General features: G+C 33.9%; 1 protein-coding gene across 1 annotated transcript; it reads right to left on the reverse strand.

Annotated features, from left to right (window-relative positions):
- Positions 1–22,028: 22,028 nt before the first annotated feature.
- LOC133326827 (tyrosine-protein kinase-like otk) lies at positions 22,029–60,176 on the reverse strand. Its single transcript, XM_061535431.1, is given in 8 exon segments — positions 22,029–22,121; positions 22,188–22,524; positions 22,599–22,756; positions 23,730–25,061; positions 27,613–28,541; positions 52,566–52,727; positions 52,818–52,955; positions 60,107–60,176. Coding segments are annotated over 8 exon segments (3,219 nt in total).
- Positions 60,177–63,757: the final 3,581 nt, after the last annotated feature.

Below are 63,757 nucleotides of genomic sequence, written 5' to 3' on the forward strand. Positions count from 1 at the left end.
AAAAAACAATAACGTACGTTACTATAAGGATCGTAGAAACATATCTTGTATATACCCAAATTGGTGTAGGGTACTATACAGTCGACCCAGTCCAATGTTTCTCCTTTCCTTTTGGGGGTTTCTTCACAATTGTCTTCCACTGGCTGTAACTTTTTAACCAACTGCCCGTTTAACACAAATAAGGTGTCATATGAAAGTGAAGATAGTTTTCTTCGTTATAGAAATGGCAAATTAAAATTTTAAATCTAGGGTAAATGGGCAATTTACAAATATATCCTTCAAAACAATTTTTTGTCATAATAACGTTTATATTTATGAAAATAAAAATAAATATCCCAATAGCCAGTTTTCTTAGCTTTCATATGACACCAATTTTATTCCGATACCACCAGTACTTCAAAAGTTATGCTACAAAAATCGAAACCTTAATTTTTTCACTTTCGCCAAAGTCAATCTACTGCACCAATAGATGGCGCCCCAGTCGCAAAATCGGCAAGTCGTTAGAGAAATCAAGGTTTTGATAAAATTGGCATAACTTTTGAACAAATAGAGATATTTTAAAAAATCCAACGGTTATTAAAATCTTAAAGGATTCTCTTTTCATAAATGGAAGTACTTTATCTGAAAATTGCATAGAAAGTTTTCTCTTGATGCTTGACATTACTCCATTGCCGAATTAGCGGAGTTGTGATGAGAACATTAAATTTGTCATTGCTCACAATGGATCAGTGATCTTTAAGCTACACATAACCGTTTAAATTTTCCAAATATCTCGATTCGTTCAAAAGTTATGTCAATTTTATTAAAACCTTGATTTCACTAATGGTCTGACGATTTGGCGACCGCAGCGCCATCTATTGAGGCAGTAGATTGAGTTGGCGAAAGTAAAAAAATTATAGCTCTGGTTTTTGTTGCATAACTTTTGAACTACTTGAGGTATTGCACTAAAATTGGTGTCATATGAAAGCTGAGAAGACTAGCTACTTAGATATTTATTCAAATTTCAATAATTTTTCAAAGTTTTATGCGAAAAATTATTAAGAAAATTATGTTTTAAAATTATCACTTGCAGTAATTTTTTGAAATACGGTTTCCCGATTCTATAACAAAGACAAGTATTTGCCCAGCAATATGACATCTTATTTGTGTTGATCGTGCAATCCGTTATAAAGTTACAGGCCATGGAAGATAACTTTGAAGCGAAACCAATAAAAAAGAGGAAAGATTGACGGGGCCGACTATATGATAGCCCACACAACTCTAGGTATAAACGAAAGCTGAGAAGACTAACTACTTGAAAATGTATTAAATTTTTCATATACTCTTAACGATGAATGTTAAAAATTATGTCGAAAGTTATGTTTTAAAATTATAGCCTGAAATAATTTTTCAATGTATTATTATAGAATTGACAGACCGTATTTCGAAATCTTATCTCAAGGAAGGCTTGCAATACAATAGAGACCACCTAACGGTCAATATGAAATATGATGGTAAGTATCCTTGTCCCTACACGTGCCACATACATTTGTGTGATGACGTCACAATTTTCCATTCACCTTGTTTTGTGTGAATGGAAGAATATTTTTCAAGGCATAGACAAACAAGTCAAAGGGGTGGATTTTTTAATAATCAGGCGATATAAGAAAAAATCCCAAAATTTGGGGGCATTTTTCGCCAAATTTCACAAAAATACCAGGCGCCCAGAACATAATAGCAAGTAGCCCGCCAAAAAAATAAATGTAGGAAAAATATGTTCCCATTGTACAAAAAATTCAAAATTTGTAGCATACTTTTAAGCGCTTGGATTTAAGGTGCTGAACAATTTTTTTTTTTTTTTTTTTTTTTTTTTGCGGGCTACTTGCTATTTTCTTCTGTGTGCCTGGTATTTTTGTGAAATTTGGTGAAAAATGCACCAATTTTTTGGGATTTTTTTCTTATTATCGCCTGATTATTAAAAAATCCACCCCTTTGACTTGTCTATGCCTTGAAAAATATTCTTATTCCCTTTGACTTGTCTATGCCTTGAAAAATATTATTTTTACAAATGCTGGCTTTGGGCTCTGCAATATATTCTTAAAAATCTGTAAAAATTGGAAAAGTTTATAAGGGTGAGTTTATAAAAATCTATTTTTTGTTATGCCATGAAACAAATTATTGAAAAAATCCGTCTCTTTGACTCTTCTATGCCTTGAGAATTTTTTTTACAAATTTTGGCTTTATATTCTTCAAAATTTCTCATCATATCTCCATCTAGCCTTTAAAAAATATTATTCCTAATAAACATCATTCATTTCAAATCATTTGGGGAATAAAAAGTACACAAATAAAAAAATCCACATAATTTTTACAAAAATCATTTTCATTATTTCATCTCATTAATTTTTTTTTCTTATTTCGCTTTGTTTTTTATTTAATAGCTCTTCAACACATAGAGCTTAAAAAATAAGAAAGCCAATTTAACAAAAAAAATTGCAAATACTCAATTTAATGGAATTTAAATGGATTTCTTGTTCTTGTTTTTTGTTTTCTTTGCCACAATTCTGAGAACAATTTACGATTCATGATTTGTGTGTTTTTGTTAAGCAAAAACAACAAAAAATAAAACACCAAACACTTAGAATAAGACAAACCAAATAAAAAAAATTGAGACCACAATAATAAAAAAGCAACAACAAAAAATTATTTCATAACCAAATTTTGGTCACCAAAAGGTCAATGTGAATTCCAAAAAACGACAAGCAACAACAAAACAATAATAATAAAAATTCATGACCCTCCTCAAAATAACTAAAGAAACGAATCTAACTTCGCTGAAATGCCACGACATTGGCAACAACATCCATATGCCAGGATAAGTGTGATTTATTTATGCAAAAAAAGAGCAAAAATTAAAACAACAACAACACGCATTTGTTATGCTTCCTTGCCAAAAGGGAATTTACCGCAAAAGGAAAACGCCAACCACAAAAAAAGACGTGTCAAAGCTTATTAAGAATTCACATATTTTAAATGTAAATGACGTTCATTCCGAACTCACTCTCACTCTTATCAGCCTTTTCTGATATTTTTGGTGAAACATTTTTTTTTTTTTTGTATTTTTGTTGGAATATATTAAACACTTCTCCAAAGTATTTCTCTTTTTTTGTGGAGATCTATAAAGTCCAATTTTTCATTTGAAATAAATTAATGCTGGCTTAAGCCACGAATTTGAAATTTTGGCTATGTCCTTGTAAATATGAATGTAGAAGCAATAATTTTCTAACTACCAATACATTAAAAAAAAAACACAAATACATTTCATTAGCATAATTGCTACTACTTACTTAGTGCTCCGAACTTAATAGGGCTCGTATTGATTCAATGTTTTACATTCAACGAATTTTTTTGTTTCAAAAAACCCCTCTCAACCGCAATTTGAAGAGCCTTTTAACCCACTTTTTCAGACTACAATCACGTGCCATCCTGATTTCCCCCTTTAATAACTGACACTTCCTCTAACAACACGGAGTGATAACACTTTTAATATTTTTTTCTTCTTTCATTTTTAACTTTTACATATTTTTTGTAATGAAAAGAAACAACAACACCCCCCCTCCCCTCCACCCTTCTTCTCCACGACTTTTTTTCATTGAAAAAAACTTCCCCTCTTTGAAATTAATTCAACTGCTTATCATTCATAAAGCGCCAGCAAAAAATATGGCAAAAACAGAAAAGTTGCCATCAAACAACTTTTTGAGTGACAAATTGAAGAGAAAAATTCAACATGTTTTTCCCAGTGCCAAAGAATTAAAATATGTATGAAGAAAAATTTTCACTGTTAAAAAAAAAAAATTCAAAACTTTTAATAGTGTATTTTTTTCGCCACGAATAATTACTTATATATTTTTTAACCAAAATTTCATCCTGACAGCTGAAAGTGCCATCGTGTCTCAATTCAAGTAAATATTTGTTCTCAATTTCACATTTTTTCTTTCCTTCTTTATTTCATTGATAGCTGTCTATTATTTTCATTTTCTTCTGTGCTGTTTACACATCTTTCCATGGGTGTCAATTAAAACTATTCGAGTGGATTTTTTTTCTTGATAATTGAGTGCCTTTTTCTTTGGAAGGATGCATTTAAGTGGCAACCACTTGAAATCTGATTGATATAAGAGTTGAGTTGATTTTTTATCCAGTGGCCAAGTATTTGCCGAATATTAAGACGTTGATAAGAAGTAGTCATCGTATTGCTGTCCATTTTGTATTGTTATGCAAATTTGTTTTAGAAAACACCTTACTATATAAGTGTATTACTGTCCTCCGGGACCAAAGGGTAATGGAATAAGTATCACATTAATTGAAAAACTTTTGTTTTTGATATATAAGAAACCACGTCTCTGCTGGGCTTTGTAACAATTATTTTAATTAATCCTCACATCTGCTAAAAAATTGAAAACGACCAAAAAAATATTTTAAAAAATCCACGCATCCGTTAAACTGCTAGGCTTTGAAAAATCCACGCCTCTGCTAGACTTTGAAAAATACACACCTCTGCTAGGCTTTAAAAAATCCACGCCTCTGCTAGGCTTTGAAAAATGTTGAAAAAATCCACGTCTCTGCTTGGCTTTGAAAAATGCTGAAAAAAATCCACGTCTCTGCTACTTTGAAAAATGTTGAAAAATCCTCGCCTCTGCTACTTTGAAAAATGTTGAAAAAATCCACGCCTCTACTAGGCTTTCAAAAATGTTGAAAAAATCCACGTCTCTGCTAGGCTTTGAAAAATGTTGAAAAAATCCACGCCTCTACTAGGCTTTAAAAAATGTTGAAAGAATCCACGCCTCTGCTAGGCTTTGAAAATTTTTGAAAAAATCCACGTCTCTGCTTGGCTTTGAAAAATGCTGAAAAAATCCACGTCTCTGCTAGGCTTTGAAAATTCCACACTTCTGCTAGGCTTTGCAAAATGTTGAAATAATCCTCGCCTCTGCTGGGCCTTGAAAATTCCACACCTCTGCTAGGCTTTAAAAAATCCACGCCTCTGTTAGGCTTTGTAAAATGTTGAAGTAATCCTCGCCTCTGCTGGGCTTTGAAAATTCCACACCTCTGCTAGGCTTTGAAAAATCCACGCTTCTGCTAGGGTTAAAAAAACACGCCTCTGCTAGGCCTTTAAAAATGTTGAAAAAATCCACGCCTCTGCTAGGCTTTGAAAAATGTCAAAAAATCCTCGCCTCTGCTAGGCTTTGAAAAATCCACACCTCTGCTAGGCTTTGAAAAATCCACGCCTCTGCTAGGCTTTGTAAAATGTTGAAATAATCCTCGCCTCTGCTAGGCTTTGAAAATTCCACACTTCTGCTAGGCTTTGAAAAATCCACACCTCTGCTAGGCTTTGAAAAATCCACGCCTCTGTAGCTTTGAAAAATCCACGCCTCTGCTAGGGTTAAAAAAACCACGCCTCTGATAGGCTTTGAAAAATGTTGAAAAAAACCACGCCTCTTTAAAAAAAAAAAATATAAATCCGCACCACTTCTCAAAGCTAAGCATTTAAAAGGGGATTTAAAAATTATTGAAAAATTGTTTTAGAGAATAACCCATCTACCTTGAAAAAATATATTTAAAATAATTACCCCTCTGCCTTGGAAAAAGAGATTTGAAAACACATTGCTAACTCTCTACAAATATTATTAAAGATCCACGCAACTTCTCAAGCCTTGATAAAATCGAAGCCTCTGCTTTATCATGAAAAATTATGTTTATAAATCCACACCTCTCCTTATGCCTTGAAAAAACTATTTTTTTTTAATCCTCGCCTTAGTTTAAGCCTTTAATAAAACATCTGCTAAACCTTAAAAAAGTATTCTAAAAAACTTTTAAAAAATCCACGCCTTAGCTATGCCTTGAAACCAATACTTTAAAAATCTATGCTGCTGTTATGCATGACCTACAGGCTTTACATTTTTCTTTCAAATTCCACTTCCATTTAACTTTATAACCCTATATTTCCCCCACACACACACACACACAAAACCCTAGCCTGGCCATCACATTCCCATTCCTTTTAATCTCATTATCGGCTCAATAGTTTATTTAACTATTTGTACAAATATCACGTAACTACTTTCCACTAACAAGGTTTATTCCTTTATCGAATCCTTAAAAAAACTACAGACCTTGTACAAATTGTTGGGCAAACAAAAATTCAGGTTGTACAACGGACTACTTCAGTCCGACACGCAGAAGTGCAATTAATGGAAAAGAAACATCTAAAATGTTTACGACACTCTTGTCTTCGTATTGTCTCGGGACGCTTAATGGATGGTAAATTAGTTAAGTTTCATTCTTTTTAATTACACACAACATAATTGAGCGGCAGCGTCAAACAAGGACAATGACAGCAGTCATGCAATGATGGTTTTAAATAGTGAAAGGATTTCGAGGAGAATAGTTGTTCTGCAAGAAGTTGGACACAGAACAAAAGCAGTGCATTTTCTGTGGAAAAACTTTATCTCCTTGCCATTCAAGGATGTGGCCAGATAATGTTCCACATCCTTGACTAACAAATCCAGTTAAGTAACACAAAATAGGATAATTCCTTCCCGGGTATTGTTTAATTGACAACAACAGCAACACCAACAGAGAGCTGTCTTAAATTCCATTATAGTTTTTTTTTTCTAAAGTTCCAAGAACATTTCAAAATAACAACTTCAACAAATGGATGGATTCGATAGTTGCTTTAACATCTAATGACAGCAGCAAAGTTTGTTGACTTCTTGGTGGTGTGTGTGTGTGCCAGAGTGTCTGTGTGCGTGAGTGTTGCTGAGGCGGCTGTCTGCCCTGTCAAGAGTGCCTTCCATGCCTTGTCTGCTTATCAATGATTAAAGTATTTCATTTGAATATTGAATTCTTTCGATTTCAAATTGTTTACAATGTTGTGGGCTTATGTAGCCTACACGAGTTCACAGTTTTTTTTTTCTTCGCCTTCTTGTTTTTGTTGTTGTACAAAAAATATATAGTGTAAAGTTGCTTATATTATTTTAAAATTCCCCCCGAACAACAGCATCAGCAAATAACCGTCCCTGTATTCATTTACGCCTCCCACACACATATACACAACCACACTCACATGCACACACAGAGACGCAACAAGTCATGTCACTCTTTGACATGTTTAATTAAGTGAAAATAATTTGTTTACATATCTCTCGCTGTCTCTATCCGTTGCTGCTCCGTTAGCCGTTGATGGCTCATGGGACAAAAGCCACGCATTCTGCCCACAAACGTTCGCTGAAAGACCAGAAACCAAAAACAAACAGCCAAGGTTCCATGCCGGGAGAGATTTACCAAAAATAAACCACAAGTGTGTTGACTTATTGCGTGGCGGGGTTTTGGTTTGCGTGTGTGCGTGCGGGATGGGTGTGACGTTTTTTTCTTTTTGATGAAATTCTATATTGCTTTTGGTAAAAATTTAGAGATTTCCATGAAATTTTGATTTTAAAGGAAAAGTGCGAGTAGTGTGTATGAGTAATAACGTGAAATTTAATAAGTATACGGCCCACAAGCCTTCGGAGTGGTGGTTTTAATGAAATATTTTTTTCAGAGCTTAAGAGAGTCTAGGTTTTATTAAAATAATTTTTTCAATGCTTAGCAGAGGTGTGGTTTTATTGAAATAAATTTTCAATGCTTAGCAGAGGCGTGGTTTTATTGATATAATTTTTTCAAGGCTTACCAGAGGCGGTGTTTTATTGAAATAATTTTGGGAGTAATTTCGGAGCCTGTTTTTTGAAATATTTTTTTTTAAACCATAACTGAGCCTGAGTTTTATGCCTTTTTATTAATTTCTCTTCAGAGATGAGCTACATGATCGAAGTTGCAATGAAAAGGAAAGCCAGATAGACACTACATTCCCACCATTATGCGGCGCGTTTTGCCGTTGGTTAAGCGGCTCATCAGGTATATTGGGCAATGTGGCTTTACAAATGTCGTTACATGATAAGTTGTATATATGTCGAATATTGTTGCGAAGTTGCATCTACGAATTAAATTCAACCGTGTCAACGTTCAGACATTTGGCATCATACCAGAACATTCCTTTCCAGAGCAGATTTTTTATGTAGTGACGGACTTTTTTTTCCATACAGACTACAATATTTTTCTTCAATGGTATACAAGGGCATATTGTGCAACCTTAGGAAGATAAGGAGATGGCTTTGAACGCTAAGGCGCCGGACAACAATAAACAAATGCCATGGGAACCAGGGTTCAAATCCCAGCCGGGCTCAAGCTGAATTTTTGAGTTTTATACCCTTTAAGGGCGAAGGATCATTCATGTTAAGGTTTTTATTAATTTCTCTTTCAAGAGCTACATGATCGATGTTGCAATGAAAAGAAAAGCCAGAGAGATACTACATTCCCATCACTATGCGACGTGTTTCGCCAGTTTCTTGAAATATGTTCTTTCAAAGCTATAGCTGAGCCTTTTTAAAATAAATTTTCTCAAAGCCATAGCTGTGCCTGGTTATTTTGAGATAATTTGTTTCAGGTCCATGGAACATCCCATATTATATATTATATTGCAATCTATATATAATTTTTATTATTTTTTTTTTATTCACACTTACAATGAAATATTGAAGTAAAGGTGGGAAAACTGTGATTCATGTACTTTCACACACACGCACCAAGACACCCACTTATCGTGATGGGACTTCGTCTGCACTCACACACGTGCAATATGAATTGTTTACTTCCGGTAACTCTCTGAATATAAATTACTTTACAAACAAATATTTGCATAAAACAATAAGATGTAAAACAACAACAAAAATCAAGGATTATTGGAAGGGAGAAAGAGAGGAAGAAGAAGATGGCGAAATAAAATAATTGCAATCTTATTCAATATGAATATAAAATACATGATTTTATTATTTCAAAGAAAAAATGTGTTTCAAAAATAAATATTAATCGACTGCGTATTTTGTGTGTTATTTTAATATCAATGAAGGTCGAAAGCAAAAATATAAAAATTAATATTGAAAATAAAAAAATTAATTTATTATTTGATATTGTTTGTTTTTATTTCATTTTTCCATATTTTTTTTAATTAAGTAGATTTTTTGGGGAAATGTTTGCAGACAAAACAAAACATTGGTTAATCTTGAAGTATTCTATTTGGCAGCTGCTCAATACTTTATGAGGGCGGTTGGACTTAGCACAGCATGAAATTGAGTCAAGAGATTTTGTTTTAGATTTTCCGCCTAATATTGCAGAACTTTTTCAATTTCGTATGTTCTAGCGTAAAAACAGATAAGCAGAAAGAAAAACGACTTCGTTTTTCTTTGTTTGCCCAGACCAAAACAAAATAGAACCCGAAGTTCAAGGGCTTTAGTATAATATATTTGATCTTGTGTTGTTGTTATTGTTAAAGATTAATAAAACATTTATTGGAATTTTGAGTAGAAGCGAAAAGAAAATCATTTCATTCGAATTCATTTGGGAAATCGATGTAAAGTTTTGTAATATTGAAAAGATATTGGATTTTCCACCCAAACAATGTTTGTTTTGAAAGTGATAAGTAAGATATGTTATTTACTTGATATTTTATTTACTTTGTCTGCTTTAGTTTATTTAGTGACACATTAAAGTGATTAAAATTGGTATTAATCCCTCCTTTCCTAAACTATTTATTGCTCACTCTTCATCCACTCATTAAATGCGGACTAATCATTGTCATTACTGCACCAGAGATTTAAAATTGGCATCTGTGTTAATATCCTTTTATCTCTCCCCAGCCATTCATACACACATTTCCCAGAACTACACTTACCATAACTACTACCCTACCACCTTCATTTCATATCTCCATCCTCCCATCCATTGAAAACCTGCCTGTGACACATAAATGTCGATAAAATACATTCAGTACCACATTTATGCCGTCAATTCAACAAGGACTTCATTAACAGCATAAATGTATGCACACACATTGTGTTCTGCTAATGTACGTATGTGTGTGTGCCTATGTGTCTCAGTGTGTGTTTGTGTGTGTCATATAAGGACACTTATCGATTAATATTCCAACAATTGTGCATATTACAACATATTACATTTTATATTTATGTAAAGCTATAAGACATAAGTGTTGTAAGTCGATGTGTGACTGTGTGTGTGCCGTTACATGAACATGCATGAAACCCACAATATTATGTTGTAAAAATTAAATAAAAAAAAAATATTGCAAAAAATATAATTTATTTTTAGCCAATGTTCTCCTTTACTTACTGGTTTCTCCCCAGAGTTGGCTTCTCCTTACTGGAATTAATATATTCGCAACTTGAATCTTCCATTCGAAAAAAGTATTTTTATTAAAATTCCACAGCTTTTTGACTTAGTAGGGATTTTATGAGAAAGAACAATCCAATTCGTATCGTCGTATTTTATACAATTGCCGCTAGATGAAGCGGTTGGTGCTTTATGTCTCTGCTATCGATTACAGGTTTGTAACTGAAATTTAACAACGACGATTCGTGTCTACGCTGCGGTTGGTGTTTATGCCTTTGCTAACGATCATTGAGTTGTAGCGCCAATTCGCCACTGATGAGTCGTGTCTACACTACGATCTCCACCATCTAGGGTGCAATCAATATCGTATCAAATTACATTGTAGTTCAGATAATTACGCCCAGATAGCGCCATTGGTGTTTGTGCCTTTGCTAATGATCTCGGAATTGTAACTACGCTATAAAAACTTATTGTTGGAATTGTCTGAACTACAATGTAATTTATTACGATTTTACTAGCTTTATCTTATAAATAGTCTACTTGGCCCAGATAGTGTTTAAAATAGTGTTCAAAAATATTTCACGGCAAAAAATCATAATTTAAATAAAAACTGGAATTTTTTTACAATATAAAAAAACAACTGAGAGTGAGTGACAAGTTAAGTTCTGTGGGTCGTGAATTTTTTTGTCCCCCAACCCATACAAAATACTTAAAATCGGTCAACATCCTTCCATGGTATCTATGTTCAAACTTGGATCCACATGAGCTATTATCATAATGTGAAAATAAAATACCAAATTGCGTACAGGAAAAATTAGAAGTTGCACTAAAACATGGACCGATATATACCATTTTCAATACCAAATAACCTAGGAGTAGTAGAAATATTTTCAGACGGGACATGACTCAAACGACGTCGATATTTTTTTATTACGATATTAAGGGTTTAAAATGGATCCAACCTAATGACTGAATAACCTTGAGAGCTCTTACAGTTTTTTAATATTTCACGCTTTTCGATAAAATTGCCTATAACATGTATACAGTATACAGATCCTGACATTTGTATGAAATTTTCGTTCAATTGGGTCGAAGATATATGAGATAATTGTATTAAATTTATGATTAGTATAAAATTTAAGTTTTTAAAGTCCAGGAAAAAAAAATCCAAAAAAAAACTCTTAAAATGCTTAAAATATCGAAGACTTATAAATCTTAGAACTATAAAAAAATCCTATTAAAGGTCTTAAGTCATTAATTTTTTTTAATAATTTTCCCATACCAATTTATCTGCACTTTCCCTTTAACAACCAACCTAATATTCCGCCATCTCCAACCCTGCCTCCCAAAACAGCTGTCAAATAAAGTTCATGTTCATTTAAAAGAAGAAAAAGAAAAACAACAACGCCGAACATAAGAAACACTTTACAAGCCATCAACTATGTCATAGAGTCAGCAAAGGAGGTCCTTGTTTCGATAAATTCACAAGCATGTTGTAAAATTGTATGTAATTGTGTGTTGTTGTTGTTAATAATAATAATGAAAAACAACAAATAACCCTTTTGCTTGGGTAATCCGGTTGTTGTTCGGTCGGTTGGTTGCAGCAAAATTGATTCATTCGGTTGTTGATTTTAAACCTTTTTTTGAGAGAGAGCAAAACATACAATGGCGTTCGGCCACCAACCAACCAAACGAAGGTCAGAACAACGATTTTTGCTTTATGCCAAATTGTATTTCAATTTATTTTTTCGGTTAACGGTTTCCGCTATTTATTTTTGGCCTTTGTTGTTAAAACTTAAATGATGTCTTGCAAGGCTAACCGCAACATTTTCTTCCTGTTGCTCGGCACGGCTGTGGTTGACGCTGCCGAAGAGTCCCTTAAAGTTTATTTGCCTGTCATTGGGGAAGGGAGGGGCGGTAATGTGACAAAGTCTAGTGCGGTTGTTTGGGGTGCGAGACTGTTGTGTACATTGTTGTGGTTCGATGTTGCGTATCATCAACAAAAATGATTTCAATTTATGTTTCAAAACACCAAGCCTTTGGGGTCGGGGCTTGTTGTCTGCCTATTTGACATGCCTTTTGGGTAAAATATCTGCTGAGTTTTTAATAAAAAATATTTTCTAGTCTGCATACTTCCTGTGGCTTCGGAAGATTAGAAAATCAGCCACAAGAAAAATTCTGCCTCCTAACCTATTTAAATACCACACTGAGGAGCCCCAACAAATGTCATGAAGGGAAATGGGGTATGGTAATATTTAGAAGAAAGGAAATGAAAAAGAAACATTTTACGGTGCCATTTAACTCACTTCGGAATTGTTATTGTTTTATTAATTCCGAAAAATCGAACATAAAATTTAAAAGGGTTCACACAGGACATTCCCCTTTGTGACATTGACATTTCTAATGATTTTTTCCAAAAGTCAAAATTTGTTTCCCTTTTTGCTTCCTTCGAAATGAAGTTTTGGTGTCATATTTTCTAATTACCAGCACATGTTGACAAACCGAACGAATGACGCCGAATACGTTAATGGAGGAGACGATGGAAACTTTTATAATAATTTTTGACATATTTCTTTTGTTTAAATTTTCGCTGCTGTTGCCTGTCACAATACATTTGTTTATTTTTTGTTTCAAGTTCTGGTTTTTTATTTAAAAAAATATGCTGCTGCTGCCGCCTTATTGTAAAACATTATGCCAGGATGTCATAAATAAAATTTCTGTTACATTCTGACCAACTTTACACAGCATAATAATTATGCAAAAACAACAGCAACAACAAAACGGAAAGATAAGAAGCTGACACCGAGCGTAGATAAGCCGAATAAATAATTAATCACATTAAAGCGCCAAAAGGCCCATAAACATTAAAATAACAAATGAAAGTCTATTAAATTATTATCTAGGACGACGAAGGCGAGGGAGAAGGTAGAAGATATAGACCTAAAAATACAATCATAAATATAAAAAATTGGTAAACACAATTCCACGCATTGTTATGCTTGGAAAAATAAAATAAAAATTATAGCTAAAAAAATTTACAAAATTCTACTCCTTGAAAAAAATTATTTTAAAAATTCTACGCCTTAAAAATACTAGAAAATTCTACGCCTTGAAAAAAAATATTTAAAAAAATCTATGCCTTGAAAAAAACTTATTTAAAAAAGCCCACGCCTTGAAAGGATTAATTACAAATCTTCACCTTGAAAGGATTAATTACAAATCTTCGCCTTGATAGGATTAATTACAAACCTTCGCCTTAAAAAAAAATAAAAAATCTACACCTTGAAAAAAATTATTTTTAAAAATCTACGCCTTAAAAAAAATAATTTTAAAAATATAGGCCTTCAAAAATAAATAAAAAATCTACGCCTTGAAAAAAATTATTTTAAAAAGTCTACGCTTTGAAAAAAATTATTTAAAAAAATCTAAGCGTTGAAAAATATATATTTAAAAAAATCAACGTCTTAAAAAATTATTTAAAAACAATCTACGACTTGAAAAAATTATTAAAAAAAAAACTCTTTACCTTGAAAACAATTATTTAAGAAAATATACTTACTTACTTGGTTGGCTTGTGACAGAACTTTCGTACCATAAGCCGAGCTTAAAAAAGATTTCCAGGCGCGTCGGTCTTTTGCGCAGTTTTTCCAATTTGAAAGACCATATTCGGCAATGTTGTTTTCCACATGGTCTTTCCATCTTATTCGTGGCCTTTCCCTTCTGCGTGAACCATCAGCTGGTTCGCTTTTTTATGCCTTCTGGGCTGGCTGGGGCATTTTCATCCATTCTCACAACATACCTAGTCGCTGCAGCTCAATACTTCTAACAATGTCGATGTCTGAGAATAGCTGGTACAACTCATGGTTCATTCGATGGCGATATTCACCGTGAACGCAGATCGGCCCATAGATCATTCGGAGAAATTTTCTCTCAAACACTCAAAGAGCTGCCTCATCTGCTTGCGCAAGTAGCCATGCTTCAGATCCATATAACAGCACGGGTATTATCAGCGTCTTGTAGAGTGTGAGTTTGGTCTGGCGGGAGGTGGCCTTGCTTATGAATTGTTTGCTCAGACCATAGTAGCATCGGTTGGCCATCACTATTCTTTTCCGAATTTCAAAACTGATGTCCTTTGACTACCTCGAAGCTGTAGTTTTCAAGTTCCACAATTGGTCCGAGTCTACTGGACGTCTTGCGTGTTGATACCATCAGTTTGGTCTTCTCGCCGTTTACTGCCAGACCCACTTTGGCAAACTCCTTCTCAATTTGTTCAAATGTTGCTGTTATCGCTCTCAGTGTTCGACCCATTATGTCGATGTCATCGACGTAGGCGAGTACCATGTGTTGTTTGGTGTACATAGTGTCATTTCTTTTCACTTTTGCCTCTCGTATGACTGTCACCTTGTCTGAATACTCATTCGCTATTAAAAGGCTCCGAGAGGTCCTTTCCGACTTTAACTGCTGATCTTGTGCCAGTTAAAGTTATCCTGCATAGCCGTATTAAAAAGCAGACATGGCTTTATACACCTCTGAACGGATAGGGCTGTCGAATGCGGCTTTATAGTCGACGAATAGGTGGAATGTGTTTTTCGTGGGGTTTTTTTCCAGGATTTGGTGCAGAGTGAAAATCTGGTCAATGGTGGATTTGCCAGGTCTAAAGCCGCATTGGTATGGTCCAATAATGTCATTGACCATTGGCTTCAGTCGTTCACACAGTACGCTGGATAGCACTTTATATGCGATGGGAAGGAGACTTATTCCTCTATAGTTGGCACATATCGTCTTGTCTCCTTGTTTGTGCACGGAACACAGGATGCTAAGGTTCCAATCATTGGCCATGCAATTTTCTAGCCAAATTGTACTAATCAGCTAGTGCATGCTCCTTACCAGCATCTGACCACCAGTTTTGAATTGTTCGGCTTGTAACCTATCGGCACCTGCTGCTTTATTATTCTTCAACCGATTGATTGCTATTCTGACTTCATCTTGGCTAGGTGGTATACACTCTATACCGTCATATATTACTGGTTCTGGGGTATCCTCTTCACCGCAACTATTTGATACCAGAAGTTTTTGAAAATGCTCCTTCCAGATCCTGAAAATCCAAATCCAAGTTTCTAGCTCCTAAATGGCTTGAAAACAAATATTCTTAAAGTAACATATTTTTGAGAAATTCACATAAAATTTATTCTAATAATATTGTCCTTCATATCCTCATTTTTTTTGCCATCCATTATGGCGTATGATCAATATATTACCTTGGAGATTACCCTTTTGGCATAACGTATACGCCACCTTACGCCAACAAAAATTATGCATTTCCCTTTCGCATAGAAAATTCTATCAGCTTTTTGTGAAAAATTGCTTAAAAATTGAACTCAATTAGGAAACTTTTGAGTAATTTTCGCACGTAGCCATATACATATGGAGCACGTAGTCGTCGCACAATGGAGTAAGCAAAAGAAAAAAGGATGTTTACAGGGTTATACAAAACATAGTTAAAATTAAGTGGGTGTTTCCAAAAATAGAAAGAAAATATTAAAAAGATTTTTTAATTGTTCTATTTTTTAAATTCCGTTTCCATTTAAAAGGATTATTTTTTCCTTATTTATTTATTCTCTATTATTTCCTTCCATTATGTTGGCATTCTAATATCCTTTCAAAAAGGAGACAGCCAAATCATCTCCAAAAAAGAGAAAATATATTGAACTGCCATTTATCCCTTCTTTTTTGTGTGCGATGCTTTTCTTCAATATTTCTTTTCTTCTTTGGCAAAATTCAACTACATTTTAATGGGGTTTTCTGTTTTGGATGTTTATGCTTGCTCATCGTCTACTAGGTCTTCTGTGTGTGTGTCGATATACAAAACCCCTAAAATTTGCACACAAAAAAGTGCAAATCCCCAAAAAACGATGTTAGTGCTTCTGGTTTTGATGACAACGATGCGAATCTATGAAAAACGATTTGTGTCATATTTGATAATCGTTCAAAATGAATATCAAAAGGGCATGACGTAGACAAAAAACGTCTTAGATAACTTAAATGAGATTAGTCTCGCCTGGAAACAAAATTTCCCAAAAAAATATAAAATTAATAATTTGGTTTCCATTGCTCTTAAATATTAATATCATATTTGACACACATATGTCAAAAATCTAAATTTGTACATCTTGATATTTTCATTTCCCCATGCCAAGCATGAAAATCCGACAACATTCGCATAAAATATGAATACACATTGGCAACAAACTACAGACACCTGTTCGTTCAGCTTGTCGCCTTCGCTTCCCTCTTCTTCTCCTCCATCTCTTTTTGTACTCAACAACCAACCTTACCCACTTTTCTTATTAGATATTTTCCATATCATGATTTTGTTGTTTTACTTTTTGTGTTCTGCTTCTTCACGAACAACGTGTTGTTTCCTGTTTGATATATTACCTCCTCTCCTCATGTGTGTGTACGTGTGTTTGTGAGCGTGTAAGAATAATTCATTTAATGTCAATGTGTTACCCCATTATCAACGCGGCAACATGAGCATCATCATCGTCGTCATCATCTGTTTCCTCATTTCCAATCACGCAGCTCATGATGATATCCAATATCCTCCCGCCAGCATCGAAGACAGATGTGCTGTAAGCATTGCAGTTTTTTTTCTATGCTCTCTAATACAGCTGTCATCGGATGCAAATCTTCATAGTGTGTAATGCATGTCAGTGTTACACATTTAAAACAAATGTATGTAAGAGTGTGTGTGTGGGCGCGCGAAAAAGTGGAATGTGAAACTTTAAGCCAAAGCAACAAGGTTTTTGGTAGGGACTTTTAAGGGATATTAAAAATTTAATGGAAAAAAAAGGGGAGACCACTAGGACCACATTTTTCTATGCTTGAAAAATTTGTCTATGCCTTATGTGTGTCCTTTATATATGTCCCATAGATATTTTTATATAAAACCCCTTTTGTGCCTTCTTTTACAGCTGACCAAAATGTCTTCCTTCATAGTAGACCCTTAGGCCATAATCAAAGACAAAAAAAAAACAATTATTAAAATACTAATTGACCTCTTCCTCCTTTTCCTATCTGTTCCATCTTTCAATAATAAAATTCATAACTATACCCCACAACCCCTTACCATCGTTCCTCTGAAAATATAAATTACTTCCGTCACGTGGCCACAAAGTTTAAACATCACGCAAAAAATTAACCCCTTTGCCGTTCAAAAACAACATCAACAACAAAAAACAACTCCAAAATCCTTGTCATGATATTTACCATCAAAATATTTGAGTTGTCAGTTATTTACGCCTTAATGCCATTTCACCTTCCTGCCTGCCAGGCTGTCTGTCTGTCTTTCGCGCTCAACATTTCATATTTCTTTAATTTTTCTTAGTATTCCTGGGAAAGAAATTTACGTCCAAAAACGGATGATTGTTGTTGTTTTTTTACAGGGAAACATTTCGTTCTTAATTTTACATCAAAGTAGCAACTCAAATGAATTTTTTGAGTCAAAAAAAAATATTGCCCAAATCATCGTCATCATCATCAACATGATGGCTTTGCTTTCATTTGTGTTACATTTTAATTACAAATCAAGGTAATTGGATTACATTTTATGGTTTTTTGTATTAGAGTTATGAAGAAAAGAAGATGAAGACGAGGAATATTGAATTCTTTTAAAAATAATTATTATTTTATGTTTTATAAGAAATGGTTATATTAGTTAGGAAAAATTGCAATAAATTATGGAGAAAAAAATGTAATCTTCGACAAAAAAATAAGGCTTGAAAATTTTCTACACAAATCTCACCCTTGAAAAAATTATTTTAAAAAATATTTAATTCAAAAACATAAATTCCACCTGTAGGCCTATTCTGTAACTTTTTAAAAACATTCGGCATTGTTTATTTTACAACAATTTCATTTATTTGTTTTGTTGTTTTTACAATAACAAAACAAAATTAAAAAATATCGTATATAATGTTGTTAAATATATCCAAGAAGAATGGATGGCCTTTAAATTGATACCAATTATATTATACTATGTCCCACACATAAAATCGACTTAATATTGCAGGTGCTAACGTTTTTTTTTTTAATATTCACTAAAAAATATTAAAAGGATTTTCTTATAATTTTCATTGCAAGGTATGGTCATGACAACGCCTATTATTTTCGGAGAAATTAATAAAAAAATTTTTTTTTTATATTTTTTTGGAATCAAAAAAAATTATTATCTCGATTACAAATATAATTTTTATAAATTTAAATATAATTTTTAACAATATTTTAAAAGGTATTAAATTTAAATAAATTTCGAAAATGAATTGTGGAATTTATTTTGTGGCCCATCAATTAACAGCGCATGGCTGCTACACCCCAAGCTCCTTCACAAAGAAAATGGATAAAAGCATTCGTTGTGTGAAAATATTCCATAAAGCTTTTAAAAGCTATGTACACATAGAAATTGTATTTTTAAACCAAAAAGCTAAAGGGAAATAAAAGCTATTATGTGTGCCAAAAATAGCTTTTGAAAGCTTCAAAGAATATTCCATTAGCAATGACAACAATAATTTATAAAATACCAAAGAAAGTCACCCGCATATCTTCTCAGTGGTATCGTAATGGAAGTGCGTCACTCGAATACATAAAGCTACGTTTATATTGATGGGCAAAGCTTGTTTTATACTTCTTATCATATTATTAGGTTTTATAAAAGAAAACTGAGTTAGACCTACATATCGAGAGAAAACACAGAAATGAAATAAATTAAACATTGGGATCCAGGTTTTCCATAGGCTTCGGAAGAAATAATTTAATCATTGGGATCCCAGAACTTCCATAGGCTTCGGAAGGTCTGGAGATTTAGAAATAAGTCTGGGATTGTATAAGCTACTAAAGCTAATAAATAAAAATATCTGTTACTAAAATCAGAAGATCTAGTCATCTTCAGATGACATTGTAGATATTAAAATTATATTTTGGGAAGCGCTACATTACTTCAAGACCCTCACTAATACCAAAAAGTCTTTAATATTTACGTAATAATTAATCGAAAATGGGCTTGGGTTCTTTATGATGATGCTATGTCAACCCTCAGCCTATGTTTTGCGGAGTTCTACGGAATTATCATTAGATTTTATTATTTTTTTATTGCGTAGGTATCACAGAGAGTGGAACAGTGGTTTCCATATTCGGACTACATTTAGGTTTCATTACAATTTGCAAGACTTCAAGGCTTTGAAGAAATCAGAAAAATGTCGAGAGGTATATGTGGCTGTAGATCAAAAATAAAATCTGATTATATGGATATAAAACTTCCCAAAGTGTCTGAAGGAAACTTTTTAAGGAAACCTAAACATTTAATTGACGTCCCTCGAGAGTTCTATATATCTAGAAGGCTTTACAGATATTCGAATGTCTCTACAATGGACAGACAGTCGAAAATACGTTAGAGAGATGCAATCGTCAGGATCTATCTAGAGATCTCGTGACATCTGGAGGTTGAAATATCTGAAGCTTTGAATATTTTGAGGCCTTTAGATGTATTCGAGGTAGACTTGATGTCCAAATTACACTTGAGAGATATCAGTCCACAAACGTATTACAATTTGCAAAGTTTGTATCAAATTGGACATTCAATTCGCTTAAGAAACAAACAAGAAAATATAGACCTGTGGGGGAGGTACTAAAAGGATTAAACCGACTGGTCCCATCTTCGGACATAATCATATGAGATGTACAAGTTTTAAAAATGTTGACATATTTTGATGGAGGTACTAGAAGGAGTGGGCCGATGAGACCCATATTTCACCTTTTTAAAACCAGGAGAATATAAGGTTGTGCAAAGTTTAGTTCAAATCGGATAGACCGTTCGCATGATATTAGAATAGTAAAAATCATTAAAACGCAGACCTTATTGTGTGGGATGTAGCAAAAGGAGTGGACCGATATTCCACATATTCTAATTTGATTTAAGTTTTGAAGAAATATTACGATGTCCAAAGTTTGGATGAAATTAATTACTTCCCTCGAGAGTTATAGTGCACATCAACCAGTCCGGCAGACGGACATTTTTAAATCGATCCCAAATAATCTGAAACGGATTTGGTCCAAAACAACATGGGCGTCTGAAACCAATATTTCGATGTGACATTTTTTTGCTGTAGCAAAGTGTATATACCACAATTAACCATAAGGCTAGTGGAATAAAAATTAAGTCTTTGGGATCTTTAATGACAAATGGTGGTCTAATTAGAGACCTATTATTATATTTTGTAAACTAAATGGTGACAAATAATGATCAATATTTTCATAACTCAATAACTGCGCCCTATTCCACAATGTAATTAATTAAAAATAATTGAAATTATATTTTATGTTTTAGGCCGATTGGAGTTGTAAAAGGCGACCTAAAACGGTATGTATTTTTATATGAAGGGATTTAATAAGGTTCAAGATATTTTCAGAGTATTTCAGACATTCGTAACACCTGAAGGCTTTAAAATCCCTCATAATTTAATTGTCAGGACTTATCAGAAATCCTAAATAAGATTTAAAGAAACTAGGGTATCAAATATATCTCGTGGGCTTTAGAAATTTTTGAAAGCTTTCATAAAGGACTTCAGGCCAAATAAATACTTCCAATTAATTAGAAAAACATTGAAAGGTATTTGAGGTTTAAAGTCAAAAGAAAAATCTGGTGATCGGATTGCATACAAGTAAGAAAGACCTATTTATCTGGAAGATCACTAATTTAAAGATAAGTGAATGTCGCAAAAAAATAAAAAATTGTGTTAATTTTTTTTAATAAAAAAACTACTCATGTTTTTTAAATATTAATTATATATTTCATATTTTATTTATCATTATAATTTTTATTTTTCACTTATTAATTTATATTTCTTAATGGTGATGATGGCTTTCCTTCTTTTCATTTTTATTTTTTATATTTTACAAACTATAAATGCTTATCTGGTAACTGAATTTTATGATCAGCGTTCGGTTATACAAAATACGCTTTTCTTTACTACTTAATCAATCAACTTCTTCTTCCATATATATGGGGATGAGAGTGGGTGTGAGGAAAAATGGGATGAGAGGAGAAAATCGTTGGCTAAAATTAAATATATACAGTGGATAGAATTTAAAATGAAATAGAAAGGAATACTGCTAAGAGACTACACATTGTTTTTTGTTTTGTTTTTTTTTTTAAGATTTACAGATTTTGTTTGGTTTTTTTTTAAATTAGCATAAAATTATGGCTTCTTAAAAGTTGTTGTAATTTTTGTTGTTTGTTTTTTCTTTCTTATAAATATAAAAAATTGCTTTAATTAAAATGTTTTTCTTTTTGTTTCGTTTTTTTTTCATCATTAATTTTATAAAAACCACAAAGAAAGTCACAAGTGTTGTACACTTAATCTTAAGTAAAAATAAATGTGAATAAAATTAAGAGGTTTCATTGTTTTAGATTTTTTTACAGAAACATAACTTAAAAATCAAAGTTATTGATTATTTGTTGTTGTTTGTAAATGTTAATAAATAATTATTATTTTTATTCTTATTATTATATTGGTAATAATTATTATGTCATGCTATTCTTAAAAATTACTAATTTAATTTATCAATCTATTCGTTCGTTTATGTTCTCATGAGGCAGTATAAAAAAAGACTTAAGTAATTTTTGGCTTTTTTGAATGAAATTTGTTGTTTTCAGTTGAATTGAATGATGAATAAATGCATATCAGCTTCCACACTGCACAGTGAGCAGGAAGTTCTATTTACTTGTCCAGACTTTGTATGGCCTTGCTCAAAGCCGAACCCAATTGGCTAAATGATGGTCTTTCTTTGGGATTGTGATTCCAGCAGGAAGTCTAAAATAAAAACAGAAAATAAATAATTAAAATGTGTTCGGTTGTTTTAAATAGTTCATAACATACCAATATCTCCTTGAGACACTCCGGGGTACCCTCGGCACACTGCCATTCCAATTTTTGTGACTGACTCCTCTGTATCACCTCTTCATTGGTTAATTCCTCGAATGGCAATTTGGTGGCTTGTGTAAATAATTCCCATACCACCACACCGAATGCGAAAATGTCACTCTTCGTGGTGTACTCATCCTCTTGGATGCATTCGGGTGCCAACCATCTAATGGGCAATAGGGTATTGCGATGTTTGAAATATTCTCGACTATATTTATCTTTGCTTAGGGCGGGATATGAAACCTTAACAATGAAATCACTGGAAATTATGCAATTGCGGGTGGCCAAATCTCTGCGGAGGTGGAAGAAGAAAAGGATTTTTATTAAAATGTTATCGAATTATGGGAATTTGTTTGTTGGACTTACTTGTGTATAAATCTTGCACGGTAGATGGCATCCATACCACGTGCAATTTGATATGCCACAGCCAAAACTTGTCCCGTCAGCAGAGGTGGTGGTGAGGAGGAATTTGTGGAAGTATTGACTTTACCGGCTGTGGCCAAAAGGAATTGTTTGAGATCGCCCTGAAAATAATAGAAAAAAATAAAATTACTTATCGAATCGTTATAAAATTAAGGGGATTAAATATTAGGTGGGCCTGGAGGGAGGGAGGGAGACCTAAACAAACCTGAAGATCGATAAACAAACGCTTTTGCGACGATGTATAAAAATAAGTTACGGAATGGTTCTGGTAATTAAAAAAATGCATGTGTTGAGGCACAATTTTGATGGACTTTTTGAGGTATGTAAAGACCTTTAAAATTATCTAAGGAGGCCTGAAGGTCAAAAAGCAAATCTGAATATCATGTTCTGAACTGAAGGCCTTCATATGATCTGAAGATTTTCGAGAAAGTCTAAAGTTTGAAAATAAACTCTGAAAATAGAGTCCTGAGGGACAGCTTAACGAAGAAATGCTATTATTACGTTTCTAAAATGCCCTGAAGGCCGAAACAGGCTTCGAAAAAGACCTACATGTCGAAATGATGACCGAAGGGACTCGAAAAAAAATCGTTGAAAACCCCTGATTTCGTCTAAAGATTTTCGAGAAAGTCTGAAAATTGAAAAGAAACTCCGAAAATCGAGACCTGAGGACGACTTTAGGAGAGAAGTAAAGTTTTTAAGATTTTATAGTGTCCTGATACTCGAAAAAAAAACTATGTAAACACAAAGGCTTTTAATAGGCAACTAGTATAGCTTTCGATCTCAGATTCTACAAGGATCCAGGGATTTAAACATAAGAATTTACCAATGAAATTATAATGACTCCTGATGTACCATAAGTACCCTTGAGATGTAATAGGAGCACCATTTAGGTCATAATAAGTCCAGATAAACTCTGAGGTTACATCTTAAGTACAACTGAGTGGTCATTATAATATTAAAGGTAATAAACGTTGGGTCCTTGGCATCTATACGGCCTTTGGAAATCTTCTATTTTCACAGTTACCTATTTCTTAAAACCATCTATGAGGTATTCTCCTTCTTCTCTCAACTTACCCAATCGGTATATTCCAAGACCATATAATGTGGATCCTTTTCACGACACAAACCGAACAGCCGTACAACACCCTTATGTGTCAGTGTGCGGAACATTTCAATTTGCCGCCTAAATTCCTGGCATGCCGTTTCATCTTTGATTTTGTTCAAGGCCTTAACCATAACCAGTTTATATTCATCCGAATTGGCATTTGCATTCGCTTCATTATCACTACTGCAAGTCTCTTGTTCTTCTTTGATTTCTTCAATATCATCCATGGACGTTTTCGAACGGCGTTTCTCCACTGTGGTTGAGGTTGTGGCCGCTGAACCATTACCATTATCACTGTTGCTATTCTTTTCCGTATCGGTGTCTTTATCATCGGCAGTGGTTTTTATGAGGGATGATTTAATTTTACCCACAAAAACATCACCAAATTCACCGCGACCCACTTGAAGCAGTTCAGTTATTCCAGATCGGGGGAAACTTAGTTGGTCATAGACATTGGATTTTTTCGAAGTTTTGGAATGATTGCTGCAAGCAGTGTCATCAGATTTTTGGGCATCATTGCCACCATTGGCCTTGGGATTGTTGTTGCCATTGGCTTTGCGTACTTTAGCGGTTTTGGATTCGGAAAGGCAGGGTTCATTTTCGGCATTCTTTTCACCTTCACCGGCTTCGGGATTGTCACGACCCTCGTTGAGACGGGCCTTGCGGGCCTGGCGTCTATAACGGCACCAAATCATAAGACCCACAACCAATATGATATAGGCAAAGGCCACGGACATGGTTATTAAAACGGCTCGGGTGATAAGGAAGCCTTCTTGGGGTTCCACTTCAACATCACCGGTGGCTGTGAATAAAAAAAATTTAAATTATTTATTTATCTTTCGGATTAAATTCCATTTTCACTTACCCTTTACAATAAATCGCACTTCCTCTCGCTTCAGCCCGGCACTGTTGCCAATCGTACAGCCATAACTACCCTCATCCTCCGGCTGGACATTGGTTATCTGCAGTGTACCATTTTCCAAGAAATGAAAACGTGTCCGGTCTGTGTTATTCTCGCTCAGATATTGTAAATCTTTGTCCCATTGTATGGTCGGTTTGGGATCGCCCGTTGCCTGACAATGCATTAGGGCCACACCGGACTCCACACTCTCAATGGGTCCTTCGGGTGCCACCAGGAAACGGGGTGCAACCACAACATTAATGCTGACAGTGGCATTTATTTGTCCCTGCGAATTGATGGCCACACAAGTGTAGTTGCCGCGATGTTCAGCTGTGACATTTTTAAAAGTCAATGTGCCATTAATGTCCTCCAATGTATCTGGCAAGTCATCCTTGAGATCCTGCAATAAAAAATAGGAGAAGAGCAGAAAAGTTGGTTAGCAAGTGAGCAAATTTATAACAACAAGAAAAAATGAAACTCTTCTTCAAACTTATTTTTATTTGCACTCCCTCCTCCCCTTTCACTACCACCCACCTACAATGTCTCTCCTACTCGACCACCACAGACAATGGACAACAACGAGCCGGAAACAAACTCCAAGTTAATAAACTGACCCATACCGCATCCAAGTAAGCTACCTACAACCGAACTACCGTATGTCTGTCCGTCCGGCCGAACAACCAACCTACCGTCATGCTTCTATGGTTTCCCATTGTTCGAAATGAGTGTTTCTGCCTGCGGGACATCAAACACTTCTCAGCCATTGTCGTTGTTGGTCATTGACTTGTTTTATTTGTTGTTACGAACAACAACAACAGCAGCAGCAGCAATAACACCAACAACCAAATTTCCTCCCCATAAGTTTAGAAGCACACTTCAGCAGCCAGTCAGCCATCCCGCCAGCCAGTTAGTCAGCAGCAATATTTGCCAATGCACCACTGACTGTTTTTTTTTCTTTTTTTGCGAACTGTGCGAACAACTCTAAGCTCTTTAAAGTATTTATCTTGAAAAGTATAATGTTTTCAAATAAAACTAATTCTGTGCCATTTTCTTCTGCCATTTCCACAATTTTCCCATTCTCAATAAATTTGTTTGTTGTTGTAGTTGGGCTATTTTATGCATCGGTGTTTTTTTTTTCTCGAAGCTATTCAAACTATTATTTTTTTGTTTGCTTCATGTTTAGTTACTGCTCCCCCATTAAGTTAGTTCGGGATTGTTGGTCATTGGCACAGTGGTTGTGAAGAGAGGGAGAGAGAGGAAGCTAGTGGGACCGGCATAGAGAGAGAGAAAATTTAAGATTTGCTTATCCATATCCAGGGAATCTCTCAGTCTACTCAAGATTCTAGCCAGTAATCTACTTGACGAAATCTTGCAAAAGAATGAAATATGTCCAGTAGGAAGCTCCAAGAGCACGTAAATCTTTAGCTAGAATACCTCCTGGGGTCTTCCTTATTTATAAACCTCGTAAGGTAAGAAAACTCTCTCAAACTCTTATTAAGATAGAAAACTGCGCAATAAATCGGAAAGCTCTCTAATAGATTTAATACACGTGGTCCGGGGATGTTTTGTAGGCAGATATCCTCCTGAGGAAGTCAATAGACAGAAAATCTCTCTTGATGTTTGTCATCCTGAAGTCATATATACATATCACCTATTCAAGCCTTAAATATAGATCAACTCTTCTAGAAAAAGCTCTTCTGAGCTCTGATAACTTATTTAGACAGAAGGCCTCCTGAAATCTTCTGCACAAACAAGACCCCACAAATTTTCCGAAGACAAGGTACCTCTTCAAATTTAAACTTCTTCTTCTGGACCTTCTATATGCCGAAATATACCTGCAGAATTCTTCTATAGGTATGTATATTTTTCTTTTAAGATCTTCTATGATAGAATTCTCTGAGCTTTACTGTAGACAAAATTCCTCGTGAGATATTCTGCATATCTGAATCCAGATCCTTGTCTACAGGCTGTTGACCTCCTGAAATTCTCAGCGGATAAAATACATCCTGAAGTCTAAGGAACTTTTGACGGCTTATGCTCCTCCTAATGAAATTCTGTGTAGATATAAACTCCTGAGATTTTATATGGGTATATATTCTGAGGTCCCGTTTAGACATAAATCCTTCTTCGATACATGATAGACAAAATACCTATTAAGATGTTCTTAAAAAATGAAATACTGAAAGTCTGTCGACGCTATTCTAAAGATAGAAGGTAATTTTCCACAACCAGCACGTCTTCGATCTATACAGGATCCTCTAGAAATTCAACAATATTTTTACAACATGTCGGCTATCTCTTGAAAATGTTCCGAAGTAATTCTATCGTTAGACAACGTTTGGGTTCATAGACAGTCCTCCACAAATGCCTTCCCTCCTCCCTATTAGGAGCTCCTATTATATTTTTTTATCAATGACATCAATTCACACAAGTTATTAAATAGGTCGATATAAAGAGGGACTTCTGGAAGTCTTACACGATTTCCCAAAAGTTTTCTAGTCCCAGAAAATTTTCCACATTTCTTACTCATAATTGAGAGATTCTAAAAGTCTAAAAGATGTTAAGGCAAATTTTTCCTCTTGTTTGCCAAATTTCCCCACTGTGCAAAAATAAAAAAAAAAAACATTTTGTTTTTGCGAAAATAAAACTATTTCACATAAAAGTTTTTCTTTCTTATCTGTTGTGTGTTTGTTTTTTTTCTTTTCTTTGTCTTATGTTTTCCGGTCGATTTTCACATAATTGCCCTTAAGCCACTGTCTTAGCACGGCACCTGCTGCTAACTTGGCAGTAGCTGTTAACTAACTCTGGCAGTAAATCTTCACCCCAAAAAACAAAACAACAAGGGAACACACACACAAGAAAACACAAAACTACAAATAACTACACAGGAATGTTGAAAGAGAGGGAGAGAATGGTATAGGAATAAAGAGGAAGAGGGTAAAAAAACTTACCTTAAGCCATTTAACTTGCGGTGTTGGCGTACCCTGCGCCTTACAATGCACCTTACCCACCGAACCTAATTCAAGATTTTTCGAAGTAGGCTGTGGCATGAATTTCAATTGTTCAATGACTTGCAGTTCACCCGGCTCCGAAGTGACAGGGCGATAACCTTCTATCACCACTTGACAAACATATTGGCCAGCATCACTGGCTATGACACTGGAAAAGACCAGAGAACCATTGTCTTTGCTGATGGCCACCCGGGTATCCTCACCACGTAACATGGGATCCTTGTTGGCATCCAAAGAACGTTGTGACACCGATGACGATGATGCACCGGCTCCATTCAATTCCATTTGCCGTATAATTTTACCATCCTTACGCCAACGCAACACCACTTCGTTTGATGCCTCGGCGCTTTTCAAATATTTTTCCGGTATGGAATATTGACAGGATAATTCCGCTGGATCATTCTCTTTGACAGTGGCACGTTTCTGAGGTGGCTGGGTTATTTGTACATCCGTGGCAGCAGGTAATTTATCATCTCCGCCATGTGTAGTAGCATCACCTCCGCGTTTGCCGCGACACAAAAACATATCCTTCATGCCATCCGGAATGATGTAGTTTTTCTTTAGACGTGGTAAACAATTTGTTGACTCCTTGACATTGGACCATTTTAAAATGTAGCCTTTTCGGCTCATAACACGCCCAGCAGCATTGGAGGCAATACAACGATAGAGCCCTGTATCTTGGCCCGTTGGGTTGCGTATAATTAAACGATTCTCAACCAATTCGATATTTTTGATGCTGCTTAATTTTTCACTATTACGGAACCATTCAATTTCCAGCATGCCATCACCGGATGATGCCTCAACGTGACATTTTAAAATCACTTCGTGCTGATAATTGGCCAATAATTGAACGTTGGCAGTTTGAATCCCTGCAAAGAAAGACAAGAGGAGGACACAAATTATTAACTATGAAAATAAGAGGAGAATTATGGAATCAAATTATATGAAGAAATAAAACGCACACCCCAACACACGTAATAATAATAGGAATCCGCAATAAAACATGGGTACAAATTCTGTTACAAAAATCAAGGATGGAAAGTCTGTTAATACCAATGTGGTGGAGACTATTTATGGAAATCTCGTAGAGAGAAGACCTTCAGGAGTAATTTTATAGAATTGACAATGGAATCCCATATTTGGGCGTTCGAAAATTATCTAGAAATTTCATATAGATAGGTAGCCTTCCGAAAATAATCTGGATATCGTTTGAAGTCCCCCATAGGAATGAGAGTTAACGAGAAAAGCTAACCTCTAGAGGCCTTCTTATACACTAGACCTTTTAAAGAACCTCGTTAAATATAAGAGTTCTAAAATATCTTCTAGAGATGTTGTGAAAACCCAAGACGACCTTTTAAAGACTGGTGATATTATATAGGTATTCACAAAAACATTATTGACAGAAAACTTCTCTTGGATATGACCTATCCGCAGTCCATGGTAGTAGGTTCTTAAGTGGTCAAATTATTGACTTTTCCAGATAATTGTTTTACACTGGAGTCTCTGTCAAGATTTTCTTTGTGCGGAAGGCTATAGGATAACTATCAAATTATTTTCTATAGTCATAAGATCTTCTGCAGGTCTTCCTTAGAAAAATTTTTATAGAGGCTATGTGTAAAAGAATTACTAGAGGTCCCCTAGAGGTATTCTACACAAACAAAATCTTCTACAGGGGTTCCTTTTAAGCGTATTCTCTGAACCAAAGACCTTGTAGAGGCTTTCTAAAAGACATTAAATTTTAAAAATTAAAAAAAAAACTAAAGCTTTCCCGGAAATCTTCTATAGAACTTGTTTCTAGAGGCCTTTTACAACCAGAAGAACTTGTGAAGGTCCTGTATAGGAAAAGAAATTATATAAAAATGTCTATAGACCCCCTAAAAGTAATCTTTAAAGACAGGAGGGCTTCATTGTAAGGATATTCTCTGAACAGATCTTCAGTTTAGAGATCTTTTATAGACAGGACAACATTTAAAGACCCTATTTGGATAGAAAACCTTTTATTGGACATCGAGATTTAAAGGACAGAGATCTTAAATTAACAGAATACCTCCCAGAGGCCTTCAACTGATCGCCTATAGACAGAAGGCCTTTCTCAAGTCTTATATCTCCATAGGAACTTCTCAAGTTCTTCAATGCATCGAAAAGGAAAGACTAGGCGTCTCCTGTAACCAGAATGCAGAGGACTTTTGACCCTCAGGTCTCCATAGGACTTTCAGAGCACTTCTTCAAAATGCGCATAGGTCCATTATGAGATGGGTTTCTCTATGAGATCTCTTGCAGTTATTTTCAACAACATGACAATCTGCAAATACCCTCCCGTCCCTGTTAGACAGGCTATACTGAAACCAGAATGCAGAGGACTTTTGAAATTTGTCTAAAGAAGCCTATAGAACTTTAGAACTTCTTGTGACTTAGAATTTTTCATAGACCCTCAGGTCTCCATAGGACTTTCAGAGGACTTCTTCAAAATGAGCTTGGGTCCATTCCTAGATGGTTTTCTCTATGAGATCTCTTGCAGTTATTTTCAACAACATGACAATCTAAGAATACCCTTCCGCCCTTGCATGCAGAGAGGCTATACAAAAAATCCCCCTCGCATTTATGCATGCGTAAAGTAATCCATAAGACCCCATTATATGCTGCAGTTATCCTGCTTACAATGTTTTCTGGTTGGTGTTGTTGGTTTTTGTTGCTGCCGTAGCTTTATTTGGTGTTAACAACCAAGCAGGAAATTTTTGACGTGTGTGTATGTGTGTGAGTGGATTTTAAAGCTTTAGAATGCAAGTTGAACTCTGTTTTTTGCAGAGGCCCATAATTGAAGGCAGAAGAGTTGGAAACCAGGAGCAGCAGCGTCAACAACAACAACGATAACAGCAATTGCAACAACAACAACACATTCGTGTGAATGCAAAACAAAAAAATTATTTAAGCGTACAATAAATTGCACTTAATGCATTTCCATAACAATCGTAAATGTCATGAATGCCAGGCATTCAAACCAAGCCATGGCAGGCAGGCAGGAAGACAAACAGCCAGCCAGCCAGGGAACCCAACGAATCAAGCAACCATCCAACCAGGCGCTGTTTGCCCATCCAGCTAGTCAGCAAATAAACGCAGAGCCTTCCATGGGCAAATGTTGTGACTTGCTACAGGCGAAAATTTCATTTATTGGAAAAACACAAAACTCAAGAATGTGTTAAGCCAGGAGGGAGAGAGGTGGGAACCAGGAGTGGAAGGAGATGGGGAGTAGCGGGTAAATGGGGTAGAGCAAACAAAACAAAAATTGCAGCACATTGCAGGCATACAAATCTATTCACTGAAGATTATTATGGTGATGAGGATGATGGAGTATTGTGGCTGGAGTATGAATCTGGGAGTAGCCATGGTTTTTTTGTTTAAAAGTAATCTCCAAACTAACAACAACGATAACAAAAACAAGAACAACAACAACATTGAATATAACAAGCAAGTGATGTTTGTTGCTGGGGTTGCAGAGCAAACTGCAACTGCAATTTGGTGCTGAATGTTAGCTTCCATGATTTGTTTGGTTTTGGTACCTTAAAATGACATGTGCCATGTTGGCAGTGTTTATATGGAACTCCACCACCAACGAAATGGGACAGAAGGGGAAAAAGTAATTTAGAAAATAAAATACTGAAATGTGGATTTGTCTTTTCAACACAAATAAAGGCATTCTTCTTCTGGGGTTTTGTGTGTGAGTGTGTGTGTTGAAAGAGAAAGATATTTTTAATTTCATTTCTACTTATATCGAAAAAACAAACAAAACATTTAAATAAAATACTGCATTTAAGCTCTTACTTTTTTCGTTGGAAAATAAAATTTAATTTTTAATTGAAATTCCATACAAATCCCTTTTAAATCCATTAAAACTCCATTAAATATGAAAACATATCCCTGCCTCAACAAATATTCCTCCCATGGCCTCCCATGAGTATGGGATTTATGTATTTTATTATTATAATAACTAAAATTAAACTATTTAAAATACAAACACACACACACACACACTGACATTCACACAGACCCGAGAGGGACATGCATACCGACCGAGAGAGAGATTAAAGCTAAATTATGTATTTTTCAACTCCTGTCATTGTCAATGTGTGTGTGTGTGTGAGTGTGCAAGTGTGTGGTTATTAACAAAACACCATCTGTGTGGTTTTATGTTTATTTGTTTGGTTGACTGTTTGTTTGTCTTGTGGAATGCCCGATCCCATCGACTCTCCGGACATGATAAAACTACATTTATGGGAATTTGTTGTTGTTGTTCTGTTGCTATATTATAGGATTATTTGTATTATTAAATATAAATATATCCCATTTGCATTAAACATATATCTGTATATCTGTAGATGTGTGTAAATATGTGTTATAATTTATTTATAATGAGCTGAAAACCTTAATGTCCCTAGATAGTTTTTTGGGGAAAGATAATTTTGAGGGAGGGATTATCAAACAGATGGTGGGAAAGGTAAATCAAATGGTGATGACACATAAACAAATTTAAATTGAAAACAAAAAACACAAACAAATGTTGGGGAAATATCCAAATTTAAGATTTGTAGAGCCAGAAGATCTCCTATAGGCCTTTGCCACAGATCTTGTTTAGACGAAATACTTTCAAGATGTGTTATACGGGCATTGGAACTTCTTGACTACTTCAATAGATCGAAACCCACTTAGAGGTCTTTCGTAGACAGAAAATCCTTATTAGACCAGTTTAGCAGATAAAAACAGAATAATTTCTATAGATCTTCTATGTATGGAAGTACCTGACGACTTGAACTTCCACAGGTTTTCCACAAGCAGAAAACCTTGCAGAGACCTCCTATAAACAGGAAATATTTCAGAGGACTTTTATAGATATTTTAGAGGATTTCTAGAAATAACAGACAATCCGGAGGAATTTTACATAGAAAAGTAAGAAAATAAAAAAAAAATAAAGTTATCAAATAACTCTAGAACCTGCAGAAGTTCCTCTGTTCATAGAAAGTCCCTACATGGTATTTTGTCTAGTTCTCCAGCTTTTTTTTTCAAGATAAAAATATAAAAAAAAAATATAAAATAAAACATATAAAAATGTTTCTGTCTACAGAATATCTCTTCAAAGATTCTTATCTAGATAATACCTTCGATATATATCTCTTCTAGAAAACCTCCAGACGCAGGGCAGATCTTATAAGAAACTCTGTCTATAGAAAACCTTTAAAATATTATCTATTAATAGAAATCCTCTACAAGGCCTATAAATGGTCCTTCTGTAAAAGACATCAGCCTTTATTAAACAAAAATTTTATCTTTATATACGACATCTGAAAACCATAGAAAATCCTTGGAAGACCATTAAACTACGGACCAAATGAGATCTCTTCATTTTCTGCTGTTGCCTAAAGGCCTCTAATGGGGTGTCTACTGTTAAGGTCTGTAAGAGAACTTTTGCAAAATAAATGTTCTGTCAAGAATGCCTCTAGAAGTTAAAATATCTGATTAAGACTTCTATCGTATTTTTTGTCTTCTCCATTTTGAACATGTTCAGAAGTTACTTCCAGAATAATTATAGAATGTTCTTTTCGTAGAAGACCTCTAGAAATTCTATTGACAAGGTCCAAAATATAACTTATTTATTTTGACTAACTGATGAAGATTCGCCCTTTTGAAGATCTCCAGAAAATTTACAGCATCTTATATTTAGAAGACCTCTTGGGGGTCTACTGGCAAGGTCTCTAAGATACTATCTATAATGATTCTAGGAGATCTACTATCTGATATAGAGGGTACTACTAAGGACTCTAAGAAAAAATGCTTCTAGAAATTAAACAATCTCCACCAAATTGTTAAATTTCTATAAGACTTCCTGTCTTTAAAATGCATCTTGAATGTCGTTGATCTTTGCAGATCTCCAGAAGAAATTTTAGATTTAGGTATATATAGAAAATACCATTGGACGATCTCTGGAAAATACAGTTTTATGAAAGGTCTTTGGAAAGTATTCTTCGGAAGGCCTTTGAATATTGTCTTCTCCAGTCATTTCTTAGATGATCTGCAAAGAGTTTTTCAGGTATAGATGACCAATAAAAGTCGTTGATTGTTTAGAAGACCTACCGAAACGTAATGGCTTCTTTAGAAGAACAGATCTAAGATTTTTATCTAGAGAATGCCTCTAGAAACTCTTTAAAATATATTCTATCCACAGAAGTCTTCGAAAAAAAAAAATCTCAGGATCATCGAACGACTGCCAGTAGTTCTCTAGACCCCTCGAAAATATGTTTTACCCACGGAAGACTTCATTAAGATAACTGAAGTTCCTTCAAAAAAAGATTTCGAAAGAATAACTCAGGAAAATCAAACAATTGGTAAAAGTTCTCTAGAATACATTTGTAATATATTTTACCCCTAGAAGAATTAGGAAAAATAGCGCAGGAAGGCTGAAAGACTGTTAGAAACTCTCGAGAATGCCTCTAGACCATAGATTATCCATAGAAGACATGGGAAATAACTCAGGATCATCGAACGACTTTTAGAAGCTCTCTAGAGCCCCTCTAGAATATATTCTACCAACAGAAGACTACGGAAGAATATCTCAAGATGATCAAACGACTGTCTACAGAATGTCTGTATGCCTGAGTTCGGAAGATGAACTCAGGACAATCGAACGAGATTTAGATACTCTCTAGCAGCAACGTACACAGGATTTCATTTCGGGGGACCCGGTAGTACAAAATGAAAAATTCGCTGTTGCAAACATAAATTTACTGTGAAAAAAATTCATTTCATTCATTGCGTACGTCCCTGCTCTCTAGAATATGTTCTATCCACAGACAAACTTCTGAAAAGTTTTCTATTTATTAAAAATCTCCAGAAATTAGTTTGTCTCTAGAAAGCCTTAATTTCTTCGAGGCAATGCTTGGCAATAGGAGAGGAAAGTCTTCTTTAGAGATCCTCTTTACAAAGGAGGTGATCAGAAGCTCTTCGATCCCATTAAGATCTCCTAGAGTTATGCTAATACTATGTCGATTGTATCAATTTTCCAAAAACAAAACATCCCAGATTTTTCCTCAGAAGGTCTTTTTTCCCAATTTGTATATATCATATTTGTATATGATATATATTTTTATTACAAAAACTTTTATCAATTTGTATATATCATATTTGTATTTGAATTTTTTACGATTTTCCCCCTTTGTGAAAAAAACCCATCAAAAAGAAGAGTAAATTTTTTGTTATCAACCTCTTTAAACAAATCAAAGTTAAATATTTTTTTCTGCTTTTTTTTTTGGTTGTCTATGTGTTGGTGGTGGTGATGATGATGGTTATCACTCATCACAAAGTAAATAGAAATTTTCAAATAAATTAATTAATTTTCCAGCACAAAAAAGGGATAAAGAACTCCGAAAAAACTCAAGCACTAAAATTGGGCAAACGTAAATAATAAACATTTCACGGTTTGATGTGAGGGAAGAGGAGGAGGGAAAATAATATTATCTAATCAAGTGGCTGCATTTACAAAGTGCAGGCATGTGTGAGAGTTTTCAACTACCCCATCCTTCACATCGAACTCAAACACAGACCGGCCGGTTGTTTGGCTGAATGACAGACTGACAGGGAGGCGTTTTATTAACAACACCAACAACTAAATGCAAAACATGTTAAAATTTTTATGGTTGTTTGTGTTCTGGATTTTGTTGTAAAATGGTTTGGAGAACAAAAAAAAAATATGTAGTCTAGGTAAACATAACAACAGCAACAACAACAACAACAAAACAGACATCCAACAAATGAAATGGGAATTTTATGTTGTTATTTTGTTTTATTGCAGTCAGCATATCGTAAATTTTCACACAAGCAAACACATAGACACACGCACGCACACACCTACCATAAAGGAAGACTTTTAAGAAGGAGTTGGGGGAGGGGGGAGAGTTCGGGAGATTTTGTTGCGTTGAAAATACCTAAACAAAGTTGTTGGTTTGTGTGTTGTTGTTGGCGTTCTTTCAACACCAAATCAATTTCAGTTTTTGTTTTATTATTTTTTGGTTAGCTGCTGTCGATGTTCGGCTTGATGTTCTTGTTGGTTTTGTTCTGCATGGCATTAACAAGCAAACGTGTACTGCGTTTATGTAGGCTCAACTGTATGGGTTTCTAAATTTGATCAATGTTCGTGAGCAAATAAATCGAGAGTGATATTCCACTGACAGAGTCCAGGGTGATGAGAAAATCCATAGTTGTACATAGTTACGTGCGTAAGTGTGAGCCTCTGATTAGTTAAAAATGCCAAACACGTTTTCGTTTGCCTTCCTCCTATGACTGTTTACAACAATATTAAAACTGCCACTCTTCATATTCATAGCAGTTCCTACAATTGGACGGGGGATACCCCCTCCCCCCATCCACACATTTAAGGATGTAAAGAAAAAGAAATGTATGTGTAAAGCCCTCGTAAAAAGACTTTTTGTCTTCAACACCCACTTCATCATCACCTAACACTTCCTACCCCAGCCCCCAAACTTTCAATCAGTCAACACCCAAAGACCCCCTTCCCCACTGCCTCCCTCCACCCAACTTTTCAAGCAGCATTTAGACACCTTACTTCCTTCGTTCATTCGTTTTGTTGTTAGGAGGCGCATTGATTGATGTTCATATTAATATCGATGGTGTTCGGTGTGTTCGTGGTGTTGTTGTTTTTGTTGCCGGGCTTTCTGTTTAATGTTGATTTTATGGCCGCTGCCCAACAGTTCTCCACTTTTTTCCCTTGAAATGCACATGTCTTTTTTTCGCTGCATTCAATTCCGATGGCTGTTCAGTGCAGTGCTGGCAGTTTTTTATTTATGTAATTTTTTTCAGGAACAACAAAAGCTTTTTGCCGCCACAACGTTCACTTTTTGTTAATGTCTGTTATCTTTGGAATTGATAAGGCAACTTCAAAAGAAGCAGAACACCACAGCAAAAAAACTCTTCCATCCATTCATGTAAGCACATTTCATTTACCCCCTTTATTTTGTGCCCCAATCGCATCGAACAGCAACAAATACCCTGGTCGTCACGCTGCACGCATATCCAGGTCTATGTCTGTCTGCCTGTCTCCACTCCAACATGAAACAAAGGGGGAAATGGTGCCATGAGAAGGCAGTGATAATTTATAGGCATTTATGCCAACAAATCCCTTACATATCTTTAAAATGTAATCAATAATTTCTGTGACTTTAAATGAAAGTTAGTTAAAGGTAAATGGAATATATTAAAAAGGGGGCTGAGGGGGATTAAGGGAGAAAAGGGGATTTAGAATTTATATTTGTTGTCTGGAATAACTAAAAAACTTTAATAAAATCATTTAAACTTCGAAAAAAATGGGCGAAATATGGATAGAAGGTTTCACGCCTAAAAGCATGCACCACACTACGGTTTAAACAAGATATGATCCATCGCTGCTATTTCAAAAAAAAATTATTAAATTAATGCTAGTAAAATGTTACGGCAAGAAACGATTAATAAACTTTCCAAATCTGTAGTAAAATCAGTGCTATGAGATTTTACGCCTAAAACTATGCATCACATATGGTTATTTAATACAATTTAAAACTAGACCAAAAGTACTTATATTTGGTCGGATGGAAGCGACCTCACTTGGTTTTAAGAATCCAAAATGAAAACTATTTTTATATTATTCTATTTTCTGTCTATCATCGCGCAAAATTTCCATCGAATTAAAAATCGCGCAAAATCTCCATCGAGTTGAAAGAGACCAAATCTATTCTAGGAAGGCATCTACAATGTTTAGCAAATCGGTAGATGACAACTCGGGACGGTCAAGCGAATGTTAGAAACTTTTTACAATGCCTTTAAAATATATTCTACCCGCAGAAGACTTCATAAGAATAACTCAGGATGATCGGGCGACTATTAGAAGCTCTCTAGAATACCTTTGGAATGTATTCTATATACAGACAACTTCGGAGGAATAACTTAGGAACAAAGAACCACTTTTAGTTCTCACACGAACGATCATCTGGTACTCTCGATATCCGAAACAGATTCATATGAGCCTCCATATCGAATAATTCATCCATTTCTATTACTCATATATTAACTTTATTTATTCATACCAAAAGGATGGCTGAGAATTCGAAATGAAAGCGCGCCTGAATGTATGCACCACACAACATAATAATCAAAATCGTTGAGGACCTCTGAACTGAAAATATCCAGTACCTACTCGAATAGTAAATTTGTAAATCATGCAATTAACTCCCAAACATATGCATCAATAAATTAAGCATAAACAATTCTAATACATTGTATGTGTCCATATATCTCTAGCCAAATTATATATGGGCCTCCGAAGCGAAATATAGTAGCTACAAGGTTTAATTAATTTAAGTATTGACATCCGAATCGAATAATCGGTCCAAATTTCAATATTGACTGCATATATTCATTTATGCGAGTAACTCCTAAAATTATGCACCACTAAATTCAGCAAAGATAAAATAATCTCTTAAGATACGTTCATTTATTTGTGAACATAACAAATATGCACCTTCAAATTGAAAGCAATTACTTCATAATTCAATATAAGCAATATTTACAAACATATGAAAATTAATGCCTAAAATTATGCACCAGTTAATTAAAAATTAATAATTAAAAATAATTTAATAGACCAAATTTCCGGTAGGCAAAACATTAAAAATAATTAATTTGTTTCTAATTAATTACATTAATTAATATCAATTCTATTAACTCCTAAAATTATGCATCACACCCCAACCACTTCTATAGTTGCTATTCATTACACAAATGTTTCGATACCTTTACAAATTTCCCTCCAAAAATAATTTAAAGTTAATTCCTAAAAGAGTTACTAGACATTGTCTACAACCTCTTTTCGGCAGATTAGTTGCGTTTTCATTACAATTTCATTCAGATTTAATTTCAAATCATTAAAACTGATACACTACTTCCAATTCTCGTCTCTCTCTCTCTCTCTCTCTCTCCATCTCTCTTTGGCTGCTTCCCCTTTTGTGTCTGATGATAGCAATCTATTAATACGCTAATGTAATCCCTTGCCTTTTCTTTTAGTCTCATTGGGTACTCTACAGTTTTTTTTTTATTTTTTCCTTTCTTTTTTTTTTTTTTTTGTTCCTTCGTTCGTTACAATTTCATATTTGATTTCAATGACAATTTTCAACACACAAATTATCATTAAAATCTTTTTGCAAGGAATTAAATGTTTACGGACTCTTTAACGCTCTCCTCTGACTCTTTCCTTGTGCACTCTCTCTCTACCCGTAATGCAACTACACACATTTATACACACACGCAGGCAGGCGAAGAGAGGAGAGCAACAACGACATCATCAGCCACCCAATGCCATTCAGTGAAACAAACAACAACAACAAAATAGAGCTATGACACAAAAGCCCCTTAAGCTGGATAGACAATCAACGCCACCGAAAAAAACGAAGTCATAGAGATATGATGAGACAACAACAGCAACAACGACAACATCAGCGACAATGAAATATACGAAGACAACATCATTGAGTTTTGCAAAAATACACACAACAAAACACAAACTCTCTTCCACATGCACACACACGCATGTATGCAAGCATACGGACAGTCTCACCTATGCTGTTTAGTTGTGTGCAGGAAGAAGCAGAAGAATACAAGTCAATGTTAAAGTTACAGTCTATCATTTCAGCGAGTGTGTGTATAAGGGTAGTTGTCATCCTGCTGCTGCTCCTGTTTTTGTTTTTGTTGTTATTGGTGTTTGTTACACACAGACTGGTTAAACATTATCAACCACTTTGCTTAGCTGGATGGTTGGCAGGCAGGCTGGCTGGTTGGATATCATGCAACCCAAACCAGCCACCCACTCTGCCAGGCAACCCCATCTTCATTTATGGCATTGTGCAGCCATAACACTCTCTAGACAACAACAACGTAGCACAACCAAGCAAACCAACAAACAAACATCATCATCATCATATCCTGACATAACCAAAACCTAACGAACCGTAGCAAAACTTCAACTCAGTTCCATTCGGTTCTGTGTTCTGCTCTGCTCTATTCTGTTCAATTCAACTGAACTGAACTCTCGACTCATTTAGAAACGAATGCAGACGCACAAACGTACAGACACACAAACATATGTGGCTGGCTAGAATCCCATCATACGGCGAGTCAGTCAGCCAGCCAGCCACCGCAGCTTCATTCATTCCAAATGGAATTGCAAAAAATATTAAAAAAAAATCAGACAGAACGAACGAAGAAACACCAGACCTAGTCATCAGCCAAAAAGCTCAGCTGAGTTGTAGTCATAGAACAGAAACAGCAACAACAAAACAAAAATAATAAAAATCCATGAAAACAACAACACCACCACGAACTTTATGAGAGAAAAATATGCAATGGATATGCGAATAAAATAATAAAAAAAAAAAAACAAAAACATAAATAAAAACAAGGAAACAACAACAGAAAATATGGGAATTTCAAACATAGCTTCCCTCCAGAGACAGGGTGCAATGAAATTAAACGGATGAATTTGAAAAAAAAATTGGATAAAATTAAAAAAATAGTAATAATCAAAAGGCTGGATGGTATATTTTGTATTATCCGTTTGGCTTATACATGTAGAAAAACTGTCTGGATAAAATTAAAAAAAATCAAAGAAATTAATAAAATTTTATATTATCCGCATTCAGAGATTAACTATTTTTTATCTAAATGACGTGGATAAAATTTTTAATTTATCCGAATAACGTCGATAAGACATTTACGTTATCCACATGAATGTGGGTAAGGATTTTTGGCTTATCCGTATGTCGTGGATCTACATAACGTGGATAAATTTTTTACCGTATCCGAATAAAGTGGATAAGGCCTTTCCGTTATCCACTTGACTAGGATAAGGTTTTTACGTTATCCACACGATGAAGGGATTTGGATTATCCATATAATATGGATAATTGTTTTCATTATCAACATGACTTGGATAAGCTTTTTATGTTATTCACACAACGTGGATAAACTTTTTTCTTTATCCACATATGGTGGATATGGATTTTTTATCTGCATGACGTGGATAAAGTGAATAATGATTTACACTTAAAAACATAACATGGATACAATTTAAATATTATCCACATAACGTTGATAAAGTTTTTTTATATATTATCCAGTCATAGTGTGGAAAATATTTTATCCACATAAATTATCCATTTTTTCAATTCCTAAAAGAAAAAAAAACACATTTTAAAAATATCCTCCAAATACTTTCGCGGCCCCCTGTTCCCGCACAGAGAGTGAAAAAAAATAAAACACATCCTATATACCTAAGGAATCGGGCAGACAGCCAACCAGACATTCAATAACAAACATACAATCGCACTCATACACACACACACAGACATAACACTGCACATTCGTTCACTCTATGTATGTCGATATTATTATACTGTCTGCCTGGAAAGGACCAAGTTATTATTCTTCTATTCTAACTATGGTGGCTACATTCGAACAAAAACATTCTGAAACACAAGCACACATTCGCACACACACACACATTCACTTCACTGCGGACATGGAGGATATGGTATTTCACTTCTGGCTCTTGTGGAACACAGAAAAAATATTCCTGAACGAAAAATTGCAGGGCAAAAAAATGGAAATATAAATGTAACGTAAACATGAAAATAGTTCAGAGATGGAAATGTATGCAGACATGCTGGAAAATTTATGTGAAATGAGCAAAACAGCAAAACGAAAAAAGAATTAAATTCAATTTAAGGTTAAAGTGGAGGTCAAAGGAAGTAATAGAATTGCACTATAAATTAGAAAAGTTTTTTTTAAAAAAATCTGAAAGAAAAAATTAAAAAGGTTTTTTATCAAAGATTTTTAGTGAACAGCTGAAATCAAATATTAAAAATAAATATTTGCCTAAAAGTATGCACCAAACATAGGCAAATAACCACTTTTGTAAATAAAAACAATTTATTCAATTATTATACATCTTATAATAAATTTGTTATAAAAAATATATATTTTCAATAATTTTCATATTAACCAAATTTAAATAGCCTAAAAATATGCACCATTTTTTAATTTAGTCATCACAACTGCAACCTATTTGTAAACCATATGTTTTATTTGTTCTTTAAATTCCTGAATTTGAATTTCATATCTAACCCCAAGCCCCAAGTCAACCATGTCTACACAATGATTTTATTCATTTTTTCAATTTTTTTTTTTCAAAATGCAAAATAAATATAAAAAATTCAAAACAATTAAAATGTTTTGTTCAATTTGTTTGGCATATTTCAATATTTACAAATATATAACTTTTTTTCAAGTGTCTCTTCAGCCATTGAATATGACCATTGTTGCGGAAACAAGTGCGAGTATGTTATGAAGTTGGTCGTTGGGAGTTGTTTTTTTATTTCTTTCGTCCTCCACTCGTCACCATCACCATGAGGATGCTGATGATGACTATGACGAACGCAATGGTCGCAACCTAACACAAAAATCCTGCCAACAGAATAATAGGGAGTTAGAAGTTTTATTTTTTTAATAATATTAAAAAAAGAACCCAACTTCCAGAGCTCCATAAAAAATAATACAGTGTCTATTCTGTTATGCTGGGCCGTAGAAAAAAATGCATTTATTTCAGAGTTTATAAATGAAACGAGGGTAAGGGAGGGAATTTGGGGAAACAAATATTTTAGGAAGATTTTTCAATGAAATTTTCTACTCAGAAAAATTAAATATTTTGGGTGATTTTATATATCATTTAACTACAGAGATAAAAATCATACGGAAGTAATGAATAGTTTTTCAAATCATGGTGCATACATTTAGAGGTTTCGTCCGATTTTTTCAAAGTAATTGTCCACTCAAGCAGACGAATGTTTTCTATCATGTCATATTGAATGTCGAATTAATACTTAAATTAAAAATTATATGGACTTAATAAATTCTCGTCCTAAAATGGTGCATAGTTTTGGGGGTTATATTATTTCAAGAGAATTTGTCAGAGAAATTTTATACTTAGCTGCAAGAGAAGTTTTAGATCATGAAAGTCTAATGAATCCCTTTTTACAAATTATAAGGAAATAATAAATTGTTCATTAATTAATTTGTTCATTAAATAATTGTTCATTATATAATTTCGATTTTTTCTGTTCAAATTAATTATAACAGATCCATTTTTGAATTTAAATTAATTTTATTAAAAAAGCGTACAAATTCTGCCTCCTAAACATTGTGGCTCCTAAAATATTTCTCTTGTAAGAAGGTGATAGGTGTTTGACCCAAACGAATTTTGGGGATTACGTATTATTGTCTAGAACTAAAGCTATTGATTATTCGTCATCCTGTATACTACTATACTACTATGAATCTGAATTGTATTTAACATGAGTGATGCATACATTTAGGCGTCAGTTTTTTTCTAGTATTTTTAAATAAAAAATATATAAGCCATAGTGCCGCTGCTTCGAATAATCATACAAGAACTCGAAATATAAAATAGGGAGTATCATGAGCATGAGCCATTATTTTTAGTGCGAGTGATGCATACTTTAAGGCACTAAAATTTATTATAAGAGTATTTTTAATAGATTGGTTTAAAAACAGGATAATGTAGATATCACTTTACTGTATTATTTCCATGGACTAAAGCTATAGATTATTCGTGATAATGTATATGTTATTGTGGTTGTATTAAATATGAGTGATGCATACTTTTAGGCGTCAGCATATTCTTTCTTTTATTTTTAAATAAAGAAATATTTAAGCCATACTGCTGCTGCTGCAAATAATCTCATAGAAATTCTAAATATAAATTAGGGAGTATCATGAGCCTGAACTATCATTTGCCTTTAAAGTACAAGGCTATTAGCCTTAGCAGCCTAAATGTATGCACCAAGTATACATTTCTCTCTCACTAATTGATTACGCGTTTTCTTCTAATTGTTATCTATCTAAAGATTAATCACATTAATAATTAGTACTTTGCAAGGTAAATGTCTTCTCAAAAATATTGAAGATTAAGAAATTATCAGTGCGTGTGTTGTGGTTTTCGAGGACCTCATTTCTTGCAATGCCACGATCTTTTTCAGAATATTAATTTTCGCTGCACAGTTAGATACTGCACAGTTGGATACCGGCACTGATCCTCATCAATTCTCTTTTGTTTCTTCGTATAGATATTCCCAGGACTTCTGTTTCATAAAAATTCGTAATGAATTGTCAAAAAATTTTCAATTTTTGTTTTAATTTTTTTAAATATATTTTCTGATACGGATCTTTAATTTCTTTTATTTTATTTTAAATTTAATTTTTTTTAAATATTATTTCGCTTCCCATTCCTTTTAAAATTTATTAAAATTGGTCTTAATTCGACCTTTAAAGATTTTCAATGAATTTTTAATTCTTTTTCAATTCCATATTTTTTCAAAATTTCCCCTAACTTCCATACCACCCCCTCTAATATTTTATTTTAGACTAACTGAGGAAAAAAATCTCTTCTCATTCATGGCAAACAACCAAAATGTATGAATGAATGAACAACCCAATGTGGTATGAGAGAGTGTGTATGTGTGTGTGTATATATTTTTTGGCTCACTGATTGTTTACAGTTGCTTGGCTGGCTGGCTGGCTGACTGGCTAGCAAGCTGTCTGGCAGCCTTACTGTTGTTCTTGCTGCCTTTATCCCCATTTTGACTTCAGTAAAGAAAGGATGAATTGAATTTGAAAAATACCCAACAAACATTTAAAATAAACTAGAAAACAACAACAGCACGAACAACAACGACAACATTTGGCTAAACATTGGGAGCCAGCAGGAGCTGATGTTGTTCTGTTGTTGTTGTCGTCGTTTTATGGTCATAACAAGTTTTGTTTTTACTGTGAACTGCTTAGCAACAAACGTCATATCCTGGTAATAGTCAACACCCAAGACTCTCCCCTTGGCTTTAGGAAAATAACAACCACTCTCCGCCGTTACTCCTCAAGCTGAAACAATTCCATTTTTTGGGAAAACAACAGCAAAGAAAAAAACACATAAAATTTTATGAGCAAAGCTGAAAACATTAAATCTATGACTCCCTCGACAATATCATTACGACAGACCGTCAGCCAAGCCAGGATGTTTGTTACTGCTGCTGCTGATGCTTCTGTTATTACTGCCACTGTGGGTGGCTGGATAATGGTCCACATACATACTCTTCTGTGTTTGCCAAGCTTGGCTGTTGATATCATCATCTCCGTTGTTGTTGTTGCTGTAGACACATTTAAACAATTGAAGGACTTTTTCCACAACAACAGTTTTATTGCATGGCAAAGGGGTGGGGGCTAAGGATAATTATTACATTTTTCCTTGCTGATGATTTTTCTAAGGAAAAAAAGAAAGGGAACTTAGAATGGTGACCAAAGGCTCCAGTTCCAACCCCCTCCAGCATAACAACTTAATAGAAATCATTTCAGTTTTTTGGGGACATTTTAAGCATCTCATATGCCACATGACATCATTTCCCTTTTGCCTTTTGGGCACCCAAGAAAAAAATCAGCAAATCTCCTCAAATCTTTTCAAAACGTTTAAGTGATTCATCAACGGATTAATGAAGCACCAGCCGAAGAACAACAAAAAAATACGTCACTAATTCTTGGGAATTATGCTTTACAAGCCAAAATGACAAGGCAAATGTCACGCATACAAAATACATCACACACACACTCCTCAATCACACTCTCCTCAAAAAATATGTTTCAAAAAAATTCAATTTTTCAGTTTTAAGGGTAGTAGGTCGTCGCATTACGCGTTCGTGTGAGTTGTGTCCTGCTGCTACTACTCCTCAGCATAATAACTTAATTTTGTGTACTATTAACCCGAAAGGATAACAACAAATACCACTCATCATAACCACTGCCAGGCAGGAAGTCAAGCAAAGGATATAAGGCCACTTAATATGCTCAAAGTGATGTCCTTGTTCGTGGTGTTGTTCTTGCTGTTGTTGTTGACTTAACTAAACAATGTTTGCCTGGCTGGTAGTTTTGTAATTTTCATAAAATAAATTTTTGACATAATGTCACTGTATTTTTTAGCAACAACAACAACTTGAAGATCAGAAACCCAAAATCATCATCGTCCTCGTCATCATCAAGTCCATAATGAGGAATAATTTACAAGCTGGTTTCTTGGCTTGTTGTTTAATAGTCTAACAGGCATCCAGCCTTTCTGCCTGTCTTCCATGCTTGCCTTTCTAACTCTCTCCCCTTTTTCCTCATCTTCTCCTCAACGATCCTTACAAAATTTATTTAAATTGGGGTGTTGAAAAATATTTTGTTGCGTCGTAATTTGTTGTCAATGTACGTGCCGTGCCGCCTGCCTTGTTGTGTACAGCAATTAAGGCAGCGGTGTGAGGGAGGGAGGAAGGCAGGGAGGTGGTGCTGTTATTATTATGTTTGTAGGAGCAGGGTATGAGTTATTTTATAAGTGCTCTTCACGCCACACCAACAAGAGTCAACTGCCAAACAACAAGAACAGCAACAACAACGACATGATAGGTAGTATTCCCAGGCATTATGAGCTCTCTATAATGACATTGTTAGATAGAGTGCCAGATGAAGTAAGAGGGGGAGAGGGGAGGTTCTTCAACACAACAATACACACTGTTAATTTGTTAATATTTAATATTTTGTCGAGAAGACATTTATCCCGGCCAAGTAGTAAATAATTAATGTGATTGATTACTCTGTGCAGATAGATAACAATTAGCAGAGGAAATGGTAATCAATTAGTGAGAGAGAGAGAGAGAGAGAGAGCAAGGGATAACAGATGCATACTTTTAGGCAGCAAAGGTTAAAAGTCTTATAATCTAAAAGTAAAGGACTTAAATGCAAATTCTTAATGGATATTAATTATTTATTTTTAAGCAAAATTTTAGAGCAATTTTTTAAGGTATTCTTAAAAGAAATCTAAAAGGATTTAAAAAAAAACTATGTTTGATGCATACTTTTAGGCAATAACGTGAAAGGAGATTTTTGCACATGCTTAAATTAGATTCGATATTTAATTAATAGAAGCTTTGAAAGCCGTTTTATTGGGCAATCAATTATAGAAATGGTTTTATTAGGCAATCAATTAGAGAGAAAGAGATAACAGGTACATACTTTTAGGCAGCGAATGTCGAAGACCTTATAGACGAAAGGTAAATGACTTAAAAATAACATTTTAATGGAAATCAATTATTTATTTTAAGGAAGAATTTTAGAAGATATTTTCAAAAAAAAAAACGTCCAAAGGGATTTAAACAAATTAAATAACGACATTTGGTGCATACTTTTAGGCCCCAATGTCAAAGGAGGTTTTTGCACATTCTTTAAGGAGATAAAATATTTATTTTTAAAAAACATTCTAAGGCAATTTCGCCATGAAATCTTAAGGGACTTTAACATAAATTTAAAGTCATATTGATGCCTACATTTAGGCAGCAAAAAGCCAAAACCAAAATACAAAGGAGCTTAAGGCACATTCTTAAGAGAGACCAAAAACTTATTAATATTTGAAGGCATTTTATATAGGATATTGAAACACAATCAGAAATGAATTTAAAATAAATTTAAAAAACAAATATTTGGTGCATATTTTTAGGCAGTAAAGTTCTAGGATTAATTTTCATATTAATATTTGAATGCATTTTTTAGGATATTCATAAGAAATTAAAATAAATTTATAAACAAAGGTTTGGTGCATACTTTTAGGCAGAAAAGTTCAAAACCTTATACTAGAATGTAAATTGATTTAACCCATATTCCTCGTAATTTAAATTAATTTTATAAGAAAAGTCGGTAGACATATAAACTGCGCATTTTACTAGAGATAAAATATCAATTTTAATGAAGATCATAGGTAATAAAATGGAAGGAAGAAGGTAAAAATGGTTTTTAAAGATAAATGTTTTTTTTTTAATAAAACATTTGCAGGATTTTTTTTATAGAATATCTATGTTCATAAAAGACTCTAGAAGCTCTTCCTATAGAAGTAGTAAATAAGCGAGATTTTTAAAGATATTTTACAAAAAGTTAGAGTGGTATTTTACGATGATTTAAAAAAAAAACAAGAAAAATTATTCAGGCAGAAACTCATGAAGGCATCATTTTATAAAAAATCTTACATATGTCTTTTCAAGAGAATAAACAAACCTAATCTTAGTGAAAGAACCCTAGAAGGACTCTTTGAGATTTTTTAGAAAAGGTCCCATGATTCTTTTTGAAAAGTTATTCAGGAAGAGTAATCATAGAGAAGAGATCTTTCCCTAGAGAGAACCTAAGAAGGTTTCTTGAGAATTTCTTAGAGAAGACCCAAGGATACCGGTTAAAAAAAATGTCAAGTGGAGGCTCATGAAAGAATTATCTTACACACTATTCGAAGAGATCTCCTAATCTGCGAAGGTCATCTTATAAAAGATTAGGAAGGAATTTATAGAGAATCAGGTAGGTATTGTTATGGGAAGAACCGAAAGGTTTTTTGAAAATCCAGAAAAAGAACGCCTATGAAGTTCAAGTTATGAAAGTCTTGGAAAGTCCTATTATATGTCCTACTTTGGACCAATTTTAGAAGACCAAGAAGGTAAGATTTCGGACAATATTTGAAGACATGAAATTTTAAAAATAGCACCCTTATTATAAATGGCCAAAAAGGGATTCTAATAAAATACCAGCAGAAATATAAATTTAAAGATCAGGAATAATTTCTTCAAGAATCCATGAAGGAAATCTTATAGAAGTTCCGATAGGCCTTTCTATTGAAGCTATAAAGAAAGAGCTTCTTGTTAAAGACCTAAAAGTTATTTTGGGAACAAAATTAAAAAAATCTTCTGAAAATTGTTTAAGAAGTCGGGCAATATTTGAATTCTTGGAGTGTTAGACGACTCGTTCTCTCGTCATAGACGGACGTGGAAGTCTTCCTATTGAAGCCAGGAGAAATATTTTAATAGAATATCTGGTGGGACTCCTTAGGGAAAAGGAGGACTAGTAAATGTAAATGTGATGGTAAATGTCCCCATAAAAACCATGAAGATCATATTAAATACTCCTAGAATTTTCCGACGAAGAAGTTGAGAAATGTCCCTATACAAGCTTAAATGATTACCTCAAGAAAACCCTGGGATCACTACAAGACCTTCTTATAGAAATTGTCTGTCTTTTAACGTTTATGAACTCATAGGAATACCCCGGATATCCTCTTTTGAAAAATTGGGCCTATTTGAAAAATTGGGCCTATTTGAAAAATAGCTGAAATATCTAGACATTCCTTATCTTGACTCTATACAAGATAATTAGAAAGGTTTCGATATCAAACTCCTAACATATATTGCCTCAAAAATACCTATTTGTAAATCCTCAAATCCTACAATTATTCCGATACCCTTATCTTGCTTTTATTAAAAATTGCCCTTAATTTCGAAAATCCAACAATTACTTAATTATCCTTTTCCTTTAGTTTTTTTTTTTTTTTTGTTCTAAAAACTACAACCTAAAAATCCATCTCCCTAACTTAAATTCCATTTAATTTAATCCTAATCCTAACTCTAAAAAACTACCCTCCTGCTATCCTCCTCGACTTCTAATGAATATTACATGGCATTACTACTTAAACAGCAAAAAATGAAAAAACGAGAAGAAAAAACAAGCAACAACCCTAGAGCATGTTTTATTTTGTTTTTTTTTTTCGCTTTCCAAGTGTACACATCTGGCACTTCAGCCAAAAAAAAAAAACAAGAAATGCGGAGCTCATATGGTCGTGGTGCTGATATTCAGGACATTTGTATTGCAATGTTTTGTGTTGTTGGTTTTTTATTATTATTTTAACTGGAAATGAGTTGGAAGAAGTCAAGAAGAGTAAACAAGTTAGGGAGAGTGATGGCGAAGGGTGGGCGCAGAGGGGAGGTGAGGTCCTGAAAATGCTGCAAGCCAGCCAGCTAGCTATCCAGCAAGTAACCAAGCTAGCAACTTGTCTGCCTAGGTAAATGAATATGATATGCATATGGATTTGTGTGGGCGATGTGTAGAGGTGTGTTTGTGTGTGTGTATGTTGCAGTATAAGTGTAACTGCATTTATTATCCTTAAGGATACCCCACTAGTGGATACAAAATGCAAACTCAAAAACCACTTAAAATTTGTATATGCAAACACTTATAATGGGCTAGGCTGGATAGACACACACACAAACACGAATGTACACTTACGTATAAACGTATGAATGTGATATGTATGTTGTTATGTGTGTGAGTGTATATATGTATCCATTAATGTATGTATATAAGTACTTAGTTGAATTTGTATATGCCCTAGTATTTATGTGTGCTGCAACATACATTTTAATTTTCATGTTGTTGTTGTTATTTTTGTTCGTTATATTTGCCTGCCATGCAACTGCCACACAACAACAGCTACTGCCATTCCTTGCTTGCCTACTGCTACTACTCCTGCTGTTGTTGGTTGCCTCTTGGTATTTGCTTAACGTTGACGTGTTGATGATGAGAATAACGAGATGTTGTTGTTGTTGTTGCTACCACTTCAGGAACAACAACAGCAGCAGGAGCAAAAAAAAATCAAATCATTGCAAAAAATTGGTTGCCTTTAAATTGTGGGGGAATTTAAAATGATTTAAAGGAATATTCTGGAATTTCGAAGTTGGGATCATTTTTTTAATTAATTTTTACTTCCAATTGCCAATGAATATTTAATTGAATTCAATTTGATTTAATTAATTTTTTGTCATTGAAGTTGTTGTTGTATTTAGGAAGAAATTAATTAGTAGTGGGGATTGTAAAGACCTATGACAGGGTAGATGTCCTCAAAGATGAAATACCATAGATGGGATATCATCAAGTTGAAGACCTGGAATGTTAGAGGACTCTCCCAAGCCAATCCTTCCTAGGATTAATTTTTCTGCATAGAAAAAAATCATCGAATGAATGTTTCTTTAAAGGAAAAAAATCATTGGATGAATTTTCGTTACAGAAAAAAATTCATCAGATGAATTTTTCTTTATAGAAAAAAAATCATCGGATGAATTTTTCTTTATAGAAAAAAATTCATCGGAAGAATTTCTCTTTATAGAAAAAATTCATATGATGAATTTCTCTTTATAGAAAACAATTCATCGGATGAATTTCTCTTTATAGAAAAAAATTCATCGGATGAATTTTTCTTTTTAGAAAAAAAAATTTCTTTATAGAAAAAAATCATCGGATGAATTTTTCTTTATAGAAAAAAATTCATCGAATGAATTTTTCTTTATAGAAAAAAATGCATCGGATGAATTTTTCTTTATTGAAAAAAATTCATCAGATGAATTTGTTTTATTGAAAAAAATTCATCGGATGAATTTTTCTTTATGGAAAAAAATTCATCGGATGATTTTTTCTTTATGGAAAAAAATTCAACGGATGACTTTTTCTTTATAGAAAAAATTCATCGGATGAATTTTTCTTTATAGAAAAAAATTCATCGGATGAATTTTTCTTTATAGAAAAAAATTCATCGGATGAATTTTTCTTTATAGAAAAAAATTCATCGGATTTTTCTTTATAGAAAAAAATTCATCGGATGACTTTTTCTTTATAGAAAAAAATTTTTTCTTTATGGAAAAAATTTCATCGGATGAATTTTTCTTTATAGCACAAATTCATCATACAATAAAAAAAACATCGGATGCATTTTTCTCTATAGAAAAAAACGGATTAATTTTTCTTTATAGAAAAAAAATCCATTGGAAGAATTTTTCTTTAAAGAATTTTTTTTTATAGAAAAAAATTCATCGGATGACTTTTTTATCGGATGAATTTTTCTTTATATTTTATTTATTTTTCTTTGGAAATTTTAATTATTTTTCCATTCCTTGCCCTAGGTTATTTATGTGTGTCCCATTCCTCACTCTCAGTTTATCTCACTTGTCATTCTTCATTTATATTCCACTAACATATTTTGCATTTGTCAAAAAAATTCATTAAAAAAATGAACAATTCCGCTCAACATGTCTAAGGTTAGTTAGGATACCACAATACCTGACAACAGCTTTCCCCATAACAACATTACCACCAATTAGTTGAGTGTGAAGTTGGGAAAAATACGTGAAAATATTTTTCCCAAAAAAAGCGAGAAAAAGGACCTCACCTCCACCCATCCATCCTTCCATTCATTCATTTGTTGTGTTCCTTTTTTGTGTGCATTTCTCGTTACCCAATTTACATAAAATTGGCAGGAGAAGATAACCAAAAAACATGAATGAATGAATGAAAAGCTTTTCACAATTCTATACAAATACACACACTCATCACGCATTCACACTCCCATACATTTGAATGTTTGCCAGGTCGGGAAAAAAATAGGAACACAAATTATGCATCATGAATATTATCATCCCAACCATTCGAGTGTTGGAGAATGTCAAATAGGCAGCAGCACAAACACCTAAATGAATTTTAAGAATGTCGCAAATTCAATGCTATACACACACAACCATTCATACATATGTATGGGAGAGTGTGAGGAGGAGAAATGTTTTTTTGGAAAAAATAATTCGCCACATCAAAAATTTGTCATGGCAATCATTTGTGGTAGGGTATGGAAAACCTATTTTTTAATCGACGCCTATTATAACCTTGGAAAAAATTATTTTAAAAATCCACGCCTATTCTAGTCCTTGAAAAAAATATTTCAAAAATCCACGCTTATCCAGTCCTTAAAAAAATATTTTCAAAATCCACGCCTTTTTTCTTATGGGATTTTTCAAAAATTATTTATGTTTTTTTTTATGATTTTTTTATTTTGATGTTCAAAATATCGAAATTTCGCTACTTACATATGACAGTCAAACGTGCCGGTGGCGATGCCTGACGTGCTCCACTTGCCACATTAGTGGCTATGCATACATAATCACCGGCATCCGATTCACGGCTAACCGCTTCAATATGTAAATCGGAACCGTTTTGATAGATGCGGCTGGAATTTTGAATTAATTGGCCTAGAAATGAACATGAATATGAATTGTGATTAAACAAAATAAAACAAAAAGAAATTTGGAAATAATTGAGATAATTTTCCAGATAATTACCATTCAATGTCCAGGAATAGATTAGGCCACGGGTGGGTGTGGCATGGCAATTAAAATCAGCTGTATCTCCTTCGGCAATTGACTGTGACTGGGGCAAAGTCAGGAAACGTGATGATGTTTCGGCCAGGGAACAAAAAACTAGAATAACGAGAGAAGGGAGAAAAACAACAAAAAATTAAATAACATTCAGGTTTGGAAAAGAAAATAAACGTTATCTCTTCAGCTATCCCCCACATTTTAACACAAGAAAAGGACAATGAAATCAATATTTGCCTGTCTCCATACATGTGTGTGAACGTTCCTATGTGTGTCTTCTCGTGTGTGCCTGTGTGTGTGGTTACGGATAAAAATAATAGTGCTGAACAAATCATTATTTTATGGAGCAATCACACGTTACATGGCGACCATCCCCAAACAAAGTGGCGGGGCTATGCCAAAAGGTAAACAGGCAGGCAGACTGATAGCTCCGTTGCCATTGATTAAAAGCACAAAACAGAGAAACACAAAAACCCACATTCCGAGCCATAGGAACTAACTAACAAATTTGAAAAACAAAACTATTCATGAATCTTACAACTTTAATATTAATTCCAAACACACACATAACCGAACTTAAGTTATTTGGCATTTAATCTATATTATCCAGAACATGGACCGGAACATATCGCTACGCTTCACATTGCTCGCAATGGAGAACGCAAAACATTAAATAAAAATCACAACAACACAACAGCAAAAAAAACTACAGATTGAACTGTTCATGCATGAAGAATCGATTTTTGCCATTAACCATCAACAGCATCAGAGCATTTGTTCCAGGCAGCCAGCCATCCAGCCGGAGAGGCAAGTCAGGCTATGGCAGCAGCCAAAAGGGACCAGGCCACACTTTCATTAAAACTAAACCCAGAAAACATGTATTGCGTTTGTAGCCGCCACCGAATATCATCATCACCGTCATCGCCACCATCAATGTGAAGCGAAGGTCTAACTTATTAAATGACAGTCGGATAGACAGAACGACAGATAAACGGACATATAGCCAACCAACCAAGCAGTCAGTCAGCAAGCAAGACAACACGAATCTGCGGAGTTCACATGGAATTATTGCGTTGCGATTTTTTGTTGCTCTTGTTGTATTCTCACATGGGTTCGAAAGCCCGTTTTTAATATTATCAAAGAGAAGTATGGGAATTTTGGGAGAAAAGAAAAATTCATCCGGATGATTTCATCCATGATGAAATTCATCCAGGGATGAATTTTTTCTATGCATTCATCCGCGGATGAATTTTTTCTATGCATAAAAATTCATCCGATGAATTCTTTCTATACAGAAAAATTCATCCGATGAATTTGATCCGGGGATGAATTTTTTTCTATATAGAAAAATTCATCCGGGGACGATTTTTTTTCTATACAGAAAAATTCATCCGGGGATGATTTTTTTTTCTATATAGAAAAATTCATCCGGGGATGATTTTTTTCCATACAGAAAAATTCATCCGGGGATGAATTTTTTTCTATACAGAAAAATTCATCCGGGGATGAATTTTTTTCTATACAGAAAAATTCATCCGGGGATGAATTTTTTTCTATACAGAAAAATTCATCCGGGTATGAGTTTTTTTCTATACAGAAAAATTCATCTGGGGATGAATGAATGGGATGAATTTTTTCTATACAGAAAAATTCATCCGGGGATAATTTTTTTTTCTATACAGAAAAATTCATCCGGAGATGAATTTTTTTTCTATACAGAAAAATTCATCCGGAGATGAATTTTTTTTCTATACAGAAAAATTCATCCGGAGATGAATTTTTTTTTCTATACAGAAAAATTCATCCGGAGATGAATTTTTTTTTCTATACAGAAAAATTCATCCGGAGATGAATTTTTTTCTATACAGAAAAATTCATCCGGAGATGAACTTTGTTCTATACAGAAAAATTCATCCGGGGATGGATGAAAAATTCATCCGGGGATGAACTTTTTTCTATACAGAAAAATTCATCCGGGGATGAACTTTTTTCTATACAGAAAAATTCATCCGGGGATGAACTTTTTTCTATACAGAAAAATTCATCCGGGGATGATTTTTTTCTATACAGAAAAATTCATCCGGGGATAAATTTTTTTCTATACAGAAAAATTCATCCGGGGATGAATTTTTTTCTATACAGAAAAATTCAAATGAACTTTTTTCTATACAGAAAATTTCATCCGGGGATGAATTTTTGTCTATACAGAAAAATTTATCCGGGAATGATTTTTTTTCTATACAGAAAAATTTATCCGGGAATGATTTTTTTATATTCAGAAAAATTCAATCGTGATATTTTTTTATATTCATTCGGGGATGAATTTTTCTATTCTATTCATTTTTTATTTGTTCCCCAATTTTGTGTGCCGCTCCTCCTCTTTGGCTTCTCATCTCAAATGCCAACTTCTTTTAAAGGAATTTTTACGCTAACTCAGCAAAATTCCTTTTAACTTCATCTGTATATATTCAAGATGTGTGTGTGTGTGTGTATCCGTATCTTCGTGTGTTGCGATAGTTTCATGTTCGTGTCGATGGGGTTCATCATCATTACCGTCATCATCATTATCATAATTATCGGTTCTGTCAATCCCTCTTTATTTCGACACAAAAAAAAAGGAATCCGCAATTCCTAAGTTGTGCAAATGGCGAATTTGGGTTCGTCATTTCCTTTGCCGATAAGCTAGTCGATGAACACACAAATGTACTCTTTTTTAAGTAAAGACAAAGAATTTCAGGGAATTTTTTTTTGGTTTTACGGACAAGAGCGGGATGGGGTCTGTTTTGAGAATGCTAATAATAGGGTTTGATGATAATGCCGCTGACACATCAAGTTTGATGTCAAAAATTTGTTGTGCGAATCTTTAAAATCCCTGGCAAATCAGCACACACGAACATGCTCGCATACACACATACGAACACACACATTGCGGCCGAGAGATAATAGAGCGGACACAGCCTCTTCAAAGAATTTTTAAAAACAATGGAGATAAGTGTTGTCCAACTGGCCCACGTAAGTCGCTTGGTTGAATATTGCAACAACAACAAACAGGAGCAACAACAACAACTAATAATTGGACCATTTTTGTTTTGCTGTTGCTTGGGATTCTCATCATTTCATCGGTAGTTTTACGCATGTTTTCATTTTGTGGTCATTGTTTTGTGACCAGTTTAGTTTTTTTTCTTGTTCTCGTTGTGGTTGTTTGTCCAGGTATTAGATTTCCCTCGATGTGTGTGTGTGCGGAAAATGTTACAATTTCATTTTCATGGTCTACAGGAGTCGTTGGCCGACCATTGAGTGCAAATTATCTGCTTGAAGTGGCCGGCTTAAGTTTTTTTTTTCGTTCGATGTAACTGCCTAGCCATCCAGCCACAACCGAAGCCATGCGGCAGCTATTCATCCATGTGTTTGGTGGCATTGTTGTTGTTGCTGATATTCAATTGTATTCCTCCTATATGGCTGACTGGATGAATTACCACAATAATATGATGATGGTGGTACGTGGGCTAAATGGTAGCAGGTCGGTATGCATCTTTGTGGATATGACTCTCTAGGTACTTAGTTCGCTTGCGAAGTGTGTACTTCAGGTTATGATTTGTAACAAAAACTCCACAAACAAAAGAAGGATACACCGAACAGCAATTGCCATAAAATAGTCGTAATTTGTATGGAAATGTATGAGGAGGACAAATGTGAGTAGGAATGTTTGTAATTATATCCTTGATCCTTCGGCTTAAAATATACATATCTTTGTATGTATGTCAAATCCTTTTGCCGTTGAGTATTCATTATTTGTCGGAACTCATTAAGCTATGCAATGGGAAAATCATGTATGTCTTCTCGGATGCATGATGATTGAGATGCCATAGAATGCCATACATGTATAAGAGTGTGTGTGTTCACCCATAACATTGGCCTGACATCTACTTAGCCCGGATAATTAATACACAAATAAGGGGGTCAATGTTCTAATCGGTCGAGTGGTTCATATATCAATTAGTTATAACTTCTTCAATTGAAATGTTCCGTAGAGTTGACATCAGGAAAGTTCATCAACTTCTTTAATAGAAGCGTTCATTTGTTATTTATATTTTTTCTATACAGAAAAATTCATCCAGGATGATTTTTTTTTCTAGGATGGAAAATCTCTTGTGTGAATTCATCTACTATGCTAATCCCCAAAAGTTTTCTATCAAGAAATTCCCTTTCACATCACCTTCTACCTCCCTCTCATCCTCAATACAAGACATAAATCAGCTTTATCAACTCTCCCGAAAATTGGCATTCATCAATAGTCATTGCCATGGCATAGTTTATTCAAATGTTTTACAAGTATACTTAAATCTCTTGGAGACTCTTTAGGCAAAGCATTGTGAGTGAAGGTATTCGAGTATGTATGTGTGTGTGAGTGTATGTGAAAATTGAATAAAATTTGCTATCTTGTAAAGGAACTTCGTTTTGTGTGTGTGTTCGATTGTTTGTTTCTTTGTAAGAAAGATATCCTCTTGAGATTTTTCGAGATCAATAAATAGGAAAAGTACTTAAATGTTTGTATTCGGAAATATATCGATGGAAAGTGGCCTAGAGGGGGGTAAATTGAAATTGTTTGCTGGTCCAGGACAAATGTTTATGAGTAGATATGTGTATGTATTTGTTTACACTCTTTGTGTGTATAGCAAATCCTTTTGATGATTTTCTTTGTTGTTGTTATTATTGTCATAGAGAATGGACACTCAGTGCTTGGATATATTGTTGTGGTCTTTTGTGATGTTGGCAACACAACACAACAAATAGACAAAAAGGAATAACTACGATAGAGAAAGGTAACAAAGAGAATTTATTTGGCAAAGAAATTAAATTGCAAACAAATATCCAAATTAATTTGTTTTATAAAAGAAAATGGATTTGTTTCAAATGAAATTTCAACACAGATTAAATTTTTTGCAAGAAAATTAATTATAGATTAAATTTCCTGTAAGAAAATACATTGTATAGTAAAAGTTGAAGTTTTGAATTAGGCGAGACAGTTGAAGAATATGCTAGAAGCTATACCAAAACGGGCACCAATAATAAAAATATTTGGTACTGAGATTTTGGACAGTTTTTGGTAGACATAGTTGCGGCCCAATTAAAACCCAAAATACCAAATTATAGCCAAGTCAGTGCTCAAAATGTCAAAAAATACCATATTGTGGAGGTTACCGTTATAGGGGTGGGGGAGTTACCTCGAAGCGCTTTGATATTTTTTGGAATGTAGATTTTCTATACCATGAGTACCTTAAACAGCAAATTCGCTTAAATAACCTGCCCAACATATGCGGTTATATTGAGGGGAACTCTTTTCTTTTTTGGCTAGGCCATTTTATTTAATCAAAACTTTAATTACATATCAGGGTAAAGAACTGAAACCTAACATCATTGTATAATAAACATGCTTATGTATGTACCACCCTTCTTTGAATCTTAACAATATAGTGCAACAGCATGTTGTGTACACTACATGCATTCTTAAATATAAGTGCATCAGGCAAAATCCTTAAAACTATGCCCCGAAAAAATATTTATTACGAAAAGGGGAATGGCTATTAAGGAGGGACATTATATGAGGGCTATACCAAAGCGTAGATTGATATATCCCATCAGCAATATCAAACATCCCAGAAGGACTAACAATATCTGTGCAAATTTCCAGAGCTCAATATTAAGTCTTGAATATGTCTATCGTGATCCAGACTTCGATTTTTTTAATTGATCTACTATAATTATACATTATGGGGACTGCGACGATTATTTGAAGGTGCTGCGAGTGGAATTACAAATTTAATACTCACTCCGCCTTATGGAGGAGGGTATATGAAAATCAGTTACTAATTATTGTCTATTAGAAAACCACCTTCGATGAAGACTTCTATAATTCAGATGAGTTCCTACAGAAATTTTCATTGTTACGAACCTCTTTAAAGAAAGTATCATTACCGTTTCCTAAAAATGTACCCAAAATTTTAATTTCTTGGAGAACATTTCAACACAGGTTAGATTTAGGTTAGATTAGCGATACAATTTTCTCTAGAAGTCAAAATTGATCTCTTTTTATTTCTCAATCCGTATTTCGGATAGAAGCGTTTAGTGTTACCCATTATGTGATAAAGAAAAAAATTAAATTTTTTTTTATTTTTTAATAAAATCCGAACTAGCTTCATTTTTCTTAATACTTCATTCCCCAATCGGTTCAAAAATTCTTTCTAAAAGACCACAGTTGAAATATCTCTATTCTTTGTTTCTCATTTGGTCCATTATTAGTTGAATATTTCTCTTATTAATTTTTGGTCCTTCGATGTTACTTGAATTTCCCCAATATTTGATTAACTAAACATTTAGAGAATATATCATATTTTTATACGATAAAAAATCAAATACGATAATCTTCAGCGAGTAAAAGGTCTTCTCCGAAAAACATCTCTGAATGAAATGTCATCACCGCTGAACATCTCGTTAAAGAAAAAATCAACTCCAATGAACTTTTCTGAATGAAAGGTCTTCTTCTATCATATATGGAAAAAGGTCATATCCGATGAGTAAGTTAATAAAAAATCATATCCAATGCAATTTTCTGAATGAAATATCATCTTTGACCTCTTATTGATTTTAGGTCCTTCCAGTGTTGTTTTAATTTCCCAAAATATAATTTTACATTATAAAAACTTCAATCTCCCCAATATATACTAAACTAAACATTTAGAAAAATATCTAATTTTTATATCCGATAAAAAATCATCTCCGATAAACTTCACTGATAACTTCTTTTCTGATAACCATCTCTGAATGAAATGTCATCTCCGATGAACATCTCATTAAAGAAAAATCAACTGCCATGAACTTTTCTGAATAAAGGACTTCTTTGAACAACATCTGTGGATGAATATTCATATCCATAGAGCAAGTCATTAAAAAAAATCATCTCCAATGAATTCCTCTGAATGAAAGGTCATCCTCGATGAATATTTTTTAAATTTTTTTATAAATTGCAAATCTACTCTCATTCTTATCGTGGCTACATAACAATTTTCCTATAACGCCACAATTTCAGATCATTTTTCATAATTTATTTCTAAAACAACACTATTCCAACAAAATGATGATTTTTAATTTAAAAAATTATCTTAAAAATTTCGAAAAAATTTCATTTTTCGTTCGATTGTTATTTTTATATACATAAAAATTCTTTCCCTATTGTTTGTTCTACAACCACTTACCTTGTTTACTGCAAATAATTAACAAGACAGTTAATAACTTTAAATCCTTTACTATGTTGATGAGATCCATGATGATGAAATGTGATGATAAGACTACTTCGTCTTCTTCTACTACTGCAGCTCTCTCCTCTCTAGCCTTTCTCGTTTTCAAGTATCCAATTAGTTAATTGATGACTGACAACAGTCGGACAAAAACTGTCTAAGTGAGTCGAGTGAATGAATAAAAAGCAAATGTTTGTCCTTTTTTTCTATTTTATAAAAATCTTTTCATTTTTCCGTTTATTTTTCCTTGTTTTTTGTTATTTTTTGGCAAGACTTTGCTTTAACTATTATTGTTATTGTATTTGTTTTAATGATTTCTTAAGTATTCTCTGAAGTTGTCGTTTTTCTCTTTCTCTCTCGTTCACTCTTTGCTTTTAAAGAGTCTGTGATTTATTTGAGCACAACACAAACGGTAAAATAATGATGATGATTACGGTGAGATGAGAAGGACGCTGTGTGTTCTCTTTCAATATTTGGCCAATGTGTTTTTTGTCGTTGTTGTTTTTGTTATTGTTGCTGGTAAGGCATTCGAGGGCAAGGAAGACTTTGTTGATTTATAACAGAAAACAAAAAAAAACATTTGCTTCTTGGCAGGTAAATCAAAGTGTGGACTGTTGGAAGATTTAGTAGGGAGAAATGGTTCTTGTCTGGGTCTTTGGTTTTAGCGGCTGTTGTTTTTGTTATTGTATCCAAAATGCAGTGCGCAGATTGTTTGTCTGTCTCGATGGCTGGCTGGTTCTTGGTGTTATAAATCACAGGCATAAAAACACACGAATATTAAACGAAACGTGTATTACAACAAATACTTTGGGCGGCAAATGAGTTTGGTTGGGATGTTATTTTTCCTTGTTGTTGTTTTTCTTGTTATTCAGTTAATTTGTATATTGGTCCGAACTCCATCAAAATGTCCATGAAGTAATAAGAACTGTATGTCTGTCTACTCCTATGTAATGTGTGAGGAGTTCATTTATGGCAATGGATGATTGTCAAATGCATTCATGCATGGGTTTTCAGTTTACTTTGGTTAAACAACTAGCATGCACACACACGTTTAAATGCACAATAAGAACAGCACCAACAACAAACATCACTGATGGTGATATGTTGTGTTATTTGTTTTCACTTAATATTAATTGATATTTGGATAGTTATAAAAAAACCAACAGCAACAACTCAAAGGTAGATAGAAGAATTTGTTCCCTCATGCATTCCGAGTCTGGGTGTTCTTTGGTTTTTTATCTTAACACACTAGTTTTTATGTTTATTTTTCCTTTTTCACCTCTTTCCATCTATCTAAGGTTCTATCACGTTTGGCAGTTTAACTTCAAAGTAAACGTAAATTGTTAATCAAACAACAATCGTCGTCGACACATCGAAACATTATCAACACCCAGCCAAATGGCGGCATTAATTTTATGCTCACGTACACACACAGACACAAAACATTTATTGTTATGGGTTTTTGGTTATTATCTTTAAGCACCTTTTCTGGTGCATTTAATTTGTTTTATGGGTTCACTCAGAACAATAAAGGGTTTTATTTTTTTTTTTTACTTAAACAAATTCCTTTAAAATTTCAGTTTCTTTTTTATTCCATTCGAGAATTTATATTTTCTTTTATTATTCACAAAATTTGTCTTAACATTTTCTTGTTCTTCTTTTATATGCTGTGTGTTTTTTGTTTCCTTTATAACACTGTTGTGCTGTGTCTGTCTATTCCGTATCCGCTTTGAACAACCGTTTCCGTACGCTAACCAAACTAAACTGAAGCACAACAACTGATGGTAAAATGCAGCAACTCTATGAACAACTCACTTTCTCCATAGAGTTGCATAGTACTCTCTCAACACATACACACAGCACACTCTCTTCTCTTCATGGCTCCCAAACAAAATACAAGGAGGCAAAACAATAAAAAGCCGGTTTTAACAAAACAAATCACATGCACACACACCACACACATACAGAGAGTACGTGAATGTATCCCCCGTAACAACAGGAAAAGAGCGAGAGCGTGCCATCATACTCTTGTCCTGTTATAATGATGTGTTTCTCATAATGTAATAACGGCCTCTAAACTCCCAATAAGAAAATGCATTCATTATTTGAAAAGAATTCTCATTCTCTCTTGCTGCTGCTGCATTCTTGTTTCCTTTTATGTTATTTATAAAAATTTTATTCCCGATTTTTGTTGTTGTTGTTCTCTTTTCCTTTTTTTTGACTTTTATGAGCATTTAATAACATCGTATTTTGTTTACGAAAACCGCTAAAATATAGAATAACCATAACACATTGAGTTCTCATTTTATTGCATCTGCTGCTGCAGTTGCTGGATCGTCTGTTGTTATTGTTCTTGTTGCTGTTGTGGGGATGTTTGGATTTTGTTGCTTAGCAAGTGCTTTTTTGTGATCTTCGTTTTATATTTTGTGACTTCCGAAATTATCAACAACCGCATCTAGAATAAATAAATAAGCGTAATAAAATCTGAAATAAATCGTACCAAATTACAAATTAGCCACACACACATATAGTCATGGACGTAGGGGTATGGAGGGGGGATTTTTTTGAAATGGAACAGATTTTTACTATAGAAAATATTTTTTAAAAAATTTTGGTATTTAGAGAAAAGCATCGCTGATGAAATGTTATTCGAAAATTTTTTGAATGAAAGGTCCCCTTAGATAAACTTCTTTGAATGAAAAGTCATTTCGGATGAACTTTTGATGAAAATCATTTAAAAAAATCAACGCCTTGAAAAAAATATTAAAAAAAAATCACGCCTTGAAAAAATAATTAAAAAGTCCACGCATTAATTTTTTTTTCAAAAAATGAAAACCTTGGTAAAAATAATAGAAAAAAAATAAAAAATTGGAAAAAATTATTTAAAAAATCCACGCCATGAAAAAAAATATTTAAGAAAATGCAAGCCTTGGAAAAAGTTATTTAAAAAAATTACGCCTTGGAAAAAGTTATTTAAAAAAATTACGCCTTGGAAAAAATTATTTAAACAAATCCAAGCCTTGGAAAAAACATTTAAAAAAATCCATGCTTTGAAAAAAATATTTATACAAATCCACGCTTTGGAAAAAAATGTTTCAAAAATCCACGAATTGAAAAAAAATATTGAAAAAATCCAAGCCTTGGAAATAGTTTTTGAATAAATCCACGCATTGAAAAAAATTATTTAAAAAAAATCCACGCCTAGACAAAAACTTATTTAAAGAAAAATCCACGCCATAGAAAAATTTATTTAAAAATCCACGCCTTGAAAAAAATTATTTAAAAAAATCCATGCCTTGGAAAAGATTATTTTAAAAAATCCATACCTTGGAAAAGATTATTTTAAAAAATCCACGCATTAGAAAAAATTATTAAAAAAAACCAAACCTTGGAAAAAATATTTAAAAAAAAATCCACACCTTGGAAAAAATATTTAAAAAAATCCGCGCCTTGGATTTTTTCAAAACGAATTCAAGCTTCTGGAGAAAAAATTATTTAAAAAATTCACGCTTCTAAAAAAAATATTTAAAAAAATCCGCTCTTCTGGACAAAAAAAATTCAAAGAGACTAATTTTCGATGCACTTTTTTAGAAGAAAATTCAACAAATG

This window comes from Musca vetustissima, unplaced genomic scaffold (assembly GCF_032173495.1).
Source record: "Musca vetustissima isolate MV318-11 ecotype Yass unplaced genomic scaffold, APGP_CSIRO_Mvet_v1 utg4449, whole genome shotgun sequence".
NCBI lineage: Eukaryota > Metazoa > Arthropoda > Insecta > Diptera > Muscidae > Musca > Musca vetustissima.